At 48.6% G+C, this 71,668-nt stretch overlaps 1 long non-coding RNA gene across 1 annotated transcript; it reads left to right on the top strand.

Annotated features, from left to right (window-relative positions):
- Positions 1 to 7,342: 7,342 nt before the first annotated feature.
- On the top strand, positions 7,343 to 25,865 carry LOC142022347 (uncharacterized). Its single transcript, XR_012647936.1, has 4 exons — positions 7,343 to 7,404; positions 22,506 to 22,643; positions 24,715 to 24,856; positions 25,180 to 25,865. It is a non-coding gene; the product is annotated as an uncharacterized LOC142022347 (long non-coding RNA).
- Positions 25,866 to 71,668: the final 45,803 nt, after the last annotated feature.

Genomic DNA, 71,668 nt, shown 5'->3' on the forward strand with positions numbered 1-71,668 from the left:
AGCAGCACCGGGTGAAAATCAAGCCCCCTCCACACCAGATGGCTGATGGGCTGTATGGCTATGTCTGCCGACAGCAGCATGCCCTGCCCTTCACGGGGTTTCAGTGCTTGAGAGGGCTTCTTCCCTGCACAGGATTTAGCAGGAGAGACCAAGAAACTTGGCTTCTGCACTTCACATTTTTACACCCTCCCTTCCCCAGCCAGGCAGCATGTGGCTGGCAGGCTAGCCCCTCACCAACGCCACATGGCTGCTGGGCAGTGCAGACCATGCTTCCAGACAGTTGCAGATCCTTTCCTGCATCGGGTGTCAGTGCTGGAGAGGGCAGCATAATCATAAAGGGTTTCAACTCAGCTTAAAAGCTTCAACTTCTGGAGTTTACAAAGGACACCCACGAGGGGCTGGCCCCCACGAGGCACCATGGGGCTGAAGGCTACCCCCCTGGGCAGTGTAGACCAGGCCTGCAGAACATATCCTGGAGGACAACAAGAAGTCCTATGGCATCTTATAGACTAACAGATAGTTTGGAGCATAAGCTTTCGTGGGCAAAGACCCGCTTCTTCAGATGCACGAGTGGGGGATGGTGGTTTCAGAGGGGTATTTAAAGAGTGGGGTCCCAGTAAAAGGGAGGGCCAGAGCTGACAAGGTCTATTCAGTCAGGATAGAAAAAGCCCTTTATCAGTAGCATGTATGAAGAGAGGGAAAAACAGGTGAAATAAGACAGGGAGGGATATGGCCCATTCTCAGTCTAATGTGGAGATGTTAAAGGGCCTTTTCCACCCTGACTGAATAGACCTTGTCAGCTCTGGCCCTCCCTTTTCCTGGGCCCCCACTCTTTAAATACCCTCTTAAACCACCCCCCACTCATGCATCTGATGAAGCGGGTCTTTGCCCATGAAAGCTTATGCTCCAAAATATCTGTTAGTCTGTAAGGTGCCACAGGACTTCCTGTTGTTCTTGAAGATACAGACTAACACGGCTACCTCTCTGATACGTATCCTGGAGGGCTTGCCACTCCTGCCCACCATGAGGCTAGCACACGTTATGGGGGCTGGTCCCCACTAAGTGCCATGTGCCTGGTGGGGTAGCTCACTCCTACAAGGCCGTCACACTTTCCATAATGTGGATGACTCAAACAATTTAATCAGGGAAAGAGACTTCTGAAAAATGTTCATTTGTTTTCAACAGTGGGGGGTGGGTAGGAATGAGGGCAATGCAGTCTGGGAAGATATCACCTATCCACATCCCCTTGGGGGCATTTTTTCCCCATAATGCACCAGCAAAAACCCAGAATGCAATGGGGCTGGAGGAACTGTGGGATAGATGCCCACAATGCACTGCTGCAAGAGTCAAACTTTGGTGATTTAATGGGGATGCACTAAGTCGACTTTGAGAGCAGGTGTGGACACTCAACTTTGACTTTATAAAATCTGGTGTTACAAAGTCAACTTTAATAAATTGAACTCTATTTCACAGTGTAGACATAGCCTTAGAGACTGACAAATGTATTGGGTCATCAGCTTTCATGGATAAAACCTACTTCCTCAGAGAGGTTGGAGTGGAAAAAACAGAATCCAGGGTATAGATAGCAGCAAAAAAAAAAAGGCAATAAAGACTGACAAATTAAATAGGGTAGGGGGTGAGCGGTGGGGGGATGTTAAATGTCCTGTCTGAGATAATTACGAGCATCAAAGGAAGGGAAGAAGTCCTTGTAATGTGTGAAGTAGTTGATGTCTCTGTTCATACCACGTGTGAATGTGTCAAATTTGAATTCGTACTCTAACACACAAATCTCTCGCTCTAGCTGTTGTTAAATTCTCTGTGTTGCAGGATATAAATTCTCAGGTGATATGAACAGAGACATCAATTACCTCACACATTACAAGGACTGCTTCCCTTCCTTTGATGCTCGTAATTATCTCAGACAGGACAATTAACATCCCCCCACCTCTCACCCCCTTCCTTCAATCTAATTTGATTTGTCAGTTTTTATTGCAATTTTTTTTCTCTTTTGTTGGTCCTCTCTACTTATAAACGTCAGTCTGTATTGGAAATTAAATTGATCTGAAGAAGGGGGTCTGTTCCATGAAAGCTCATCACCGAATAAATCATTTTGTTAGTCTTTAAAGTGCTACATTTCTGCTGCTTTGGTTTGTTGGAGTACAGACTAACCTGGCTACCTCTCTGTTATGATTCTACTAATTGCATGCTTAAATTTCCTTAGCATGTGCCTTAGGCACCTTCTCCACCGCATCTGGGAGATGCACTTTCCCACTTGGGCAAATACTGGTGCACTAGCTCTGATCCTGCAAGCTTGCTAAAAATGGGAGCGTGGCCACAGCAGTGCGGGCTGTGGGTCAGGCTAACTACCCCAGCACAATCCTGTCCTGGGCCCCAGCTATATACCTGGGGAGGCTGACCTCTCCTGTCACCGCTGCCACCCCAGCTCAGCTGCTATTTTTAGTGCTCTGGTGCAGTCAAAGTGGATAGGCAGATGTTAATCTGAGCTGAAAATGATGCTGCCAGCTCCAGTGTCAACATACACTGAATGCTTTCCTGAACCACTACGCACAAGAAAGGCTGCGATTCACTGAGTAATCAGTCAAGTGCGTGGCTGCTGGAGAGATTCATTAGCGGGTAATGTAAATAGCTGTATGACTAGCTCTGTAAAGACAAAGTAAACAGAAGTAGAAAACCATTGATCTTCGTAGAGTGTTTTTCACATTGAGAGGTTGTTGGGTATAGACAGTACTTCTCCCAAGCCCCTAATAAGTGAAGAAAAGGCATTGTCCCTATGGATAGCACCAAACCACAACAGGGGCTCTGGCAGAGAAAGTGAGTGTCCATGACCCTGTTTTGCTGCACTCATGTTTTTCTTTAAAATACAATTTGGAAGGACACAGAGGATGGGTGACAATATAATGGATTGGCCGTGGTGGCACCAGAAGTCAGCTTAGCAGAAAGAACATACAGGCTATGTCTACACTAGCACCCCCCTTTCGAAAGGGGGATGGTTGGTGTTAACTCACTGTGGCTGTGTCTACATTAGCACCCCCCTTTCGAAAGGGGGATGGTTGATGTTAACTCACTGTGGCTGTGTCTACATTAGCACCCCCCTTTCGAAAGGGGGATGGTTGATGTTAACTCACTGTGGCTGTGTCTACATTAGCACCCCCCTTTCGAAAGGGGGATGGTTGGTGTTAACTCACTGTGACCGTGTCTACATTAGCCTTCCCTTTTGAAAGGTGGATGCTAATGAGGCACTTGGGATATGCTAATGAGGCGCTGCAATGAATACGCAGCACCTCATTAGCGTAATGGCAGCCATGGCACTTCGAAAGTGCCACTTTTGATCGCGGATGGCTCACGTACATGGGGTCCCTTTCAAAAGGACCCCACAGACGTCGAAATCCCCTTATTCCTATAACCAAATTTTGATGGAATTTCGACATCTGCAGGGTCCTTTCAGAAAGGACCCCGTGGGGACGAGCCATGCGCGATCCAAAGTGGCACTTTTGAAGTGTGGCGGCCACCATCACACACATTTGTTGCAGCGCCTCATTAGCATATCCTGATGTATCTCATGAGCATCCCTCTTTCGAAAGGGGGGTGCTAGTATAGACACAGTCACAGTGAGTTAACATCAACCATACCTCTGTCACCTCAGGGTAGGGTTATTACTTTGGGATACTGTGGAAGATCTCTTGGAAGCTTTGGGAGGTCTTCGCTAGACCTGAAAGCTGATCCTAGACGCGCAAGTCCGGCTACGACAATGGCGTAGCTGAAATTGGTATATCTACGATGGACGTATCAGGGGGAGAAAACTCTCCCATTGTCCTCCCTTACCCCTTGTGACAATGAGGAGTAGCAGAGCTGACTGATGGTTCAAGTCTGTAAATCCCCACTAGGCGCACATAATCAACATGAACCTACTGGGTTGATCTCCCGGTAAGCATAGACATCCTTTTAACCTAGTGCAGAACCTGGTGTTCCAGGCCCTTCAATGGCCTCTGTGGAGATGTCATGCCATCAAGCTTGCTACAAGGCTGTGGATCTACAGATCCATGATTCTCCCTGTGCTACCATACGGCAGTGAAACATGGGGCCTGCTGAAGGCAGAAGAGCAGCAGGCTTGAGCATTCTCATTGTCTGCATCAGCGGCTCTATATTAAGTAGCAGGATCTGCAATGAGGATATTCATAGCTGAACCCAGCAACCACCTCCCTTAGAGAAACACGCAATACGATCCACAACCTGGAAGCTGAAGCTAGGAAAAATCAGACTGGAAGTCAGATACATTTTTAATGCAGTAATTTACCACTGAAACAATTTATCGAGGAATCAGCCACCACTGACCATCAAGCCAGGCTGACTTTTCAAAGATCTCTTTCAGGAATTATTTTGGAGCATTTCTCTGGCCTGTGTTATACAGGAGGTCACCCTAGCTGAGCAGAGCTCTCCCTGGTGGTGTTGCACTCGGTGAATCTGCAAAAAGGAATAGGTTCAATTTCAATGGCTTGCCTGGTACAGACGTGTGAAATGGAAGACCAATAAACACCACCATATCCCAAGGAATGACACTACACAACAGCCTTCCCTGGAAGCTGAGCGCTTGGACGGCTGCCCAGGAGAAATTCAGGGGCTGCCCAGCTGATTAGCAGAGCCCCCGCAGCCATCCACAGTGGGCAGCCGGTGCTTCTATAGGTGGTGCACAGCTGCATTTGCCTGGGTGCACATATCAAAAATTATTCTGCCCGTGGATGGAAAAAATTAGAAGGAACCTGCTGCCCCATCAGTGATCATGTGGGCACTAAAAGCTGCAATGGCATAACGAGAATCCCAGTGGTGGACTTAGCTGGATATCCAGCCAGACCTTATTAAGGCCTGAGCTGGAGGTTGACCGGGGTGGTGCCTGCTCTGCAAGGAGTCTTTGTCCTTTTGGGATTTGCCACCGTGACGAGGAAGAGATTGGACTGGGCTGATACAAGCACACTGGAAATCCAGTCTGTGCACTGCGCTGGCTTCCCATTCCTGGTACAGCACGAGGTGTGGATTTCACTGCACAAAGCCTTTGTAGTCTTAGGCCTGGCTCCCTTCTCAGTGAGATGGATGCTTTTGCTGGCCACCACGGCAGGTCTGGAGACAGTCCCTGGTGCTCTTTGCTTGTGTAACTCCCTCCCTCCAGCTGTGTAATACAGCCTACATTTGTCAGCTGTCAATCAAATTACAAGGCTTGTGTCCTTGGTCGAGCTCAGTTGGTTCAGTACAAGGGTGCCAGCCTCATGGCTGCTCCGGGCTAGAGCACACACAGGGAAAAAATAGCGGGTGCTTGGTACCCACTGGCAGCCAAGCTTCCCCAGCCCCCTCTTCTCCCCAGTGCCTCTCGCTCACCAGGGCCCCACTGATCAAATCCTCCCCCTTTCTTCCAGCACCTCCTACCAGAGGAGGTGGCACCGGCCATGTGCCCTAGTCCTGCCTCCCCTTCCCCAGCTCTGCCCCTGCTCCATCCTCTGCCCACCCCCACTCTGCCTCTGGACACCTTTTCCTACAGAAGTGCCCCGCTGCTTCTGGTGAGTGCAGGGCAGTTCCCCACCCCCTGCGACCCCAGTGGCATGGCCTGAAAGTAGTGGAGCTAGGACGTTTGTGCAGATCTCAGACCGTGCCACTCCGAGTCGGGGGGGGAGAGCTGCCCTTGCACTCATGGGAAGCAGCACGGTGCTGAGGGTGAGTACGCGGAGGGGCTGACGCTGGGGGTGCATGTGACCCCTTATGTACCTCCCATGTGTCGCTCTGCCTCCCACCCACTGCTTTCATATCACGGCTGTTCATAGCCACACTATGAGGCTGCTGGGACCTCCTGGCAGCAGGACTTTGTGTCCTGTCACCCTTGAGTAACCCTGTCTCCCTCTTCAGGGGCTTTAAATTACAGTCTAGCAAAAGAGGAGACAGGTGTTTGTACCCCCACGTGGTACCTGCTGGTAATTCATTCTAGGCACACGCGTGGCCCCAGGATAACAATGGTCAATAATAGTGATGGCGCTGGGCCATAAACTTTGTTGCAGGCCTTCAGAATCATAGAGAACCTGAGTATGGGTCATGTGGCTGCTCCCCAGAAGATGATGTAAATATCAGGCTTGACATTTAGATCCAGGAAATCCCTGCGGGCTTCTGTAACCATAGCTATGGAACACGTGGTGTGTGCGTGTTAGAGAGGGTGAGAGAGCAGCACAGGTCTCTCTGTCTGTGTTCCCCATCACAGTTCCTTTGGATCAGCTTCCACGTGGAGATCTGTGTGACGTTCCTGATTCCTGCTGTCGATGTTTCATTCTCTAGAGCAGGGGCGTGCAAAGTGGGGGCGGGTCCCTTCAGAGGGGCATCACATTTTGGAAGGAGGGCAAAGCCCTATCGGCTGCTCAGTCTCGGGCTCATCCAGCTCATTAAAAGGGTTGAAATAGGTTACCCTTTTTTCATCTGTGTATTCACAGTTACACACCGATTAATAATTCTTTGGCATTCTGCAGACTTATTTTCTTACACATGCAGAAAGGGTTTTTTTATATGAACATAACCAAAATTTCCATTGGCTGGGATGACATTAGACAGCTTAGATGACCCCTGCTAATCGCAGGGATGAAAACTGGGGCCTGACATGAAAAGTTTGCTCACCCTGCACTAGAAGATAACAACTTGCTGCTGGTAGCAGCTGATGGAGTTATTCCTTTAGGATAGCAGAAGATATGTGCCATGATGCTGTAGTTTTCATGTCCAAACCCTGCTGATGTTATATTGGCAGAAAATAAAGGGCACGGTTTCTTTTCCTGTAATTTTCCTGTTGGGAGTATGTGTGGGAATCCATTCTCTCATGTGGTTGTTTTTAGGATTTCTTCTCATCTGCCGCTTGAAAAATAAACAGAAAGGAAATTAGATAAGCTTCAAAAACACCTAGGAGTGACAGGAGTTGGAGTTGACCATCTGTCCCAGGGAACGCAGCACACTTAGAAATGCAATGTGCTGAATCAGCTGTCATATTTCAGTGATGACGAGAAAGGGAAAAAAAGAAAAGACTAAACAGCGCTGCTTTTTATTTTGGCTCAGAATAGCCTAGAAATAACAAACCTTCCATTGCCAAGGCTTAGCTGACAACAGCTCTAAATAGAAAGGAATGTGCAGGAGGAGAAACAAGCAGCAGTTGGCCCAGGAGAGAACGAGTTACTGAAACGTGAGCCGACAAAGCGGTTTCTCCTTCAAGGTGCTCAGTAGTGCTGTGGGAAGGGGCATCAGATCAGGTCTGTATGGACAGTCTTAATAGGTCAGAGAAATGCCCTTCCTAGCACTCATAGGGACAGCGAAGTGTTCAAGGCTGAACCATGCATGGCTGTTGGTTGGAAGGACTGCCCCTGAGTGTAGGTGAGTGGAATTTGCTGTAAGGTAGAGCAGGAGTGTGAGGATAGAGAGGGCTGTGTAGCAATCCAGGGTCACTCTGGGGAGTGGGCGACAGGACAGCCAGGCAGAACCAGAACCAAGGGAAGAAGATCATAGCAAAACTTGCTGAGCAGGGTTCCCTGTAATATTTTCCATCCGTGGGCAGAATAAATTTTGTTATGTGCACCAGGGCATGTGCTGATGTGCACCACCAGTAGAAAAACATGCTGCTGGCTGTGGGAGGCTGTGGGTGCTCTGCTAATCAGCTGGGTGGCACCTGAATCTCTTCTTGGGGGCCGCCCAAGCACTCAGTTTACAGGGAACGCTGGTGCTGAGCATTCAGTAATTACTGCCTCTCTGACTGGGTTCCTGGCATAGCATCTTCCCTTGCCTCCAGGGCAAACTGGCTTCTGGGTTGAAGCAGAGGGAGGGCAGCTGCATGTCGAGGACACCAGAGAGCAAATCTGTGCCTGTGTCCAAAAGCAGCGGGTGTGAATGAAGTCGCAGGGTGATGGGGGGCTGGTAGATTGGAATGATGCAGCAGGACTGACAGCGACCCTGAGCCCTGCGGCATGTTGGGACGGGGACCCCAGCTCTGTGCCCAAAAGGGGCGGGGCCAATGACAGAAGCGGGGGGGCGGGGGGTCAAAGGGACCTGGAACTCCAAATGGAGCTCCAGGCCTGTTTGAAATGCCAGACCTTGGGGCAACTGTCCCCTTTGCCCTCCGCTTGTCAGTGGGCCTGAATCAAGATTTGTCTGGCTGGGGGGCTGCTCTGGCTGGGCTCTCAGGTGCTGTCACAATGCACCAAGAGATCAAAAGGAGAGGTGCTTGTTAGCCAAGCTCTTACCACTCGTGGCAAAGCTGCCGGCTAGTGCCTGGGGAGGGGGTGTAATGCAGATATTTACTGTCTACGGCTGCTCAGATTCCATTGCTTGGCTCCCCTTCCCCTGGCCTGGTCTCCCCTCTTCACCCTTCCCCGGCCTTCCTCTTGATCCATGAAAAACAGGGAGCAGTTGCTGCCCTGGAGTGTTTCTCTCGTGGCCACCGGAGACTTTCCTCCTCTGGCTTTTAGGAGACGCTCAGGTTATTCCCAGCCGTCCCAGGTTTGATGTTTGGTTTGCTGGTTCCACTTTGTAAGATCTCTCTGCCTCTTGCCTCCATCCCGGCATTACAGCCCCAGGATGCTGCATCCCTCCTGTCTAAGTCCCGAGCCCTCTTCTGGCATTGCCATTGGAGTGCAATCCCAGCTTGTAGTGAATTCTATGTCCCCAAGAGGTTTCACATGTCACCATGTGGAATCTGGGGGACACTTGAAGATACTATGCCTAGGCCACTGCTGGGGAGGGACCCAAGGGGGGGCACAGGTCATGTGAGTGCCCCCCCATGTGACTCTTCTCCTGCACCTCCCTAGCCTAGGATAGCATTATCCCTTGGCAGGTGCAGGGCCTTATGTCTCAGCAAAGCGTGGAGGAGCATGCCTATGGACAGAACGCTAAGGCTTCCAGAGCCATGCTGGGGGGAAGGGCCCTGCTCTACACCCTCAGAAGGTGTTGGTCTGGGGGGACAGGACAGACCATGGCATACCACACAGCACTCTGGCAGTGATTTAACAGGCCTGGGGCTCTGGCCTCTGCCGCAGTAGTGCAGGTGACAGCTGGGAGCGTTGGATCCTTTTGCATCACTGGGCCATGGGGTCCCAGCCCCCTTTGCTCCCCTCCCCATTGGCAGGTTTGGCTGTACTTGTGTGGGGGACAAAGGAAGAAGAAGCGGGATGGCAAACAGACTGTAAAGGGCAGCTGCCTCTTCTCCATTTCGTCTTCAGCCTTCTGGAGTAGCCTTTCTACAAACAAAGCTCTGGACAAAGGACCAAATGAGCCATTCAAGCTGTGCATGGGTCTCGGAGGGCCTTTCAAGCCAGCAAGCTCACCAGTGCCGCTAGCAGCTTGATGGACTTTGAATGGTTGTCTGTACGGATTGTTGGACCATTTAACATCTCGTTTCTTGTTCTTGCTTTCTTCTGTGCAATAAACCTTTAGTTTCAGGCGCTAAAGGATCAACCGGCAGCGTAGTCTTTGGAGTAAGAGCCAAACCTATAGCGACCTGGTCCCATGGCTGACCCTTTGGGCCCAGAAGAATGTTTTGTACCCGTGAGCAGAGTTTTAAAATAACTTCTCACTGGACCAGACAGGGACTGACTGGGGACCAGAGGCTGCAATGAAATAAGGATGGCTGTGGGATTTCTTTTTATATATTTTTTTTGCTTCTTTGGAACCAGTGTGGGAGACTAGAAACACGGTTTGTGGTTGGTTGGGAAGGTGAACCTCGGTGTTATCCATCCATGTTGGGAGCTCCTGCTCTCTCATTTTGCAGACTGCTCTGAATTTGGCATTTCCATTAAGGGCTGCCACTGGCCTCCCCAGTCCTAGTCACCTCAGTGACAGCAGAGTGTGGCATCTGGCTGTTCCTGTCACTGAGTTCTGCAAAACACTGAGTCCGGGGCCAGCAGAAGAGCTGCAGGCGAGGGCTTGAGTGCACTGATGGAACTGTCTGCAGCTTTTTTCCTGTCTTGCAGCATTGCAGGCGAGCTCCTGTCCTGGCCATGCAGCCAGCTCTGCCCTGCCCTGCTGTACAAAGTGGGAGCCTTCCCTCTGACCTAGGACTGCAGGGAGCACCTGATGGTGTGCTGTGGGGGAAAACTAGCTATTCTGTAGCTATAAATAGAAGACTCCATCCTCCCAGGCTGTCATCAATCCTTGCCATTTTCTCTATAAAGAAAGCAGCCCCTTATGGTTCACCTTAGGGCGTGGGAGCTGCCAGATGGACGAATAAACCTGACTCTGAGCTTTCATCTGCTGGTGTCCCATGCCAGGTTATAACCCCCCTTCCTTCCTTGGCTACTCTTGGCTATGCCAGTGGCAGAGTTCTGGGAACAACACATTCCCACCTGCCAGGATCACTCAGTCTGGGCTGGAAGTTTGGGGTTACGACAGGCTGCCAGCAAGGCCTCCGGCTGTGGTGTGGCTCCGGTGAGAGCGTTGTCGGGTTTGCAGAGTGAAGCTTAGGCTGTGATTGTGTTTCTCCTCCTGCGGAGTTTGCCCAGCTTCCCTGCATTGCTTCTGGGAGTCTGCAGGAGGCAACCTGCTCCCATTGCAGAAGCTGGCACTCTGCTGCTGCAGATCAGGGATAGCTTCTCTGGGCGAGGACAGAAGCTGCCTAGTTGGGAGTGCTGCTGCTCTGGCTGCAGGGAAAGGGGTGGTAGATTTCTTTATCTCCTTGTGACACTGGTGTGAATCCCGAATCACCCCAGACAAGTGACAGTAGTTGCTTGAGATTTATGCTAGGCTGTGCAGGATCACAGTCTGGGTGGCACAGTGTACACAGTCTGATTTGGCTCTCCAGTGCTGGCATATTAATCAGCTGTGATATCTACCACTGGCTAGCTGGGGATTAGTTGGGGGCAAGCTGCCCACTTCCCTGCGTCTGTGCTCCTGGCCTCTGGAGCACCATTGAAAGAGAGCAGCTAGAATTGCAGGGCAAGGACCAGCCTCTCAGACTTCTGCAGAGCAGCGACTCTCTGACGGGGTCTCTCCCAGAATCCAGCTGTCCCCACTTTAAAGTCCTTGCTCTGGCCGTACTTTTCTTTCAGCTGTGGCAGAAGGGACGAGCTCTCAGCGTTCAGGGCTGTTACTTAGCCGTAATTTACCCCTACCTGTCTTCTAAGAGCCCAGGAAGCACTGGAAGTGTTGGTAATGCTGCTAAACAATATTGACTTCCCATCGTTCAGCAAATGCTCTGGTTCCGCACTGGTCAGGTCCCAAGGTTGCCAGGCTGGAGAGGTTCAAGCTGGACCAGGGCAGGTGTCTAGTGAGCTAGGAGGGCAGATGTGACCCTCAGACCTCCCAGGAGGGCAGTACTTGGGGATAATCGAAGGAAATGATAATAAGATGTATAGAGGTGTGGCTACAGCACAGTTCTTCCCCAGAGCTCAGAGCACTTTGCTGAAGAAGTTCAGGATCATTCTCTTCATTTCACAGAGAGGTGTTGGCATGCAGGGACGGACTGTATTTCTGGGCCCCAGGGCAGTGGAGGAGGGGCCCCCTGCCTCCTTGCTCCCAGAAGTGTAAGAGCCTTAGGCAGAAGGGGTTGGCAGAAGATGGAGGCAGCTGGACCTCAGAGCTACCATCCCCAGTGAACTCTTAGCACCATCGGGAGTGCATCACCCAGGACCCCAGTGGCGATTTAAAGGGCACAGGAATGCTGCGGCCATGTCTGGGAATCCTGGGCCCTTTTGAATCACAGGGTCCCAGAGCATTTGCTCCCTTCCCCCACCCCCAACCCCCTATTGGTGGGCCTGCAGAGACATGAAGTGACTTTCCCAAGGCCAGACAAGAAGCCAGTGGCAGAATCACAACTAGCCCCTACCGCTCCTGGGCTGGGCCCTGCCCACTACACCAGTGGTTTCCAACCTGGGGATCTGTGTACCCCTGGGGGCCCATGAAAGTATTGCAGGGGGGTTGTGGGAAAAAAAGATAAATAGCAATGCTCATAGAAAATACATTTTAAATAAATTAGTTAAAATCAATTACTACTTTTAAATTAAATATCTTCCAATAATCTTACTAATGGCTGTTCAAAAGCCTATGTTGTGGTTTCCTTTTTCATTTACTGAGGTGTCCATAGCAGTTAGAGCTGGCTTTTATGGGGGTCTGCAAACAGTTTGGGGGGGTGATTGGAGGTCAGGCCTAGTGGAAAGGTTGGGAACTACTGCACTGGACGATGGTGCCTGACAACCAAGAGGCAGACTTTTGAAATGACAGACTTGCAATGACATGGGCAAGTGCACGCATGGAGGCTGCTGGCCTACACTGCTTATGTGGAGACAGGTATGTGAGCAATTCCCTGGTCTGCTTGTGCATGCAGAGTGATGTGCACATGCGCGTGATCTAGTTGTGTCCATGTCCTTAGGCCATGTATTAAGGGTTATGTACGTACCTTAGAGTGAAGGGACTGGCAGTTGGTGTGTGTACATGTAACAGTGTGAGAGTAAGGCCAGGCAAGGCAGGGGTTAAACAGAGCCTGTTGGCCCAATCAGCCCCACCCTGGTTCACCTGTAGCCAGTGGCAGGCCTGGAGGGGCATAAAGGGAGGAAAGCCAGCCTAATTGGAGGCTGAGCAGCCAAGGGGCAAGAGCTGGCTCTGAGGCAGCAGGGCCTGAGCCAGAGCTGCCACCTGGTCAGCTGCCAGAGGGCAGACCCTCAGGACCCTCTCTCAGGTACAAAGTGGGGGCAAGCCCCTCCCAGGGACCCCTCTCCCATCAGAGGGGAAACTAGGTTTTCGGGACCATAGAATCATAGGACAATAGAGCTGGAAGAGACCTAAAAAGCCATCAAGTCCAGCTCCCTGCCCTAAGCAGGACCAAACCCATCAGATCAGTCCAGCCAGGGCTTTGTCAAGGTGAGACTTAAACACCTCCGGGGATGGAGACTCCACTACTTCCCTGGGCAGACCATTCCAATGCTTCACCACCCTCCAAGTGAAAAAGTTGCCATGCCCCAAACGGGGCCAACAGGCTCACAGGTGGGGCTGAAGACCCACAACCCAGGCCCTGGTAAAGGGGCCTAGCCACTTGGCTACCCTGTCACCAGTGGGAACCGTTCATAGTCCACTTGTGCTCCTAAAGTTTCTGAGACTTGGATCTCTATTTCCCCTTTGCAGTCCTCCCATAACTTTACCAAAACAAACTCCAAAATTAGATGAATGAACATCTGGAATCAGGGACTCTGCTGAATTTAAAAGCATTGAGAATCTCTCCTGCTTTGAACCTATTTCCTGAATCAGGATAATGCATGCATGAGTGGGCCTCTGCAAACAGGAGCCCTGGAATGGTTATACATCCTAAGTAGGAATCTGTTAATTTGTAGGACTTTTAATGAAGCAAGCTTAAGAAGATGCATGCAGGGGAACAAAAGGGGGCTAGTGCACCAAGAAGAATTAGTTTGGTTTGGGACTTTTAATGACACTTGATGGATGTGAAAAGAGGAGAAAAAAAATAGGAGAGATGTTGGTAAAACTGTGTGGAGTGACAGGCTGGGTAAGTTGGAGCAAGTTGCATGCAGACACAGCTCAGGGAAAATTCATATGCAGTACTGTAGATTGAGCCTAGATGCTTCAGAAATCGAGCATTCTCTCTTCTTAGTAGTGTCAGGTTGTTTTGTCTGGATCTTGCATCTCCACCTGTACAGCTGCCATCAGGTTTGCTACTTCTTCACTTGTTTTGCTTAGGGAGAAGGTTAAGCCTCTGATTACCCAGCCTTATGCTATGAAGTATTGGTAGACAACATTGCCACTGTGGTTGGAGACAGGCATTTGAGTGGGCAGTTAGCTCTGAGCTAACTTAGTACTCCTCCAGTCGCAGAGGTTGCAGCAGGTGATTTTGGCCTGGCTATAGGTCAGAGCAGCCCAGAAGCTGCTCTAAATTCACATTAGCTAGCTGTACAAGAGTAAGAGTTGTCTTCTATAGCATACCCAGCAGAGAGCTGGTCTTGGGTCATTGGCTGAACTGACACTGGAGAATTGGTTGAGATTGCAAATATCTATGCTGCATTTTTTTACTTGTGTTCTAAAGGTTATAAATTCCCATGTAAGCTACATCTACACTACTGAGATTTTTGAAAGAAGCCCTTCCGGAAGATCTCTTCTGAAAGAACTTCTTTTGAAAGAGTGTGTCCAGACACACAAAAGCAGATCAAAAGAGCGATCTGCTCTTTCGAAAGAGAGCGTCTACACAGCCCCTGCTCTTTTGAAAGAATGGGCCAAGGATTGAAAAATCAGGCCCCACGAGCACTGCTCTATGGAAAGAAGGGCCTGTCAGAGCTTCTACACACGTTTTGTTTCAAAAGAAGATGCTCTGCCTGAAATGGGAAAGGAAGAGCGATTTCGAAAGGACCACCACATTTTTTTTGATTTACTTTTGAAAGAATGCTTTTTGTGTGTAGATGCTCCATGGGATCTTTTGAAAGAGCCCTCTTCTTCCGAAAACTCTTTCAAAAGAACTTGCTAGTGTAGACATAGCCCTGGACAGGACACAAAACCTTGTTGCTACAGCCTGGAAATGAACATGACTAGCAGCCAACACGTCTGTCTCAGAAGAGCTGTTTTTGTTGCGTCTTGGCTTTCCCAACATCCTCTGGCAAGGAGTTCCACAGGTTGACTGTGTGCTATGTGAAAAAATACTTCCTTTATGAGTGATCAGAGAGCCAGGAGCTGAAAGGTTGGGTGGTATTATGCCCTCCAGACAGTGCTAGAGCTCATGGAGAAGACTTTTTTGCAGTGGTTACTGCATTTGGCAGTGACAAAATGAGGATGGTCAAGGTGACTCTGAAGGTACTGAAGAACAGGGGTCCATCTGTAACTTACTCCGCTGGCTGGGCTGCACAGTGGCTGGACCCTGAGCTCCAAATGCAGCTGTTGCATGTTTGCATATCCTGCTTGTGCAAGCAGAGTGATTGTGCAGGTACTCAAGGTGGGAGTGGGAGTGATGAACTGATAGCTGGGCTTGCGAGACAAGGAAGGGATTGGCTGCACACAGCCTGCGGCCGGCCTGCAGTTCTTCTGCCGGGTAGTCCATCATGTTCAATGCATGGGCCAGAAGGAAATGATGGCGTTTCTGGTGAATTTATGTGGAAGGCTGACACAAACAGGCTGTGGTTAGGGGGATGAAGGGCACTAATGATCGGGTGTTTATAATCACGGCGTTCGCATGGGGAAGACTGTGCAGCCACACTCAGAAATTCATTTGTCACGAGCCTGTGACTGCCCTGCTTGCACTCTGCTCACTGATGTCACCCCACGGAGGCTCCGCAGCCCCCCAGGATAGTGCAGCCTGCCAGAGAAATGGGTCCTTATAAAGCAGCTGGGCAAAAATGCAATCCAGCCTCTGAAAGCTCTTGGGGGTTGTTTATTGCCTTGGCTCTGGCGACCCTGGCTCCTAGCAGTGGAGCTGAAGTGATAGGAATAAAGGCATCTCTGGTTATTGTAAGCCAGCCGGGTTACCTCCCTAGCCCGGCTGGCAGATAAAGCCCACAACAGCAGCAGCATTTCAATCCCTCTCTTCCGGGTTTCACTGCAGCTCCTTCCTTCCCCACAGACTCTGCTTTCCTAAAGCCTCACCTTCTTAAGGCATCTTCTCCTGCATCTCCATCTCTGACTCAGCAGGCTCCCTTTTACAATCCTCCCTACCTCCCAGCTGTCATGAGACCCTGGAGCACCTGACTCAGCTAGGGCCATTAAACAGAGCACTGGGGTGCATATTTGTCTGGCTGAAGAAGGGCCTTGTGATGGGTGTTGTCACAGTGATGCATCTGATCACGACCGATCTGTCGAATGCTGCAGGGTGTTCTACCTGTAAGTGGGCTCCTGGCTCGGGAAAACTTGGAATCTAAGTACCCCATTGCACCTGGGCTGCTACCTGGGCATGCAACAGCCGAGTGAGAGCAACGAGCTTCTCCCATGGACACTTCCAGGTCACAGCTGGCCCTCACTGGAGTGCAAAGCTTGCATAAAGGTAGTGCTGTGAGTAGGCCAGGAGGAGCATGGAGGAAGCATATCTCAGGCCCCAACCCCAAGTAGCAAGGAAGTCTACATGTGGTACCCATTTAAGGATTGCATCAATGGTTGCATTGCAGTGCAAGCTGGGGAACTCTGGGAGGCATTGTGGGAGAGCCTCTGCTGGGGTCCTGCTCCTTGTACTGTGAAAGTACATGGCCAGCTAATGAAAATTTAGAGCAGCTTCTTGGCTGCTCTAACCTGTAGCTAGGTCAAAATCAACTGCTGCAGCCTCTGTGATGGGAGGAGCACTAAGATAGCTCAGAGCTAACTGCCCATTCTGTTGCCTGTCTCCAAGCTGCTTGAGGAGAGGAAAACCCCACAAAGTGCCAGATCCTTTGTTGACTCTCCTTCGCTTGCTCTTCAGAGCTTTTCACACCATTCTTAAAGCCAGCGAGTTGGAAATCCAACGAGGACAGCAGAGCTGGATGGAACTGAAATTACGCTTAACTTTTCCCAAACTAATTAGATCTGGGTAGGAGCTAAATTATTGTTCGGCGGCACTATCCTACTTATGACAAGGCGTAGAAGGAGAAATGCTGGCAGGGAACGAAGCTCTTGGCTGACAGCAACTTACAGCAATCGTCTCCTCCTTCCCCACTGAAAATCTTCCAAGCACAGACAGAGCTGAAGCACTGCGGCTTGGCATTGATATTCTGCTGCCGTGAGCATTTGCTTCCCTTCTCCTCTGCTGAATACTGAGTTCAACCCGCTTGTCCCTTTCGCAGGGACTCTTGGGGGGCCGAACGCCGCGCTCTGTGGCCCTGCGTCACTTGAGGCCTGGCCTGAGACGCATCGATCCCAGCGTGACAGGTGGCTGATTTACACTTGGCGTGCTCGGAAGAGTGGCCTCGAAGGGGTGTGGCTGATTTTTTTTCAGTGTTTTTCAGTGAGGGTGCAAATTAGATACGCATTCATCTTTGCAACCTCCTGTTACAAGACAGAACCAAACCCAGCACATCACAGTCTGCATCCCAGGCTGGCTTCTGGCTGTCGCAGAAGCTGCCACTTTGGAACACCGGCAGTTAAACAAACTAGAAATCCTCTAGCGTAAAATCCCTTATGCATTTCCCAGTGCGGCAGGGGAGGAGCCTTTTTTCTCCTGGGGACGTGGACCTGCAGAAAAAATCACCCAGGGGCCATCCACAGATGTGTGGGGTGTTTAGAAGGAGCAGAGGAGGAGCATGGGGGCTGGAGGCTTCTCCTATGCTCTGGGGTGGGGCTGGAAGAGAGGCCTTCACCTTGCAGAAGAAAGCTCTAGGATGGGCTTGGGGGAGGTGTTTGGGGCGCAAGACAGGGCTCTGGGCTGGGGCCATGGGGTTTTGCAGTTTGGGAGTGAGCTCAGGCCTGGGCAGGGGGTGGGATGAGGGAGGGGGATTCAGGCTCTGGCTAGAGATAGGGGCTTAGGGGTGTGGCAGGGGCTGGGTGCAGGAGGAGGTTGAAGGTGGGAGTTTGGGTGTGGGAGGGGCTCAGGGTTGGGGTTCAGGATCTGGGAGGGTGTTAGGCTGTGGGAGAGGGTTCTGGCCTGGGACCCAGGGTTGTGGTGCAAGATGGGGTGGGGGGTGCAGGGTCTGACTGGATGGTGCTTATCTCTGGCAGCTCCTGGTCAGCCAGGGAGCACGACTGTTCCCTACCTGCTCTGGCTCTGCGCTGTTCACAGAAGCATGGCCGGGGGCTTTGGCCACGTCTGTGTTACCAGTCGCTCTTCCAGGGTTCGATTTCACACATGTGGTAGAGGCGCGCAAAATGGACGAGCTGGGTGTGGGCAGTCGAGCCCTGTGCTCCCCAACCTGACGAGGAGTAATGGAGGTCGATTGGGTAAACTCGCCCATCAACCTCCCTCAGCGTGGATGGCCAGGTAGGTTGATTCTAGCGAAACAATCGCCGTAGCTAGAATTGCTTATCTGCAATTGACTTACCAGCCTAGTCTAGACCAAGCTTCCCACTCCCCCAGGCTCCACGCCCACAGCTCTCATTGGCCATCATTCCCGGCCAATGGGAGCTGAGGAGGCAGCGCGGGGAGCAGGGGTAGCACATGGAGCTCACCCAAGGCCTCAGAGCCGTGCTAGTGCACTGGCATTTGCAGCACCAGCCCTGGTGTGGAGGAAGGGGCTCCGAGCCTCGGGACTTCTGGCATGCAGCATGGAAACTTGCTGTGAGCTGGAGGAAATGAACTAGTGGCTTGGCCTGTTGGTTCCCCATCCTCTTCCCACTTCCTCTGGATCGTGGGTTGTGGTCCTCAAGCTCCAGCGATCTCACTGTGCCCTCGGTGTGTTACAGTCACCTGAGAAGAACCGATTCCTGCCCCGAGCAGTTTGCAATGTAAGAGATGAGAGAGGTGAGGATGGGGGTGGGGTGATGTCGCTTTCCTGGGTCGGGGGCAGAACCAGCTCCCCCGAGTTCTGGGTCAGGGAACTGCCACTGCTGCAGCACTCTGCCTCACTGTCTCCTTTGTCTAGCAAGCACTGGTACAGTGGGGCTGGTCACTGAAAGGACCAGGGGCTGTGTTGTTTCCAGCAGGTGCAGCTAATGGGCTCTGCCCACTTCTGAGTGCGGAGGAGAATCCACCCCATGTAGCTGGAAATGTGGGGAAATATAACACAGGAACACTGACCCACCCTCAAAATATTAGGGATACAGAGAGGAGCGGGAGTGGATGCCCTGGAGGCTGGGAGAGGTGGGATTAGGAAGAGATCAGAGCCAAAAAGATGGGTCTGCCTTGTGCATCTCCCCTGCCCCCACCATCAAAGTGGGCAGAAAGTACGGTGATGCTTCCAAAGGAAATGTCACGCACAGCTCCTCTCCTGCTGCCTGCATCCCCTGGGAAATCAGACGTCGTTAAAGTCTCTTTTGTCGGCTTGGCTGGTATGAAACAAAATGATTTCTTCTTGTGCGGCGCTGGAGGGAATATGCTGTCTGCAGCAGACAAAGGAGCAGCTTGGGAGGCCTTTCGCTGAGCCAAAATCTTTTTTAGCCACGTGGTTGGTCTCTGTCCCCACACAGAGTTTTATCCGTACAACAGCCAGGCTGCTTGTGTGCCTCTAGATCAAGGTGCCGGAGCATCTGAGCTTCATGGGCCCAGAGAACTCCTTTTTCCCTCCTCTCGCTTCTGGGAGCCAGGTTTCCATCTGCAGGGCAGATCCTGCCCCCTTGCAAGTAGTCATTGGTGGTCATTCTCTGAATTCTGCACCATCCATCGGTACTTCTCCTGTTCAGAGATACCAGAACTATATTCCAGGTGTGCCACTGGGAAGCGGTAGCATCTTTCTGATGCAGGCCAGGCAGCCCAGAAGCATATTGGCTTTTTTGGTCTGTGTAACATCATTACCTCTTGTCTAATTTGCTGTCCATGAATACCACTGAGGGCCAATTCTAGGCCCCACTCCGAAGGCCAATGGGGCTGTCAGGGGAGCAGCAGGAGGATGATTTGGCCTTGGCTCAAAGGGGGCTCAAAGGGGGGCCCAGAGTGAGATTTTTTCCTGCATAATTCGTGCACTTGCACCGACAAGGTGAGCAAAGCGCTTATTCAATAACAAATATTCAAAGGACGTCTCGTGCTTTTCTTTGGCGCCTTTTGTCTTTGTGCGTCCTCATTTTTCAATGTTTATGATGCCTAGGGCAGAGGAGACCTGGTGCTGCTGGTGTGGTTGAGGGCCTCTTCCCTTGAGCGGTGCAGCCTGAGCGCGTGGGCTTCCTAGAGGGAAGAGGCGAGTGGAGGCAGAGCAGGGGATAGGAGCGGAAGAGGGGGAGTGAGAGGGTGGGGCTTGGGAAGGGAGGGGCATGGGTGGGGTGGGGCAGGGGCAGGAAGGAGGCTGAACAGGGGCACCTGGGCTCCCGGCTGGTTCTCCCCAGGACTCTCTGAACTGGTTACCTTTAACTAGGAGCCTAAAAAGCTGAAGTGACTTGGGCCTCTCTGGACCGCTGAGGGGGCCTGGCCACTCCTGCTAGAGCAGCTGCAGCTCCCTGGCCAGCTCTAGGACCCAGAGGCTGCTGCTGCCCTTTGAAACTGCCTTGAGAGCAGCTCTGCTGGATGGCGAAGCCCCAGGCCTTTGTCTGCATCTCCCCATCCTGAAAGAGCTACCACCGCTGCCTGGCTGGAGTAACCCGGTGTTGCTCCGTTGGAATCCAGCTGCATGTGTAACTGGAGGTGTCACCTTTGCTTTGCTCTTGGAGGACTTTCTGGATCATAGAATCATAGAACGCTAGAACTAGAATGGACCTTGAGAGGTCATCAAGTCCAGTCCCCTGCCCTCGTGGCAGGACCAACCACCATCCCTGATAGATGTCTGTTTAACCTGTCCTTAAATATCTCCAGCGATGGAGATTCCACAACATCCCTAGGTAACTTATTCCAGTGTTTAACAGCCCTGACGGTTAGGAAGTTTTTCCTAATGTCCAACCTAAACCTCACTTGCTGCAGTTTAAGCCCATTGCCTCTTGTCCTGTCTTCATAGGCCCAGGAGAACAATTTTTTCTCCCTCCTTCTTGCAACCTTCTTTTAGGTACTTGAAAACTGTCATCATGTCCCCTCTCAGTCTTCTCTTTTCTAAACTAAACAAACCCAGTTCTTTCACTCTCTCCTCAGACTCATGTTCTCTAGACCTTTAATAATTTTTGTTGCACTTCTTTGGACCTTCTCCAATTTCTCCACCTCTTTCTTAAAATGTGGTGCCCAGAACTGGACACAGTACTCTAAATGAGGCCCAATGAGTGCTGCGCAGAATGGAAGAATGGCTTCTCATATCTTGCTCTTAATGCTTCTGTTAATGCATTCCAGAATCATGTTTGCTTTTTTGGCAACAGCGTCACACTGTTGACTCATATTTAGCTTGCGGTCCACGATGTCCCCTAATTCCCTTTACTCAGTGCTTCTTACTAGACAGTTGCTTCCCATTCTGTATGTATGAAGCTGACTGTCTTCCAAAGTGGAGGACTTTGCATTTGTCCTTATTTAACTTCATCCTGTTTCCTTCAGACCATTTCTCCAGTTTGTCCAGATCATTCTGAATTCTGACCCTATTCTTCAAAGCAGCTGTAACTCCTCCCAGCTTAGTATCATCTGCAAACTTAATAAGCATATTCTCTATGCCAGTATCTAAGCTGTTGATGAAGATAATGAATAGAACCGGTCCCAAAACAGACCCATGGGAACAGAACGTGACTCACCTCTCAGTCTGTTTTAATCACTTTGTGAATGGAAAGATCTTGAAAACGAAGGTCTGTGGTACTGAAAGAGGAAGTAAGCTGCATCGCAGATCGGTCTCTGATCTGGGTGGGGCTGAGCAAGGTTAGGCTTTGTTGGTTTATGTGAAATGTCACTTGTGCAGTTCCCCCAATTTCATATGCTTAACATTCCTCCACAATAGTAACAGAGGGAGCCGTGCTAGTCTATATACTATCAAAACAAAAAAGCAGTCAGGTAGCACTTCAAAGACTAGCAAAATAATTTATTAGGTGAGCTTTCGTGGGACAGACCCACTTCTTCAGACCATAGCCAGACCAGAACAGCTTCAATATTTAAGGCACAGAGAACCAAAAACAGTAATCAAAGTTGACAAATCAGAAAAAAATTATCAAGGTGAGCAAATCAGAGAGCAGGGGGCGGGAGGCGGAAGTCAAGAATTAGATTAAGCCAACTTTGGCATACTTGGCTTAATCTAATTCTTGACTCCCCCCCACACCTCTGCTCTCTGATTTGCTCACCTTGATAATTTTTTTCTGATTTGTCAACTTTGATTACTGTTTTTGGTTCTCTATGCCTTAAATATTGAGTCTGTTCTGGTATGGCTATGGTCTGAAGAAGTGGGTCTGTCCCACGAAAGCTCACCTTATAAATTATTTTGTTAGTCTTTGAAGTGCTACTTGACTGCTTTTTTGTATTCCTCCACAAGTTGATTTCAATGGGGAAACTCGCATAATGTTAAGCACATGCATAAGCCTTTGCAGGACCAGAGCTTTAGTTGGTATCTCTGAAGGGCCTGGTAGCCTCTTTGTGCACCCTTAACGTGTAGAGTTAATTAAGACTAGGCTTAACCCTATCCTTAACCTTATCCTTAACCCTATCCTTAATAGCCTTGCTAAGGGCAGAAGTCCTGCTGGTTTAGCACAGCACTTTGGAATTCAGAGGCACCAGTGAGCAGAAGAGAGCTACCATCCCTGCAGGGCTCAGCAGAGGTATCATGGCCAGAGAGATTTGTGGGATGGGGCATTTGGTGAAAGCTGATCAGCCTTTAGCAGCATATCCATTGTGCTCAGCGTCCATCAAGTAGAGAGCTTTATTTCAACATGGACTGAGTACTGTTAGATCTAAAATCAAGGAAGAAGTGAATGAGCAAGGGAGAAAAAGGAGGCATCAGAGCCAGAAATGTGGGTTGTAAAATGTCTGGGGCATTTCTTTGTTGACGTCAGCAAACAGGTAGCAGAGAGAGCCACTTAAATGGGAAAAATAGGCTTATTTCTAGATTGTCTGTTTGTCCATACAGGTCACATTCAGCTGCACAGGGATTAACCAGCGATGAAGAGCAGAGAGTGAAAAAGCGACTGATGCCTGTCTTTGATTGCTCTCAGTGGTAATAAATCCACACGTGGAGTGTCTGCAGCTTAAGGTCCAGAGAAGCAAAGTGAGTTTTTATGTGTCTGATGTTCTCGTTCTGAGTGATTTAATGGAAGAATCAATGGTGACCTTTTGGGCTGCTTTGATGTACTTTTGCAATAATTATTTTAGAAAACTCTTTTGAAAATAAAGCTTAGCTCAGAGGCTGGCAATATTTCTGATGGGGGAGGGGTGTGCCAAGAATTTCATAAATGGCCAAGGGCTGCACTTTTCTCTGATACTGATGGAAGAGGTGCGGGGTACGGGATGGAGGTTGGGTGCAGAAAGGAACTTGGGGTAGAGGATTGGGGTGCAGGAGGTGTGCACGGTTTGGGAGGGGGTATGGGTGTAGGAGAGGATTCTGATCTGGGGATGGGGCTTAGGAGGGGGTACAGTGTCTGGGAGGGAGTTGTTGCCAGGGGCAGGAGTGCAGAAGGTGGGCAGAGGGTTTGGGATGTGACTGGGGTCAGGAGGTAGCTGTGATCTGAGCAAGGGATGCAGGAGGAGGTGCAGAGGGTTTGGGACGTGACCTGGGGTAGGAGAGGACTGTAAGCAGAGTTCCCTGTAAGCTGGGCACTTGTGCGGCCACTCAGGAGCGATTCAAATGCTGCACAGCTGATTAGCAGAGCCCTCACAGTTAGGTGTATGTTTCTACTGGTGGTGCACATTCACATGGGCTTCGGTGCACATAGAAAAATATTCCACACATGGACAGAAGAGATTAGAGGGGACATGGGTTGCGACCTGTGGTAGGAATGCAGGAGGGTGTGCACAGGGTTTAAGTGGTGGCCTGGTGCAGGGAGTTGGGATGTGGGAGAGAGTGGGGATGCCAGGTGCAGGCTCTGGCTGGGGGGCACTTACCTAGGCAGCTCCTAGCCAGCAGCTCAGTGGGAACCTCGGCCAGGCTTCCTGCCTGCTACCCCTTCACTCACTACTCAAAGTGGCCAGCTGCTGGGACAAGTGTGTGCATCTTTGCACCACTTGTACCATGAGAGATGAGGGCGCCAGGAGCTGTCTGGGCCTCCAAGCAAGGCCCAGGCAGCTCCTATTGGCTGATTTGCAGCCAATGGGCTCTGCGAGGATTGTGCTGGGGGTGAGGGAAGCATGCGGAGACCCCCATTCTCCCAAGGAGCATGCACCACGCAGAGATGTACACGCTGACTCCAGGGGTGCTGCTGGGCTGTGGGACGTTGGTGGCTCAGAGGATTTAGGTAGGCCAGATCTGAATGTTCGGCAGGCCAGACCTCATTTGATCCTAGTTTGCAGTCTTGCTGTGTTTTGACTGTTGTTTTTCTGGCTCATTTCTTTTCCTCATTAAACAATGCCTTCCGGGAAATGCTGGAGAACAGAACTTGGACATAATCTAAGGTTCCCAGTGGTCTGTCCATGGGCCTGTTTTGTTGTCAGGTGTCCTCTTGAAAAACCAGAGCTGATGTTTTGTAAGTTGCCTGTGCACCAGTGCCCATTTCCAGGTGCAAGCTTGCACGTCCGTTTGTAGTGCCTGTACACTCTAGACAGGTGATTGTGCACACCCACATTTATGTGCACTTTTGTGAGCTGGCCAGTTCGAAGCATATGCTCCAGACTCAGGAGCGCACCCTCAGCAAGGTGACCAAAATAATGAGGGGGCTGGAGCATATGACTTATGAAGAAAGGTTGAGGGAATTGGGGCCGTTTAGTCTGCAGAAGAGAAGACTGAGGGGGGGAACTTGATAACAGCCTTCAACTTACTGAAGGGAGGCTGCAAAGAGGCTGGGGAGAGGCTGTTCACAGTGGTCATGAATGGCAGAACACAGAAAAATGGTCTCAAGTTGTGGTTGGAAAGGTCCAGGTTGAACATTAGGAAAACTTTTTGACTAGGAGGGTGGTGAAGCACTGGAATGGTCTCCCCAGGGAAGTAGTGGAGTCTCCATCCCTGGAGGTGTTTGTCTCACCTCGACAAAGCCCTGGCGGGGCTGATCTGATGGGTTTGGCCCTGCTTAGATCAGGGGGCTGGACTCGATGAGTCTTTTAGGTCTCTTCCAGCTCTATTGCTCTATGATTCTAGGAGTGGAAAGTTATTGGCTTGGCTCAGCGTGAAATTCTATTTTCTTATTCAGGAGGGGTCAGACAAGATGACCAAACCTGTCTCTTCTGTCCTTGAAATCCTCAAATCTATGAAGCCACTTTTTTTAAAGTGAAGGATGGATCATAATCCCAGTGCCGTTGTCAATGGCCCCTTGGGGAACATCAGGTTCTCAGGTTAGGCATGATCTGATATTGAGTGCATAATGCCTATGTAAGCTTTGGACTCAGGGCAATGCTAGTATTTAACTCATTGCATGACAAAGAGCTTGACAAAAATTCAGCCCTCCCACCGGGGTATGCAACTTGATTGCACGTCGCTAGAAATATCACGTGTGTTTCAGAGGACGGAACTGGACAAGCGGTGTTGAGTTACGGCACATGTCCAGCTTTGTCTGTCCCGGTCGAGACTGCTATTTACCACACTGATGACTCAGAGCAGAAAGATGTGCTCAGAGCTCCATTCCCGGCCAGGATTATTTTCCTTTCTCCTCTTCCAGGACCAGCTTGCTGTGGATTAAGAGATTCTGAAACCAAGCAGGAGAAGATCTGCCAGTCGCTGTTCAGTCGCACCTGGGTCACGTCACTCACTGCCATCTCATGGATGTTTCTGAGCAATTCCAGCATCAGGGAATCCAATGGACAGTTTTGCGCCTGTCTTGCTGCTCACTTCCCTCCATTTATTTCTCTGGCCCATTACACCAGATGAAGTCAAAGTGCTCTGCTGTGGGAGAATCGTGCCCACAGAGCTCTCTTCTGGCTGCTGTACACGTCAAAGTTCACTTTTCCTACTTTAACTTCCTTTTTTGGAGAGTGGGGGAAGGCTCTGAATTGCCAGTCTGGGCTTCTGATTTTTCATGCTTGCGGAGGAGTGGAGAAGGAATGGAATCCAACTCTCCATACTCCTTTAAACCCTTTATTTCCCTGCGTAAGGAAACACTCCTGAAATATGAACAGAAATACCATCAATCGAGTACCCCCCTGTCATAAATTGAATAGCAGGGGGCTTTTCTCTTTTTCAATGTAAGCTTTTGTTTTTGGTCAGATATGGCCCCCGTTTATCACTGGCTGTCCTTTGCACACAATACTACACGTTACCTTGGAGATCAATACTGTATAATGGGTAAATATCAGATCTGGAAGTTCGGTTATACTCTGCAGCAGAACCGGTGGATCAGCTGCAATTAGTTCCTTTACTGACTTCATTGGGATATAATTTCCCTAATGAGCAACGAAGGGTCCTGTGGCACCTTATAGACTAACAGAAAAGTTTAGAGCATGAGCTTTCGTGAGTTAACTCACTTCTTCAGATGCTGGTCCTGGAAATCTGCAAGGCCAGAGCAAGGCTGGGGATAACGAGGTTAGCTCAGTCAGGCAGGCTGAGTTGTATTGTCATCAGTAGATCTGGAGGTGTGAACTCCAAGAGAGGGGAAGCTGCTTTTGTATTTAGCCAGCCATTCACAGTCTTTGTTTAATCCTGAGCTGAGGGTATTGAATTTGCAGATGAATTGTAGCTCAGCAATTTCTCTTTGGAGTCTGTTCTTGAAATTTCTTTGCTGCAGGATAGCTACTTTTAAATCTGCTACTGTGTGTCCTAGGAGATTGAAGTGCTCTCCTATGGGTTTTTGTATATTGCCATTTCTGATGTCTGATTTGTGTGCATTTACTCTTTTACGTAGGGACTGTCCAGTTTGTCCGATGTATATGGCAGAGGGGCATTGCTGGCACATGATGGCATAAATTACATTGGTAGATGTGCAGCTGAATGAGCCCACAATGGTGTGGCTGATCCGGTTAGGTCCTGTAATGATGCTGCTGGTGTGTATATGTGGGCAGAGCTGGCAACGAGGTCTGTTGCATGGATGGGTCCCTGAGATAGAGTGACTGTGGTGCGGTGTATAGTTGCTTGTTAGGATTTGTTTTAGGTTGGCAGGTTGTCTGTGAGCAATGATAGGTCTGCCTCCCAAGGCCTGTGAAAGTGGGGGATCATTGTCCAGGATGGGTTGTAGATCCCTGATGATGAGCTGTAGAGGTTTTAGCTGAGGACTGTAGGTGTTGGTTAGTGGTGTTCTGTTGGTTTCTCTCTTGGGCTTGTCCTGTAGTAGGAGGCTTCGTGGCACACGTCTGGCTCTGTTGATTTGTTTTCTCACTTCCTCACGTGGGTATTGCAGTCTCAGGAATGCTTGGTGCAGATCCTGTAGGTGTTTGTCTCTGTCGGAGGGGTTGGAACAAATGCGGTTATATCTAAGTGCTTGGCTGTAAACGATGGATCGTGTGGTGTGTCTGGGATGGAAGCTGGAGGCATGGAGGTAGGAGTAGCAGTCAGTGGGTTTACGGTACAGGGTGGTACTGATGTGTCCATTGTGTATAAGCACGGTAGTGTCAAGGACGTGGATCTCCTGTGTAGATTGGTCCAGGCTGAGCTTGATGTTGGGGTGGAAGTTGTTGAAGTCCCGGTGGAATTCCTCCAGAGTCTCCTTCCCATGGGTCCAGATGATGATGATGTCGTCAATGTAGCGTAAATAGAGCCGGGGTGTTAGTGGACGAGAGTTGAGGAAGCGTTGTTCTAGGTCAGCCATGAAAATATTGGCATATTGAGGGGCTGTGCGGGTACCCATAGCTGTGCCGCTGATTTGAAGGTATATATTGTCACCGAATCTGAAATAGTTGTGTGTGAGTATAAAGTTGCAGAGCTCAGCCGCCAGATGTGCTGTAGCATCATCAGGGATACTGTTCCGGACAGCATTTATTCCATCTTTGTGTGGGATGTTGGTATACAGAGCCTCTACATCCATGGTTGCTAGGATAGTGTTTTCTGGTAGGTCACCAACGTATTGCAGTCTTCTCAGGAAGTCAGTGGTGTCGCGGAGGTAGCTGGGGGTGTTGGTGACATAGGGTCTGAGGAGAGAGTCCACATAACCAGACAGTCCTTCAGTGAGAGTGCCAATACCGGAGATGATGGGGCGTCCAGGATTTCCAGGCTTGTGGATTTTGGGTAGTAAGTAGAATAACCCTGGACGGGGCTCTAGAGGTGTGTTGGTGTAGATCTGTTCTTGTGCTTGTGTAGGGAGTGTCCTGAGCAGACGGTGTAGTTTTTTAGTGTATTCCTCGGTGGGGTCTGAGGAAAGTAGCCTGTAAAATCTGGTATTGCAGAGTTGTTTGGAAGCCTCCTTCTGGTAGTCAGACCTGTCCATGATGACAGTAGCTCCTCCTTTATCTGCCTCTTTGATTATAATGTCAGGGTTGCTTCTGAGGCTGTGGATGGCATTGCATTCCGCACGACTGAGGTTGTGAGGCAAACGATGTTGTTTCTCCACAATTTCTGTCTGTGCGTGTCAGTGGAAGCATTCTATGTATAGGTCCAGACTGTTGTTTCTGCCCTCGGCAGGAGTCCACGTGGAGTTACTCTTCTTGTGCTGCTGGGAGGTTGTCTGTGTAATGGTGTGTTGGTCAGTGTTGTGTTGAAAGTATTCTTTGAGCCTGAGATGGCGAAAGTAGGCTTCCAGATCACCGCAGAACTGTATCATGTTTGTGCGTGTGGTGGGGCAAAAAGAGAGTCCCCGAGAAAGGGCAGACTCTTCTGCTGAGCTGAGTGTGTAGCTGGACAGATTGATGATATTGCTGGCTGAGTTAGTGGTACCACTGCTGTGGCTCTGTGTGGCAGGCAGGAGTTTAGAAAGTTTGCAGTCCTTTTTCTTCTGTATAGTAGTGAAGTGTCTAGTGTAAATCTCTTGTCTTATTTTAGTAAAGTTCAGCGGCGTGGAAGTTTGTGTTGAAGGTTGGCCAGCTCTGCCCACATATACACACCAGCAACATCATTACAGGACCTAACCGGATCAGCCACACCATTGTGGGCTCATTCAGCTGCACATCTACCAATGTAATTTATGCCATCATGTGCCAGCAATGCCCCTCTGCCATATACATCGGACAAACTGGACAGTCCCTACGTAAAAGACTAAATGCACACAAATCAGACATCAGAAATGGTAATATACAAAAACCCATAGGAGCGCACTTCAATCTCCTAGGACACACAGTAGCAGATTTAAAAGTAGCTATCCTGCAGCAAAGAAATTTCAAGAACAGACTCCAAAGAGAAATTGCTGAGCTACAATTCATCTGCAAATTCAATACCCTCAGCTCAGGATTAAACAAAGACTGTGAATGGCTGGCTAAATACAAAAGCAGCTTCCCCTCTCTTGGAGTTCACACCTCCAGATCTACTGATGACAATACAACTCAGCCTACCTGACTGAACTAACCTCTTTATCCCCAGCCTTGCTCTGGCCTATTTATACCTGGCCTTGCAGATTTCCAGGACCAGCATCTGAAGAAGTGAGTTAACTCACGAAAGCTCATGCTCTAAACTTTTCTGTTAGTCTATAAGGTGCCACAGGACCCTTCGTTGCTCTACAGATCCAGACTAACACAGCTACCCCTCTGATAATTTCCCTAATGTCATCCATCTACCTGCCATTTAATATACATAATTAAACCTGCAGCAAGCGTTGATTAAAGAAGTTGCCATCCCAGGTGTTCATTATATAATTTTTTGTGTGTGAAAACTGTTCTCAGGTGTGTGTGTGTGTGTGTGTGTATGTTTTAAATTTCTCAGGTCTTCCATCTTGTTTTGTAGCAGAGAGGTCGCTGTGTTAATCTGTATCCTAACAAAACAAACCAGCAGTCATGTAGCACTTTAAAGACTAACAAAATAATTGATTAGGGGATGAGCTTCTGTGGGGACGACCCACTTCTTCAGTTCTGGAAATAGGTCTGTCCCACAAAAGCTCAACCCCTAATACATTGTTTTGTTCAAGTGCTCCATGACTGCTAGTTTGTTTTATCCCTTTTTGTGACTTTCATGTCAATGAAGTAACTCTCTGAATCTTTAGCAGATCTTGCTCTACTTCTAATTTCCTACCCTTTGTGTCCCAGGAGCTGGAGCACATTAAAAATGCTGTTAAATGCCATGGAGTGCTATACTTTTATCTGGGCATCTGTTAAGCTCTGCTGCCCTATCTTCTTAGTGCTCTGCCAGGAGATGCTGGTTGAGCTCTGATACACTCTAAGGCAGACCTGGGCCAACTTTGTGGACTGAGGGCCACATCTGAGTAGGCAAATTGTATGCTGGACTATAAATGCCCATTGGCCTGACCTCCTCCCAACCAACTGGGGAGCCCTGGAAAAATGGGCATCCTGCACCTCCACCAGCTCCGATGCCCCCACCCAGTGTTTCAGCTGGGCATTGGGGTCAGAGCTGGGCAACCTCCAACCCAGCTCCCCGGCTGGAGTGGCGGGAGTCGTGATGCAAGCTCCCAGACACACACTTCAGAGGGAGTTTGAGGGCCAGAGGAAAAGGTCCGATGGGCTCGATGTGGCCCGTGGGCCACAGTTTGCCTACGTGTGCTCCAAGGGCATCTCTATAACCCAAGATGTACATTGAGGACGTGGGAAAGTGACCTCTAGCAATGCTCGGCGGGACGGCCAGCCCAGGGGAGGAAGGCTAGGTTGGGTAGCTTCTTGGCAAAGCTATTTGCCTTGTCTGATGTTATTAATAAAGCCCAGAAAGTGGGGGACGATTGGAATGCGGGGGAGCAGGATGGGAATGCCCCAACTCACCCCAAGTAAGCCCAGTCTATGGCCACTTCTTCATTCCTGTTTAGCTTCCCCCCAGTTCATTATTAACTGCGTAAGCCAAGGAGACTCAGCAGCTGCTGAGTCCTCAGGATATGGCTAATGGGGCTGTGTGCTGGGGAGATCCACGGGGGCCAGGGAAGAGAGCGAATCCTCTTCCCTAGCTGCACAGCCTCCTTGGAGCTGGAATGCTGGCCTAAGGGAAGGGCAGCTTTGCCCTGCGGTGCATAGGAGTCAGTGAGCTTGAGTGGGGGTGAGCTGGTTAACATGCACTGACTCTGTGCCCCTTGAATGTCCTCTGACAGCCTCCTGCCCTGGGCTGCATTACTGGACTGTTTCTGCTGCACCCACTGCATTCTGCTCCTGCCATGAAAGTCTGCAGGGGTGTGGCATGTCATGGTGGGGGGGTGTTACTATGTCCCCAGGCTGCCCTTGGCCTTAGCAAACGCTGGGAACTGGTGAATTTCTGCTCTAAGCATTTTCCTCTCCTGAGAGACTGAAATGGACACAGAAGCAGTCTAGTAACTAGTGCAAAGCATTTGGCCAGGGAGGGAATTACCCAGATCCACAACCCGCTGATGTGCCCCCTAATTTTTTCCATCCCTCTGTGGAATAAATTTTGTGATGTGCATTGAGGCATGTGTGAAGGTGAACCATCAGGAGAAACGCAGGCTGCCCTCTGCGGGTGCCATGCTCTGCTAATCAGCTGGGTGACATTTGCATTTCTCCTGGGCAGCTGCCCAAGCACTCAACTTACAGGGAGCACTGCCAACCAGCCGTAGTCTTGATTCAGCCCCGAATGACACGCACATGCCATATTTTAAAGCCTTGACATGTTCCACGGAAGTCACATGCCAAAGCCAGGGCCTTCCTCCCTGAAAGCACGTATGACACCTGTGGACATTTTAACCTGGGACCCCTGCCTTGGGACGTCCATTTTAGAAGACAAAAGCCTCTGTTTAAAAATACTGAGAGAGTAGTTGTTAATGGTTTTCAATCCTGCTGGAAAGGTATAGCAAGTGGGGTTCCACAGGGGTCTGTTTTGGGACCAGTTCTGTTCAATATCTTCATCAATGATTTAGATATTGGCAGAAAGAGTATGCTTATTAAGTTTGCAGATGATACCAAGCTGGGAAGGGTTGCAACTCCTTTGGAGGAGATAGGGTCATAATTCAAAATGATCTGGACAAATTGGAGAAATGGTCCGAGGTAAACAGGATGAAGTTTAGTAAAGACAAATGCAAAGCGTTGCACTTAGGTAGGAACAATCAGTTTCACACGTGACTGTGTAGGAAGGAGTATGGCAGAAAGGGATCTAGGGGTTATAGTGGACCACAAGCTAAATATGAGTCAACAGAGTGATGCTGTTGCAAAAAAAAGCAAACATGATTCTGGGATGCATTAACAGGTGTGTTGTGAGCAAGACACGAGAAGTCCTTCTTCCACTCTATTCTTTGCTGGTTAGGCCTCAGTTGGAGTATTATGCCCAGTTCTGGGCACTGCATTTCAAGAAAGATGTGGAGAAATTGGAGAGGGTCCAGAAAAGAGCAACAAGAATGATCAAAGGTCTGGAGAACATGACCTATGAAGGAAGGCTGAAAGAATTGGGCTTGTTTAGTTTGGAAAAGAGAAGAATGAGGTGGGATATGATAGTGGTTTTCAGGTATCTAAAAGAGTTCATAAGGAAGAGGGAGAAAACTTGTTCTTCTTGGCCTCTGAGGAGAGAACAAGAAGCGCAATGGGCTTAAACTGCAGCAGGGGAGGTTTAGGTTGGACATTAGGAAAAAGTTCTTAACTGCCAGGGTGGTCAAACACGGGAATAAATTTCCTAGGGAGGCTGTGGAATCTCCATCTCTGGAGATACTTAAGAACAGTTTAGATAAATGTCTGTCAGGGATGGTCTAGACAGTACTTGTTCCTGCCATGAGGGCAGGGGGCTGGACTCGGTGACCTCTCGAGGTCCCTTCCACTCCTAGTATTCTATGATTCTATGATTTTTGAATCCCCATGTGTGTGTGTTTGGCCACCTAGTTCAAAAGTATTTCACTTAAAACAAAATTTAAGCTTTTTCGAAAGAGCAACTAGAGAAGTACTGCAGTGTAGTCTGGAGGTCAAGCATTAGGCTGAGAATCAGAGTCTGCAATTTAATCTCTGCTCTGCCACTCACCTGCTGAGTGCCCAGGGGCACAAAATCACATCTCTTCTCTGAGCATGTCTCCTCATCTGTCCAGTGATGTTTACACACTTACTGTGCTCTGTAGAGCACTTGGAATTGTACTTATGCAAATTGCTCTGGACCCAATAAGTGATGTATTATTAGTCTTTCAAGAGAAATAATAGATTTCAATCCCAGCTCTTGATTAACTCACATTCCGTCCTTGTAGTTCAGATATTTAGAAATAATTTATGGAGTTACAGCGGATGGAAGCATGGACATAAATATCTACAATAAAACTCAGTGTGGGATGACCCTTGTTCCTAATGATATTTCCTATGAGAGTTGTTGAAACATGCACTTTGTTCTTAAAAAAAAAAAAAAATAAATGGTCCAGAAATTTAGGATTACAAAGATAGTTCTCTGACAGCTATGTGATTTATAGGCCAAACACTTCTTTCTTTCTTTCTTTCAAATGTAAAAGAAGAAAGAAAGATAAGGTGACCATATTTCCTTATGCTGAGTACAGGACACCTGCTAAAATTACTCATATTCAAGCAAGTTCAGTGGCAGTCAATCAGGGCTACACAGTAGAAAAATGTTCACAGTATTGAGCAACAATGGATCCCAAAGCAACTCCCGTGAGGTCAAAACAGGAATCAAACAAGGCTGCGTAATTGCCCCAACACTGTTCTTCATCTTTATTGCTATGACCCTTCACCTCATTGATGGCAAGCTTCCAGATGGTGTGAAGATTGTCTATAGGATGAATGGGAAGCTTTTCAATCTCAGGAGACTGAAGGCTAAAAGCAAGACCTCTACAATCTTGATCATGGAGCTCCAATACGAGGTTGACAACTTGGGTGATGCTCTTTCTCCTGTAGCCTGTCAGAACATCTTAACTGCCTTCACAAAAGCATATGAAAACCTTGGCTTCACCCTGAACATTAAAAAGAACAAAGTGTTCTGCCAACCATTGCCGACTGGACAATCTCCTGTACCTTGTGTTGAAGTCAACAGAGATCTGCTGGAAAATGTGGAGCATTTCCCATACCTTGGAAGTCATCTTTCTGCTAAAGTCTACATTGAATTGAAAATCCAGCATTGTCTGAGCCATAGACGCTCTGCTTTCACTCACCTGAGACAAAGAGTCTTCAAGTGCTGGGACGTGTATGCCAAGACAAAGCTCCCCGTATACAGCACTATGATTGTTCCAATGCATGTGAAACCTGGACAATATACAAGCAGCTTTTGAAGGCACTTGAACAATATCATCAATGCTGCCTCAGGAGAATCCTAAATATCACTTGGGAGGATAGTAACAGAGAGTGAGCCGTGCTAGTCTATATACTATCAAAACAAAAAGCAGTCAAGTAGCACTTTAAAGACTAGCAAAGTAGTTTATTAGGTGAGCTTTCGTGGGACAGACCCACTTCTTCAGACCATATCCAGACCAGAACAGACTCAATATTTAAGACACAGAGAACCAAAAACAGTAAGCAAGGAGGACAAATCAGAAAAAGATAATCAAGGTGAGCAAATCAGAGAGTGGAGGGGTGGGGGGGAAGATCAAGAATTAGATTGAGTTAGGTATGCAGACGAGCCCCTATAGTGACTCAGAAAGTTCACATCACGATTTAAACCATGTGTTAATGTTCCGAATTTGAATATAAATGTCAGTTCGTCCACTTCCCTTTCTACAAAGGAGCGATAATTTCTTTTCAGTAACACACATACCTTGAGGTCATTGACAGAATGCCCCATTCCATTAAAATGTTGACTAACTGGTTTGTGGATCTGGAGTGTTTTGATGTCTGTTTTGTGCCCGTTGACCCTTTGTCCAAGGGAGTTAGAAGTCTGTCCAATATACAAAGCATCTGGGCATTGTTGGCACATGACGGCATATATGATGTTAGCAGAGGAGCATGAGAAAGTGCCCGTGATTCTGTGAGTAACCTGGTTAGGTCCAGTGATGGTATTTCCAGAGAAGTGGTATTTCCAGAGATATATCTTCTCTGGAAATACCATCACTGGACCTAACCAGGTTACTCACAGAATCACGGGCACTTTCTCATGCTCCTCTGCTAACATCATATATGCCGTCATGTGCCAACAATGCCCAGATGCTTTGTATATTGGACAGACTTCTAACTCCCTTGGACAAAGGGTCAACGGGCACAAAACAGACATCAAAACACTCCAGATCCACAAACCAGTTAGTCAACATTTTAATGGAATGGGGCATTCTGTCAATGACCTCAAGGTATGTGTGTTACTGAAAAGAAATTATCGCTCCTTTGTAGAAAGGGAAGTGGACGAACTGACATTTATATTCAAATTCGGAACATTAACACATGGTTTAAATCGTGATGTGAACTTTCTGAGTCACTATAGGGGCTCGTCTGCATACCTAACTCAATCTAATTCTTGATCTTCCCCCCCACCCCTCCACTCTCTGATTTGCTCACCTTGATTATCTTTTTCTGATTTGTCCTCCTTGCTTACTGTTTTTGGTTCTCTGTGTCTTAAATATTGAGTCTGTTCTGGTCTGGATATGGTCTGAAGAAGTGGGTCTGTCCCACGAAAGCTCACCTAATAAACTACTTTGCTAGTCTTTAAAGTGCTACTTGACTGCTTTTTGTTTTGGGAGGATAGGTGTGTGAGTACTAACCTCCTGGAAGAGTCGAACGTGACCAGCATCAAAGCCATTATCATTTACTAACAACTTTGTTGGACTGATCAACACCTCCCAAAACTGATGCTGTTTCCCAAGTTGGAGCAAGGATGGAGGAGCATCAGGGGCCAGAGGAAGTGATATGAGGACATGCTGAAGGCACACATGAAAAAGTGCAGCATTGGTTTCAGCTGCCTCATCTGTGGGAGAACATTGCCCAGGACTAACCCCACTGGAGAGCCGTAATCCGTGAGGGGTGATGCAATTTATGAGGTCCCACTACAGCACAGATGAGGAGAGGCAAGAAGAAAATAAAAAAGTGGCAAAAACTGCCCGGTGCCCCTCCACCAGCTACCAATACCTGCCCTTTCTGTGAGAAGACCTGCAACTCCAGAATTGGCCAATCAGCTGTCAATGGACTTAGAAATATGAAAGTGACATGAAGACATCCTGCTCTTTATTGAGTGACCACAAGACAGAGAAGCACAGTTTGCAGATGATACTAAAATACTCAGGAATGTTAAGTTCAAAGCAGACTGTGAAGAGCTACAAAGGGGATCTCACCGACCAGGGGGCTGGGCAACAAAATAGCAGATGAAATTCAACTCTGAGAAGTGCAAAGTAATTCTAATTGGCAAAGCTAATCCCAGACACACACATACAATGAAGGGTTCTAAATCAGCTGTTACCACCAGAAAGGGATCTTGGAGTCACCCTGGTAATTCTCTGACAGCTTTGACTCCTTGTGCTGCAGCAATCACAAAGACCGTCAACGTGTTAGGGATGGTCGGGAAAGGGAGGGAAGATATGACAGAAAATACCACTGAGTTGCTATATAAGTCCCTATTTTGGAGCATAAGCTTTTGTGGGCAAATACCCCCTTTGTCAGATCTGATGCATCTGACGAAGCAGGTCTTTGCCCATGAAAGCTTATGCTCCAAAATATCTGTTAGTCTATAAGGTGCCACAGGACTTCTTGTTCTCAGAGATACAAATGCGGCTACCTCTTTGATATTTAAATCCATGGAACACCTGCATCCAGAATACTCTGTCCAGTTCCGAGTGACATCTCAAAAACGGACAGTGGAACTGGAAAAGGTTCAGAGATTGGCAGATACTTGATAGTGTGGGTCTAAAGAGGCTCTCGAGAGCTGTTTAGTTGTTCTAATGAACTGGAAGAAAATGCGAACTCACGGCTGGTAATATGGTTGGGTGCCAAAATATGAGCAGAGTGGCAAATGAGGCTGAGGTCAGGGCAGTGACATAGAGCGATCTGGATCCCTTGGGAAGATGGACCCATGTGAACAAAACAGATTTTCCCAGAGCCAAAGGCGAGGCCCTACCCTAGCCCGAACTTGTGCAGGCCACACCACTGGACTGGGAAACTGCATCCAGGCCCTCAGTGGATCTCAGATGGATTTAAGGGTTGTGCTGGGCAGGCTGCTCAACAGGAGCGGTGAAGTTGTGGTGAAGATGTGGTGAATATGGCTAAAGCCATCATTAGACACCTGAGCAGAGGAATGAGTAGTGCAGAGAGGTGACCCAGCATCAGTGAAACTGAGACTGGACATGGCAGCCTGTTTTAGGGGCTTCCTTTTAAAAAGATGTTGAACTATTGAAGATGGGGAAGCAAAGAGCCCGGGGTTTTAAGGGCTGAAGAAAAATGCCTTCTTGTGAGCTGCTGAAAGGAGCCAAATCTGTTTAGCTTCAACAACTGAAGGCTGAGATGAGATCTCATTGACGTGTGTAAGTGTCTTCCTGGCGAGAAAATGTCAGGTAATAAAGGGCTGTTTAATGTCATGGAAAAAGACAGAACATGATGAGTGGCTCGAAGATGAAAACTGACAAATTCCTATTAGAAATAAGGCACAAATATTTCACAGTGAGGATGATTCACCATTGGAACAAACTACAAAAGCAATTGATGGAGTCTCCATTTCTTGATGTCTTCTAATGAAGACTATATGCCTTTCTGGTGTGTGGTTGGATCAAAACTTAGCTACTATGATATACAGGAGGGCTGGGATATGCTGGGGTCAGATTCAGTGCTCTAATGGTCCCTTCCAGCCTTAAAGTCCACTAATTAATGAAAAATTGGGTGTGGCCTCGGGAACAGCCTCTGTACAGCCAACTTGATCCATCCAGATTCAGCTGTCATTAAGTGAGCTGATCCAGGGGAAGCCATTCAAACATCCAAAAAAGCTGGCCAGGGTCAAGACACCAGCCCTAGAAGGGAGGAGTGGGTGTATCAGTGACATCACAAAGGCCAGTTGCAGAACCTTAGCCCATTGGGGGACAGTGGTGGGAAGGTGGTGACCTCATAGAGAGACTCTGACATCAGCCAGGCAGGACAAAGGGACAAGGCAGGGTCAACCTCAGAGACTCCTGTGGCTTTGCAGCAGTCAGGCTTCTTCTTGAGGTCTCTCCTTGGGGTCTGAGAGAGAATTAAGATTGATATACGTGAGCATGAGGAGGAACCTTGTAGGAGTTTTCTCCCCTCACTGATTTTGTGGTCCCTGTTTAGAAGGTCAGAGCCTCAGAGAGGTTTGGAACCTGCTCAGTCTGATCCACCTGATACTAGATGAATTCTAGGCATAGAAATTTAAGGTAATTTGGTTTCATACCAAGCACATTGTCCCACAGAATCACTGGGGACATTGGGGGTTTGTCCTTTTAGGTTTCCTTTGTCCTCCTTCCCTCCCTCTTTCTCCTTTTCTCTTGATTCTTTTCTGCCTTTTCCATTCCTCCCTGCCTGCATCAAGCAGGGGTGTGTGATGGGGGCTTGCTGGCACTGTGGGAGGCCCCCACAAAGAGGTGGGGCTGGCAGAGTGCTCGGAGACTGATCCCCTCTGGTGGTGGACCTGGGCCGTCATTTGGGACTTCTGCTGAGATGCCACACCCATTCCCAGCTCTCAAAGGTTTAATGCTGATTGACCAAGCAGATTGCTATTGACAGGCAATGCTCAGGTGCTTTTGTTCTCTTTAAGACCAAACAAATAAGTCCCAAGCAATTGTGTATCTGATTGATTTTGCTGCTTCTGTGCAATTCTTGTCTCTCTGCAATTCCCGATTCTTTCTAATGTGCCAGTTCTTCTCAAATAGCTGTGAGTAAGGCTGATGAGCAATTGTTGGTTTGTAGCTCATGAGAGAGCACTTTATGCTGACCAGTCAATGTGTCCCGAAGGGCTGTCTAGGGGCTGGACACCAGCCTGCCAGGTGGGTGTGGCAGTGACATCACACAGGCCTGTTGTTGGACCTCAACCTATTGGTTAGGAGACGGTGACCTCACAGACGCTGACATCAGCCAAGCTAGACACAGATGCAAAGCAGAGGCAAACTCAGAGACAACCCCCCATGGGTTTGTGGGAGTTCGTCTCAAAGAAGTGGGTCTGGAATTGCTTGGAGACAGATCCCCAGTGGTTGTGACCTGTCCATCTTTTGGGACATCTATTGAGACCTCTCAGCCTCCCTCCTTGGGCCCTTCCTCCTTCACATTCCCCACTTCTGCCATGAGATCCAGGAGGTGGTGCTCAGAGAAGAGTCACAGAGTCCTGCCTAGAGAACCAGGAGGACCCAAAGGGAATCATCTCTTCTCTCCTACCAGCAGTGAGATTCGGAGCAGTCCTTTCCTCTGACCAAGGGCTTTTGAAGCGGCAAGAGGCAAGGGGTCTGTCTCCATGCTGATGAGCTGTCCATGAATGAGGAGTTCAGAAAGAACGGGACCAGCCCAGACACTGAACATTGGCCCAGTCCAGAGAGACAAAGACATTGTGACAATCACCTTTACAAGCGCCATGAGCAATGAATCAGATATTCCACCCAGAGCACAATGTCCCAGCCCGGGGGATGGGGTGGGCTCGTTGGCTGGTCTGCCCCCTTCCCCCACAGCCTGTCAACTTCTGCATCAGGTCCAGAGTGTCCCAGGAGACAGCCAAGGCCGTAGGGAGCAGCAGAGCCCCATTCTGATTCGTCCTCGCCCTGAATTTGATATAAGTGAGCTCTGACCCCAGGTCACCGATGCAAGGCATAGGCTGACGAGCTCAGGTAAGGCTGTAGGGTCTGCAACTGCAGAAGCTGTGGGTTGGGGTTGTTCCCCTTGTGTTTGCAGAGTCAGAGCGGGGAAGGAGACAGATCTGAGTATGGCTATGATCTGAAGAAGTGGGTCTGTCCCATGAAAGCTAATAAATTATTTCATTGGTCTGTAAAGTGCTACTGAACTGCTTTTTTGTTTTGATGGTTTCGGGGACGATGAAATCTGCCCTGTGCTGTGAAATCTGTTCTCCCCAGGCACCCAGCTGCTACTCTGGCCATGAAATTACAGGTGTAAACATCTGACATCATGGGCGGGAAGGGGTTAGGCCCTAAGGAAGCACTGGTCAGTCAGGGAGGAACCAGGGAGTCCGACTGATGGGACCTGAGCGAATCTGGCCAGAGAGGTGACTCAGCAGGGGAGGGTGCCTAGGGGACAGAGCAGCTCGGTCTACTAGGGTACTGGACCTAGGAAGGGGGCAGCATGTGAAGAAGCTGCAAAGCACCTCTGTCTGGGGTTCTGCTGTGAAGCCTGCAGGGTCAGGTCACAAACAGGCTGGGAAAAGGTTCCTCCTCACCCCTGCAGAGCTCGGCTGAGGGGCGGTGAAGCTTCCCCCTGCCAGCGCCATGTGGGGCATTGGCACATGCAGGGGTTGGCTTCTCCTGGCCAGTGCCCCATGAGCATTCCCTGGTGCCAGCCCAGCCAGAGGCAGCGGGGGAGGAAGGAGCTGCCAGCCAGGCTGTTGGGGAGCTGAATGATCCGACCTGGGGTCAGTTGCCCACACCCCGCTGGGGGAGGGATACGGAGGTTTGGGGGGCGAAGAGGCCCAGGAAAAGGACAGGGAGAGGGAAGCACGTAAAGGGCCGATGGGTGGGCAGCAGTGATGACGCATAATCGGCCGCCACCTGCCTGCACTCACCAGCCACTGCAGTAAAGTAGTCATCACTGGCTGGAAACAGGATGGAGGTGAAGGGGGCCCACAGCAGGGACTGCACTGATGGACTTGAGGGGGAGAGCGTCTCTCCCACACACTGCAGCTGTGCCCAACCCCCACCTTGCACACTCACCCCAACCGTCAGCCCCCTCCATCCTCCCCCACACACCTTACCTCTCCACCGCTGCCCTGCTGGACGCTCGTCACACTTCTCTGCTGCCGCCCAGATGGACGCTTGTCAGGCCACCGCCACTCTGCTGGCGTCTCTTTGCATCTCTCATCACCATATGCTGCCATTCACCTCTTGGCCATGACATCTAGCCATCAGGCTCAAGTGATTTTGGCTCCCAGTGACTTTAACTCTCAACAAGCAGGTTAAAAGCCAGCACAACTAACACAAAACAGAGTCACTTAATGATAGCTCTCTAGCTCGGTTCTTTAACACTGGGGGAAATGGGTCAAGCCAATCCAGTATGTAGCCTCCTAAAAAGAATAATGTTCCCTCATCCCCTCATACTCCCATTGAGCTCTGAAAGTCAAGCCTCTGCTTAGCAAGGTTCTTTCTGCTGTGAGCTCTTTCTTTGCCACAATTTAGCAAAGTCCTGTTTTTCTGTATTCCCACAAAAGTGCAAACATTAATTACCGTATTTCAGCTCTTCCTGCATTTAATTCAAACATAGCTGGTGTTGGGTTACAAATTGAGCTGATTATACTGAGCAAAATACTGCTCCATCTGCTGAATATCTAACAAATCTAAGCAAAGCCAGAGTAAACTGTATTTACACAGACACACACAGGGTCTCATCTGAGCAATCCTCCTCCTTCATCCGGGTTAGGGACTGGCATGGAACCCCTAGAGGCTTCATGTGGAGCTAGTTAGTCACACTGGCATCAGAATTCATTCGCATTGCTGTTTCACGATCAGTGCATCAACACTCAAGGGCTATTTTTACACAGGCCACTTCCTTCGGAAATGGCATGCTAATACACAGAGCGAAAGATGCAAATTCCCCGTGCCTCATTACCATAACGTCATATGATTTGAAGTCTGGAAGACTGTTCTTCCAGACTCCAAAACGCCATGTAGATGTTGCCCACTGGGGGATGGCTGGGCTTCCGGAAGCCCCTTCTTCCTGAAATTTTTTGGGAAGAAGGGGCCTCTGGCAGGAGGACTTCCTTCTGGAAGCCCCCCCGGGGCCGTGCTTCTACACGGAGTTTTGGAGTTTGGAAAAAACAGTCTTCCGGACTCCAAATCGTGTGACGTTATGCTAATGAGGTGCGGGGAATTTGCATCTGCGCCTCATTAGCTTCTTTCGCTCCGTGTATTAGCATGCCACTTCCAAAGGAAGTGGCCTGTGTAGAAACAGCCAAGAAGGGAAGGCACTGAAGGAATGGACAATATCCGTGCTAGTGACAATGCACAAGAAAGGAAATGCATTGGAGTGCAAGAACTACAGAGCAATTGCCCTAACAAGTCATCTAGGCAAGGTGCTGATGATGGTACTGATGGAGAGACTGAGATTGCAGATAGGAGGACATCTGGGCTGTGTCTACACGAGCCCCAAACTTCGAAATGGCCACGCAAATGACCATTTCGAAGTTTACTAATGAAGCGCTGAAATGCATATTCAGCGCTTCATTAGCCTGCGGGCGGCCGCGGCGCTTCGAAATTGACGCGGCTTGCCGCTGCGCGTCTCGTCCAGACGGGGCTCCTTTTTGAAAGGACCCCGCCTACTTCGAAGTCCCCTTATTCCCATGAGCTGATGGGAATAAGGGGACTTCGAAGTAGGCGGCATCCTTTCGAAAAGGAGCCCTGTCTGGATGAGATGCGCGGTGGCAAGCCGCGTCAATTTCAAAGCGCTGTGGCCACCCGCATGCTAATGAAGCGCTGAATATGCATTTCAGCGCTTCATTAGTAAACTTCGAAATGGCCATTTGCATGGCCATTTCGAAGTTTGGGGCACGTGTAGACGTAGCCCTAGTGTATGAGCAAGCAGGGTTCAGGAAAGGTAGAAGTATCATACAACAGATATTGGCACGAAGATTGATAGTGGAAAAAGCTCGACAAAAGAACAAGAACATCTACAATGGCTTCATTGATTTTCAGAAGGCATTTGACAGTATAGATCAGAAAGGGACTTGGGCTGTGTTGGAGTCATGGGGAGTGGATAGCAGACTGTTATGGTTGTTGGAAGATATCAACGACAATGTGGAAGCAGAGGTGAGTGTGTGGAGAGATGGTACGTTGGTTTAGAACAGGTAGAGGTATGAGACAAGGAGATCCGATATCACTGAATATCTTCATCATGCACCTAGAGAGAGTGACGGATAAGATCAAGGAAGGCTGTGTCTACACTTGCATTCCTCTTTCAAAAGAGGTATGCAAATGAGGTAAATCAGAAATGCAAATGAGGTAAAATTGCATATTTGACCTCATTTGCATATTCTTGTTTCGAAATCGCTTCTTTCAAAAGAAGAAAACCAGTGGCCTGTGGGTAGGGGAATAAGGGGGTTTTGAAAGGTGCAGGGTCCTTTCAAAAAGGACCCCCGTGTAGCCGCACCAAGCCGCGAGCATTTGAAAGCGACACTTTTGAAGCACCACGGCCAGAAGTGTCCTAATGCTAATGAGGCACTGAATATTCAATTCAGTGCCCCATTAGTAATCTTTGAAATGGCCATTTGCATGGCCATTTCAATGTTTTGGCCAAGTATGGCCACAGACGTGTAAACACTGCTCTTTCAAACGTAAACCCCATCTTCGAAAGAATCCTTCTTCCCATTATTAAAAGGCAAAAAGCATTCTTTGGAAGATGGGGTTTACTTTTGAAAGAGCAGTGTCTACACTGGTTTTCTTCTTTTGAAAGAAGCTATTTTGAAACAAGAACATGCAAAGGAGGTGCCAAATATGCAAATTTGTACCTAATTTGCATTTTTGATTTACTTAATTTGCATACCTCTTTCAAAAGAGGAATGCAAGAGTAGACGCACCCGAAGAGGTAGAAGAGATATCTTTGCATGGGATGAGAATCAGCAGCTTGAGGTTCGCGGATGATATAGTTCTCATTGAGGAAGATGAAGAGAAGCTAGCAAGAACGGTACAGGTGCTAACTGAGGAAGGGAAGTGGTATAGACATCAATAAAGCAAAACAATGGTATTTGGAGATAAGAAACTAGGAAGGAAGATCAGTGTAGATGGGATTGAAGTGGAGAACATAGAGAAGTTCATGTATGTGGGAAGCAACATAACATGATCTAAACTGTAAGAAGGAAATAGAGACCAGAATAGCAAAAGCAAGAGCGAATTTGAAAGTGACAGGTAAAATCTGGAAAAGCAAAGTGATTAGCTTAGGAACAAAGCTGAGCATCTTGAAAATGTGCCTATTCAGCAGCATGTTGTACGGATGTGAGACATGGGTGATAATGAAAGATTCAAAGAGAAGAGGAGTTGTTACAGAAAGATCTTGAGAATAGGATGGATGCAGAAGGTCACCAACAAGGAATTATATAGGAAGATACAGCTGAAAGAGAACCTTCTGCAGAAGGTCATACGATGGAAGTTACAGCTATTAGGGCTTATCTGCAGAATGAATAATGAATGAAGAATCAAGACCTGAGTATTTGGCATAAAGGACAGTTGGAACAGGAGAGGTGGACCCAACAGAGAATGAGCAGATGATATAATGGATTGGTGCAGAGCTAGTCTACAGAAACTAAACCACTCTGTGAAGGACAAAAGGCGGAAGGAAATAGTGAGGGAGACATCGGACATCAACAGGCACTGAGCCCATGGCTGTTGATGATTTTGATGACCCAGGGTCTCTGCCCCACTCCACAAGCTGTCAGGGAAGCATTCCTTCAGATCTTGCTTACACCTCTATTACCTCGTCCAGTCACCTACATCTCAAATACCTACATCAACCTCAAGGCTCAGGAAGCAAAAGATTCTTTCAATAAGTTCCTTATTCAGCCACCTGGGATAATGCATGGCTGCCCTCCGGAACCCACAGAGGCCCAAGCAATCTGAGTTCTTTTCTGCTAGAGGAAATTTTACAATGTTAGTTTGGCGTTTACACTCCCCTGGCACAACCCGCCGGCCTCCACTACTTTTGATGGCTCTCCAGTGAAAGCATTCAGGCCCCAGGCTAACTTTTCACGGAGGCTACAATTTCCAATGTAGGCCACTGAGTTGCACCCAGTGTAGCTTGAGCCCTCACTTTTCTGGAAACATAGGTACAGAAAGTAGGGGGATTTTATGATTTTATGCCCAGTGCCTGGAAGTCCCAGCTGACAGCTCCAGGAGATCCTGGCTGCTGGCCCTGCTGTCTCTGGGGATCCTGGCCACTGGCCCCACAGGCTCTACCATTGGCCCAGGGTCCTGGCAGCTGGGGGCTTTACTTCCTCGTGGGGTCCTGGCCCTTGTGCTGGGGACTGTGTCCCAACCTTTGGCCCTTGCCCAGGGCTCTGCAATGCTGCCCAGCTGCGGTTCTAGCCGGGGGCTATGAGGGGTCCAGACAGGGTAAGGGCAGGGGGACGAGTTCAGCTCATCATCCCCATCCTAAAACCTGTTCCAGCACCACCGTCTGGCCATAAGTAAATGTTCCCACTGTGGATCTGCTCACTGTGCATGCAGCCAGCAGCTTGTGAGCACAGTTACCTCATTTACACTGGGCACTGAGCCTGAAAATATGGGTCTATTCGTTCAGTGACATTTGGTGGATGCAGCTTAGGTGTCTGTATTTGAAAACACCCTCTCTTTCCCATGCTGGCATCTTTCCAACCAACAGTGTGCTGTTCATCGGCTTTTGGAAATCAAAGCATAATGGCCAGAAACGCAGCAATCATTTTCCCTCTCCGTTGCCAATATCTCCCCCACAAACTCTTCCAAAAGTAGAGGAGGCCAGAGGGACAATCATCCGTTGTTGCAATAAAAGCATCGAAAATGCTTTGACATGCAACAAACAGTTGAAGCACAAAACAGGGAGACCATGGAGAGGATTCAGAGGTTGCAGATCAGGCCAGAAATCACTCAATAGCTGCGTCTACACGTGCACGCTACTTCGAAGTAGCGGCACCAACTTCGAAATAGCGCCCGTCACGTCTACATGCGTCGGGCGCTATTTCGAAGTTAACTTCGATGTTAGGCGGCGAGACGTTGAAGTCGCTAACCTCATGAGGAGATAGGAATAGCGCCCTACTTCGACGTTCAACGTCGAAGTAGGGACCGTGTAGACGATCCGCGTCCCGCAACGTCGAAATTGCTGGGTCCTCCATGGTGGCCATCAGCTGGGGGGTTGAGAGATGCTCTCTCTCCAGCCCCTGCAGGGCTCTATGGTCACCGTGGGCAGCAGCCCTTAGCCCAGGGCTTCTGGCTGCTTCTGCGGCAGCTGGGGATCTATGCTGCAGGCACAGGGTCTGCAACCAGTTGTCAGCTCTGTGTATCTTGTGTTGTTTAGTGCAACTGTGTCTGGGAGGGGCCCTTTAAGGGAGTGGCTGGCTGTTGAGTCCGCCCTGTGACCCTGTCTGCAGCTGTGCCTGGCATCCCTATTTCGATGTGTGCTACTTTGACGTGTAGACGTTCCCTCGCTGCGCCTATTTCGATGTTGGGCTGAGCAACGTCGAAGTTGAACATCGACGTTGCCGGCCCTGGAGGACGTGTAGACGTTATTCATCGAAATAGACTATTTCGATGTTGGCTGCACGTGTAGACGTAGCCAATAGCTGCTGTCTACAGAGTTGCTGCTAAGAACACAGGCAAATCCTTGATGAGATGCAACAGGAAGCTACCCACAAATCCCTAAAAATGAAGCACAGCGTATTACCATAAGCACAGTACTCTGGGAGATGGGAAGGCAGCTGGTTGTGTGCTGGCTGAGAAGGACAGCAATATATTTTTGTTCTGCATTGGCTCTTCCTTTGCAGGTCACTAGAGAAATCCACTGTTATGGCTGATGACGAATCTTGAAGCTTCCCCATTGATCCGCCCTCCCCAAACCAAGGGCTCACTTTTGATCGGGTTTGCTATTTGGCTGCCTTCACTGCCTGGCTGATGGACAGCAAAAGAAAACAATCCGCCCTTAATAGTTGCCTTGTGGGCCAAATGGGAAATTCACAGGGACAAATCTATCAGAGATTGCATGCTGCCTTCCTCAAGCCGTTCAGCTGGACAGCTCAGTCAGCCAGCTGTGCTCATCAGCCTCGCTTAATGCAAACAATGCCATGCCTCTGATAGTGCTGAAAATGAGGTTTCATTTGTTTTGCTGCCAGACTGACTGGCCAGTGCTGGATGGGTGTGTGTGTATGTGTGTGTGCGCTTGTATGCGAGACTCACAGTTTGACTCTGGGGGACTAGTGATCATGCTTTGCACCACAAAAGAATTTTCGTACGAGGATGTGAGACACGAGTGGTCACGAAAGATTCGAAGAGAAGGATATTGGCATTTGAGAGGAGTTGTTTGAGAAAGATCCTGAGAATAGGATGGATGCAGAAGGTCACCAATGTGGAATTATATAGGAAGATACAGCTGAAAGAGAACCTGCTGCAGAAGAAAAGAAGCAGGCCAGGAGCACTTTAAAGACTAACAAAATACTTTGTTAGGTGAGGAGCTTTTGTGGGACAGACCCACTGCTTCAGATCCAAAGCTCACCACCTAATTAATTATTTTGTTAGTCTTTAAAGTGCTCCTGGACTGCTTTTTTAGTTTGATAGTATGTGGACTAACATGGCTCTCTCTCTGTTACTGCTGCAGCAGGTTGTACAATGGAAGTTACAGCTATTAGTGCATATCAGCAGAATAAATGATGAATGAAAAATCAAGACCCTGGTATTCAGTGACCTCCGGTGAGGTCCCTTCCAGCCCTAGGATTCCATGGGTCTATGACTCTATTCACTGTCTCTTCATATTCCACACTCACCTGTACCACACAGAGAAGATTTTTGGCAGTAGCATTGGATTACGTGCCTAAATCTGCACCTGCTCTGAATAATCCTTCAGTTATTACCGACTTGAAATCCCGCAGCTGAATTGGAGATAGAGAAGCCCCACACTCCACAGCTTATATTCTTCGCCTGCCTTGGAAATGACAGGGAGACAGAAAATGCCATCTTGAAAGGTCAGATCTAATGAGCAGAGCGTCCGCAAGCTTTTCCTGAGACATATTAATATAATCTCCCCTCTCTCCATGACTCATTGCAATTTCAAACAATGCTGAAGTGAATTCTGCAGAGCAATGATAGGGAAGGCCAAGCACCCCCATCTGGTGTGTGGAGAAATGTACCGTAGAGGAGAAATGGAGGACAGAAAGGTTGTTTTCAAAATGCACCAGGAAAACCCAATGGCATTTTGGCTCTTGTTTCTCTCTCCTTTCAAAAGCACTTCTGATTTGTGTCTGCAGCCTAGGGCATCACAGTTTGTCTCTGTTTGTTGCAGGAAGTCCATGGCTTGACATACTTCCCTCAACGAGACCATGCTTTTGTCTGTGCGAGTCTGAGAGCTGAGAACTGGCTGAACCCTAAGGAGAGCTAGTGGAAGGCTCACACACTGATTGCTCTCTCTCCAGAGATAGACAGGCACTGGCTAAAGTGTCCTCTTTTACCTGTGTTGTACAAGGGGTGGCCCACAGGGTGCTGATTATCTGGGTGGAGAAAGAAGAGTGGAACTTAGCGTAGGTAAACACTTCCCTTGGGAACCTGTTCTCTGATTAAAAACCTCCACCTCCTTGTTAGAGACGACAACTACAGCACACGCTTTCCTATCCGGCATTCTATCATCTGGAAGGCTCAAATAACCCACATTTTAACCATAAGTAAATCTGAGTTGTGTTTTCCTAAATGACTGTACAGTGAAAGTAAATACACACAACGACAGCAAATGTAAGATAAGTTTATAGTGTACAGTAGTACTACTGGTGGTAAATAAAGTACCCTGCATGGATTTTTGTTGTGTTTCTTAATATCTAATCTTGTTTTCTTTAGTGTTATGCATTACTGGGTATACCATGCTATTATCTGCAGTATTTGAATATCCAGCAACCTCCCGGTCTCAGGGCTGCTGGATATGGAAGAGTTTATTGCATATATATATTTATATGGAACTTACGGCTATTCAGGCACATCTGCAGAATAAATGATGAATGTGAATATATATATATATATATATATATATATATATATTTGCAAGCCATGCACGATTTTCCAACCTACCATGTATCCAGCATGAGCATTTAAAAACCATCAAATATTCCTGCTCCATCACTCATGTGGCTCCCTCTGTCTTCATGCTAAACTGTAAATTTTGGAAGAGTCACAAAGTGGTAGGGAACATTTTCTGCACAGCCTGCATTTGGGGAGCCTCTGAAATTCAGTTGAGCTGTGTGCCTAATTCCTTTAGTCTCCTTTAGCACATCTGAGCCACACAAAAGAAAACTAAGAGTAAACACCACCCTTGACACCTTAGCAATAGCCTTGAGCTGGGCCAAATTGTTTAGCATTTGGAGAAGAGCCATGAACCTCTCCTGCCACAACAGAGCAGAAAAAGCAAAGCTGACTCCAAATGAGCCTTTTCCTGGTTGGGTTTTGACAGCCTGGAATGATTTCCAGGAAGGCACAGGTGGAAGTCATGAAAGAAATAATCACTGCGTCCTCAAGGCTGGGTGAGAGCTCCTTGTGCCAGGACTTGGAGTGGAGGTAAAAACGTGTTCCACACCACTACCATTGCATTGGAAATCTGCCAGCAAATTCAGTGAGACTCCAGATCCAATCCTGGGGAAAGGCCACCCCACAGCAACGCTGGCTGAAAGTCAGATCCAACATTCATGGAAGACAACAGCAGGCTTTCCATTGCTTCACTTGTGACTGGATTGGACCCTCAGCAGGTACGTAATCAGTAGGAGTTTTTCCACCAATGAGTGAAGGTGCAAGGTTGAACTCACACAAACATTCCCTCTCATTTTTCCTGAGTGTGTGCAGCAAAGTCTCTCTCATCACTTTCATCCATATGCAATTTTCTTCCATCCATGGGTGGAATAAATTTTTAATGTGCACTGAGGCCAGTGTGAATGTGTACCACCAACCTAGCGCTGGGGGATCTGGAATCAGCTGGGCAGCTCTGGCATTGCTCCAGAGTGGCTGCACAAGTGCACTGCTTACAGGGAACACTCGTGCAGAATGTACACAAATATGGAGGTGATGTGTGACACAGCCCCTCCATATGGTTGCCCATAACACAATTCATGTAGTGGAGGGGGTCAAGGGGTTCATTGTGTTGGGTTTTGGGGCTGAGGCACAGGACTGGGGTGCTGTGGAGCCAGGAGGGCTGAGGGCTCCAGGGTGGATCCAGGGATGAGGAGCTGTCTCTATGGCGACCGGCTGGTGGGTGGTGGATTCTGGTTTCAACTGGACCGCAGGGCCCAAGTCAACTGCCTTGCTCACTTAGCCTTAAGACCAGGCCTGGGTCAGAGGGTTGGGATGTGGGGGTAAGGGCTCTGGTTGCGGGTTCTGGGGTAGGGCCATGGATTAGAGGTTTGGGGTGCAGGCCACCCAGGGACTATGGTGAGGAGAGAGAACTTCCCCCAAGCTGTTTCTCCCCCAGCAGCACCTTGGCTTGTGGGGAAGGGCATCTCTCCTGATCATGGCGGATCTGAACCAAGGCTGGCATGGGGCCAGAGGAGGGGTGCCTCTGTCCCAGCTGTGGCAAGCCAGGGTAGGTCTGTTCTGGGTCCAGGAGAGAGATGCCTTTCTCCGTTGCAAACCTAAGCCACTGGAGAGGGATTAATAGGCTGCCAGGTGAGCACACAGCTTAGCTCCAAACCTTAGCACACCCTTGATTAGTCACTGCTGCCACCTAGAATGGACAGCAAAGCAAAAGGCTGGTGTGCCAGGCAAGCGGTAATGGACATGAGGCTTTTAGGGCTTTGGGATCCTTGTAGATGTGTGACATATGGAGAATGTGCTCAGCTATTCCCTGTGTGAACATTCAGAACCCTCCCCGTGGCCGATGAACAATGGAGTCTTTCATTTGGACATGTTTTAGTGGGCATATCTGGTGTTTGGATGCTTCCAAAATGGACCTTGTGTCCATCCGTCTTCTAGTACCACCTCGATCGCAGTCAGAGATGAATTCCTCAGGAGAAGATCTGGCTCTCTGTCAGTCTTCTACTGAACTCCCATATCCTCATATACCCAAAGCTTTTTCCCCCCTCACTAATAAAATCCCCATATATTACCTAGTCTATTCTTAGGTTTTTATTCACTGCCCGTCACCGGGGGTCTGGATGCCGCATCCTGCTAGTCAGTCTTTCTGCAGACCCATATGCAGTGGGGGTGGGAAAGGTGTGAATGCCCCCCCCATCCAGTTTCTCTCCCTTTCTCCCTGTTGCACTGTGCAGAGGGCTCCTGCAGGGCATGACGGGGGAATCCAAGGCAGCTGTAGTTCCTTGATCAGCTCCCTGCCCAGACAGCTGACTTGGGAGCAGGGAAGGTGGATGAAAGTCAACAGTGTGCCCTTGTAGCCAAGAAGGCTAACGGCATACTAGGGTGAATTAGGAGGAGCATTTTGAGTAGATCTAGAGAAGTGGTTGTTCCCCTCTATTCAGCACTGGTGAGGCCACAACTGGAATATTGTGTCCAGTTTTGGGCCCCCCAGTATAAAAAGGATGTGGATGTACTGGAGCAGGTTCAGCGGAGGGCAACAAAAATGATTAAGGGGCTGGAGCACATGACCTATGAGGATAGGCTGAGGGATTTGGGCTTGTTTAGTTTACAGAAGAGAAGACTTAGGGGTGATTTAACAGCAGCCTTCAGCTTCCTGAAGGGGAGCTCTAAAGAGGATGGAGAGAAACTGCTCTCAGTGGTGTCAGATGGGAGAACAAGGGGTAATGGTCCAAGTTACAGAAGGAGAGGAGTAGGTTGGATATTAGGAAAAACTACTTCCCCAGGCGGGTGGTGAAGCACTGGAATGCGTTACCTAGAGAGGTGGTGGATTCTCCATCCCTTGAGATTTTTAAGTTCCAGCTTGACAAGGTCCTGGCTGGGATGAATTATCTGAGGTGGATTCTGCTTGAAGCAGGGAGCTGGACTAGATGACCTCCTGAGGTCCCTTGCAGCCCTAGGATTCTATGAAGGGACTATATTTCCCAGCATGCTCTGGGCTGCTAGCAACAGGAGAGGGAGTGGGGCAAGGGAACATTGTTTTCCACCTATGGTATTACAGTAAGATCCCAGAAGGTAATTTCTCTCAAACCTTTATTACTGTATACATTTTTAGTATGTTACACGAAAATCACTTTACCAATCACTGTTTTCACTCAAATTTCTCATTAACCTCTTGTAAGGCAGTGAGAGGAAGGCTGGGCAAGGCAGGGGTTAAACAGAGCCTGTTTGCCCAATCATCCCCACCCCAGTTCACCTGCAGCCAGTGTCAGGCTTGGATGCGGTATAAAAGGGCAGAAGCCGGCCCAGTTTGGGGCTGACCAGCCAAGAGGCTGCAGGGCCTGAGCCAGATCTGCCAGCAGGTTGGCTGTTGGAGGAAGAAGCCTTCGAGCCCTTCTCCAGAGACATCCCACCCCCACAGAGGGCAAACTACACTCTCAGGGCCACACCCCAAACTAAGACTACAGGCTCTGGGGTGGGCTGCAGGCCTACGCTCTGGGCCTCTAGGTGCTGCAAGGGGCCTAGCCACTAGGCCACCCTGCTATCAGGGGGAGCCACTTACACCTGTCTTATGGACACTCATTGCATAACTATTTGAACTCCTTTATAGTTAAAAAATTCACGGCCCACATTTACAAAAAAAAGCAGTGCCTCACTGAAATTCCTGAGGACGGGTCCGTTCTGCATTGTAGCTTCTGAGAAGCTGCTTTTGGCCAGTCTTCAATGCAGCTTCAGAGTGAGGAAGTGTTTGGGGATCCTATCCAAATTCTCCACAGCGTGGGAAGGAGGTACTTGTGATTGCTGGCGTTGATTTGAATTTTCCCTTCTTTCTGTTGGTGGGAAGAGAAGGACTTAATGAGCCCAATGAGTGGGTGACACACGCCAGATGGTCTCACCCACTGATGGTAGCAGGCCCTACTGTGGTATCTGTCTAACTGTATGCCAGATGTCCCTGTTAATGGCAGTCACTGTGTGTACTAATCAGTCCCTCTCTGCTCTGCTTTGCTCCATTACAAGATTCCCTTGGCCAGACTGTCAAGTCTATCCAAGTTGCAGTTGCTGGAGGATGTAAGGGGGTGTGGGAAGACGTTTGCAGTATAGTGCTAATGCTCCCCCCAGCATCATCATGCGGGCAGTGCAGTTGCTGGTTTGTGGTGTAAGTTGTAGCATGGTCAGGGCTGCTCTAAATTACACCCACTCCAGCTGTTCCCAAAGGTCCTTTCCAGGGTTCCAGGACCAGCAGAGTGTAAGGTACTCTGGTCATGCTCCATCTTGTGCTTGGCATGCCCTGCTGTGCCAGGGATGGAAAGGGGCAGGAATGAGTCACTAAGAGTACATCTACACTTATGGACTGATTGACGTGCTGGCAGTCGATCTGCTGGAGCTCGATGTTATATGCCTGTGGAGGTGTGCAAAATCGAACTGTCATGGTGCCACCATCCACCCCTGGCAGTTGTGAGGAGTAAGTGAAGTTGATGGGAAAGTTTCCCATGCAGGTCTCCTAGCGGATTTGCATATCTAATATCAATTTTATCTCTGAGTGCAGACCTGGCCTTATGTTGAGACTCTTACCCGATTTAAGCTGATTGTTCAAGCACCTTACTTAATTCTCTTCACTGCCACCGTTTAACAGTGAGTCTCTCTTTAGGTAAGGTGGTCACAGACGCTTGGTGTAGGACAATGAAGCCCACTTGAGCATGGCAACAAAAAAGGCCAGAATTTCCTTCTGCCTTTTCTAACAAGACCCATGTGATAGAGGAGAAAAGAACATCATGTTAAATGGAGCTTTAAGAACAGGACACATTTTATAAGGTAAGGTCACTTGTGCATTTTGCAGGGGGCTCACTGGATATGTTAATTGTTTGGCCCACTTAGGAGCAACCTGATTATAGTCTATTTTCCCTGCATTCCCATCCCATGTCCCATCGTGACCTTGAATGAAGACAAATGTCTTTGGACTTCAGCTTCATGTTCTCCTATTGGGGCCACTTTACCCCTAGAAGTATGTCACAAAGACTATCTCTACACACTAGTATTATTCCTGAATAAACTGTTCTGGAAGAGGTATTCCAGAATGGATTATTCCAAAATAGCGCAACGACACACAAAATGCATTTTGAAATAATGCTCAGCTATTTTGAAATAGAGCATCTACACACAGAGCCTATTTCGAAACAGAGCCATTGGACACACTGTGGTTTATTTCAAAATAGGCTCTATTCACTGTCTAGACAGCCTCTGTTTCAACATAGCTATTTTGTCATACGAGCTACTCCTCATGGAAAGAGGTTTTCCAGTTTCAAAATAAGACATCTGCTGTTTGGAAATTATTTTGAAATAGCAGTTGCATTGTGTAGACACTTGCATAGTTATTTTGAAATAGCAGCCGATGTGTGGAAATAACTTTGCTGCGTAGATATAACCTAAGAGTGAATATGTCCCACAATCAGGATTAGAACCAGCATTGTTCTGATGAAGGCAAATTGAATCATTAAACATCAGATTTTCAGATGTGGTGAAACCTCAAGTACAATTCAGTTAGACCATATTCCTGTTCATTTTCCCATGCAGCCGATTCCTAACCCGTTTGGATTGCTATTAGTCATGCAAATGTTTGTACTCACCGCTGACAAGGCTACTGTGCCGGAACCTAGTGATCCACCTTACCCTGCAGGGAGTAGTCCATGGAGCAACACTGAGTCCCTGTGACAATACATACTTATTTGAGAGATTTTTTGAGGGCCAGGGTGATATTTGTGTCCATGATTTGAAGCTCATTGTTTTCAACTGTTAGTTTCCATCATAAAAAGATCAGTCATCCAATAGGGGAAGAGAAAGAATATCATGTGATTTAGCTGACACAACATATAACCCCTGAGTTCTGCTCACAGAGGATCCATTGGCCAGGGCATCATTTGTAATGGTTCAGTGCACAACTGTGAATAATGAACTAATTTGGCAAAATTCTGATTGGGTCCTGAGGCAGGTTCACTTTTTATGGCTCAAAAGAACTGAGGCCTGATTTATAAGGGTGGCTTTTGAATCATTTATTCACTTTGAATAGAGATGCTCTGATTGCTTTGTCCTTCAGACTTCATGATGTACCTCTGCAAGGAGGTGTCTTTTTGACTCCCACACTGAATCCTGGACTGCTTTTTCTTCAAGCACTACACATGCCACCAGAGTAATGGCTTTATTTCTATAAAAGAAATGATGGGAAGTCAAAAGTGAAGGAGTCAGATCCTCAGCTGGTGTTAGGGTGACTAGATGTGGCTTGATTTGATAGAGATAGTCCTGATATTCAGGATTTTGTCTTATATAGTCACCTATTACCCTTTATCCCCATCTTGATTTTTCACTTTTCTATTTGTTCACCATAGCTGGTGTAAATCAGAGTGACTCCACTGAAGCCAATAGTGCTATGCCCATTTATACTAACAAGGGACTTCACTGTGGCCAGCAAAGTGTTGATGGCTGTTGGCCATCTCATCACCCTTATAGCTACTGCATTCATCATTTTACCAGGGCTGAACTTCAGGTTTCTGGATGCTATTGAAGTATTGTGTCCAGTTCTGGGCACGTCTCCATATTTCACAAAATTGGAGTGGGTCCTGAGAAGAGCAATAAAAGATGTTTAAAGGCCTAGAAAACATGACCTATAAGGGAAGACTGAAAGAACTGGGTTTTTAGAGTTGGGAAAAGACCACTGAGAGGAGACAGTACATAAGTACCTAAAAGAGTGTTACAAGGAAGAGGGAGAAAAACTGTGCTCCTTGATCACTAATGATCAGACAAGAAGCAATGGGCAGCAAGGGAGGTTTAGGTTGAACATTAGGAAAAACGTCCTAATGGTCAGGATGGTTTAACGCTGGAATAAATTGCTTAGGGAAGTTGTTGAATCGCTAGCCCTGGAGATATTTAACATCTAGTTAGATAAACACCTATCAGGGATAATCTGAATGGTGCTTGGTCCTGCCATGAAGACAGAGGACTGGACCTGATGACCTCTTGAGGTCCCTTCCAGTTCTAGTATCCTATGATTCTATTCCCTACAATTGCCTGTGTTCAGGCTGGGAGTTTCAGAGCCAAGCTGGATGTTCAGAGGGATTATTGGATTCCAACATGCAATGCATTTTTTAGCTGCTCCGTTGATGCTGTTACTCACTTGTTGGTCACGGGAAACCTGCTCAACCCCCCCACCCCAACAAAATGGGACTTGATATTTTTCACCCAGTTTGCACCGACAAAATATTTGTGCCATTGGCTTGCATTAGCATATGCAAATGAAATTTGTGTGATCCCAGAACAGATGTTTTGTGTGAGTGTGATGGCGTGGACTAAGCCCTGATACTCCATATAGAAGGCCAGAGGCCTTGTCACACCCATGCCAGCAAGTGGAGCAGAAAAGAAGCCCTCCAGGCAGCAGAGAGTGGGGCTGTTTCTGCAGCAGCCAATCAGAACCCAGCAGGTGGGTATAAAAGAAGCTGCTGGACTAGGTCCTGGAAGTTCCTCACAAGAGCTTGACTCAAGCAGGTCTATGTACTGACTGGGAGACCAACAGCACTACAGTCAGTTCCAATTGCAACCTGAACTTAGACCTGGGTAAAGCTCAGGCCCAGTGGCTGAAGACTGACCACAAGCCTAATATAAGAACCACCAGAACCATGGACAGGGCTAGTCAGCTCCTAATCTCTGAACCTTGAAGATGACCAAACAAAGCAGCACCCCAGGAAGCAATGAAAGTGTTGAATGACCAGGCAAAGACCTTATGCAGCACCCCTTTGCCACAGATGGGTGCTCACACTCCATTACAGCATGCACACATCAGATGGCTGTTGCTTATGCAAAAATGTCTAACCATCATATTTGCAAACACAACTCAAGACTCACGTGCAAAACCTGAGTTTCTGAATGGACAGGAATTTGCACACACCAAATATTGCTTGGGAGGCATGAACCATTTGATGCATAGTATTTTGGATACAGTTTTTGAAAATGGGCCAGGAAGGTTTGGTGAATGAGACTTGGAATGGTTTCAGTGGAAACTGGTATGTTTCACCAGTTGTTTTTGTAGCAGGAGAGTATTTTGTGCTTGCTGTACCCAGAGCATACATCACCAAGGCGTTGGCAGCCTCTGCTGTTGAGTCTCCCATTAATCAGGAATGTAGCAGCAGCCTTTGGTGGATTTATTCACAACAAAGAGCTGGAATGAGTCATCCCAGACAATCTGTTTGACAAGCAGCAGAATTGTCTTCAGCACCCAGCAAAGGTCTGAATGGAGGATCAGGAAGAGAAAAGTGAGGTGCAAAGTGAGATTGTCATTTCTGCAGGAGGTCCCATCCTGCTCATGATGGATGTGATCAACCCGAAAGAAATCAAATGGATGCTAATCCTTTGTAAGGAAGAACCTTTGCTGAACAGTCCCCAGGACATGTAGGGACAAATCCAGGGAGGTGCTGTGAGTGCTACCATCCCCACCCAGGCTCAGCTCCTTTCAGGCCCTTCCCAGTCTATGTTTACACCAGTCACAAGCCATGTGGTGATTTCCATTTTGCTCCATTCTATTCAGATGCTTCCTGTGTGATAACAGAGGTAAAAGCAGATGTCTAGTCCTCCAGATTCACTGCAGCCTCATAAAGGAATACTTCCCTGTCCAGTTTGTTAGCCCTGTGGGGGACTATGTTGCTCCTTTCAGCTGCTGAAAACACCTCTGAGTGGATTTGAAATAGTTGTTGGCATCCCAGTTGTGGGCTAGCCCCAGCCAGGCCTCTGGCATGATAGATTCAGCTTCCAGCACAAGAGCTCATCTCTGTCGTTTTCTGTATAGTGGCTGTAGCTTCTGCTCCCTTCCTCCTTCTCCTGGCTGTGACCAGAGGGTGGAAGAAGTCCAGGAAGCAAATCCACAAAATGTCGCATGAGAAACACCAGGGGGAAGCTCAGCGTTTGCTGAATAATAAGAATAAGGCAGCTGTCGTGTTTTGAAATGGGCAATGTCATGAAAGATGTAAAAAAAAAACCAACCCTCAAGCCTGCGAAAACCACATTTACCATATGACTAATTAGATGAAAGCTTAAGAAAAAACATTACTGGTCAGAGAGTGTGTTGTAAACACCAACCAACCTGCTAAGCCCTTTAGGACACGGACCATCTTTTTGCTCTGAGGTTGTATAGGGCCTTCACAGTGGGCTCCTGGTATGAGACTGAGGCTCTGTGCATCTGTCTGTCCATATAAACTTTCCCTTCTCTCCCCCCAAAACCAGCATCTCTCCATCCATGTATCCCTCTAGCTCCATACCCACATTCTCTCTTTCATCTCATGTGTATGTAACCCCAGAGATACTGAGACCACCAACAAAGGAGAGTGAAAGCTCTCATCTTCCAGCTTGACTTAGCGTCAGCTGGCTCTTAGTTTGGGTAGCAGAAAACCTGCCTTCAGCATCAAAGGCCACAGGTTCATTCTGTCCTGTCCCTAACCCAGGTCCCTCAGCTTGACGCTCACATCATTATCCAGCCCAGGGGTAGGCAATCATTTTGATGAGGGGAGGATCACACCAAGTTTTTGGTAAGTGGTCAAGAAATGAACTTTCCTATGGAGGAGATGCAGGGTCTGGGATGGAGGTTAGGGGCAGAAGGGACCTCAGGATGGGGACTGGGGTGCAGGAGTTTGGGTGAAGGAGGGGGTTGTGACCTGGGGCAGATGGTTGGGGGGGCAGGGGTATGGGTGCAGGAGGGGATTCTAGCCTGGGGGAGCATCATAGGAGAGGGTACAGTGCCAGAGGTAGGATCTGGCCAGGAGGCACTTACCTAAGCAGCTGCCAGCCAGCAGCACTCTCAGGTAGCCATCACTGCCTGCCAGCTGCCCCAGTCCAAAGGCTGTCCCATGTGGCGCTCTGTGCTGCTGGAAGTGGGGGTGTGGCTTTGCACATTGGCCACGCCCCCAGAAAAATCTCTCCGCTCTCACTGGCTGGCTACTCCTCTGAAGCCAGATCCCTATTGGGAAGACACAGGAGCTGTCAGGATCAATTTCAAGTTCCTGAGCATTCCCAGTTCAGTTCAGTCCACGGCTTGAGCTGCAGCCAGGACCAGATGGTTGTTTCAGGACCACCTCGGTCCAGTTGACAGACACAGGAGGCTGCAGGGCAGCTCTACAGCAAGCGACAGGGTCTGGTTCGGCATCTCATTATGCAAAAGGACCAGACTGCGTCTTTCCCCCTCACTCTTCCTTTTTAAGGGAAAAATTCAACAAACTGTGTAACAATAATGTATCACGCCACTGGGTGGAGACCGTCTAAATGGACGATGCAGCTACTTCAGTCTGTTCCGAGTGGTCATCCCAAGAACGTAGGTGGGGTTGGGTGAAGCTGCCTAAGAGTGAAATCTGCTCCCGATCACTCGCAAAGTCCTCTCACAGGGAACAGAGTGAAACACATGGTGTTGCTGAGTCACTTTGAACCAGTCTCTATTGGGTTGCTTGGTGTGACTCTTACACATCATCCCTCTCTTTCCCTCCACGCTCGGAGTCTTTCCCCTGTTCTGAGCCTAGTGGGTTCTGGGTTTCTTGTTCTCTCTCCTTTTGTCTATAGCCAACTCTTCCTTTTGTGCTGGTTGGTGTATGCAGAAAATAACCCTGGATATGCACATGGGGCGTAACATGCTGTGGGGTGGCTGGAAATGGCAGGCTATTGACAGGCTGCTAGAGTGCATGGCAATGAGCTAAGAGAGGCAGGGGTAAGCAAGGTTCCCTCTAATTTTTCCCATCTATGTGCATAATAAATTTTCTTATGTGCCGATGTGTACCACCAGCAGAAACACATGCTGCCAACTGTGGGTGCTCTGCTGATCACCCAGGGGCACTTAAGCTTTCCTGAATCTTTCTCAAAATAAACTGCCCAAATGCTCAGTGTGCAGGGAACCCTGGTGGTAAAGTCTGCAATGGTTAAGCCCATCAAAGCCATGAAATGCACAGTTCAGAACTGACCATTCTATTTCATGGACACAAATGCAGGGCAGGCCCCTCTGTATCCAATTGGCTTGCTATTATTTTTGATTGAGGTTTGCAGGGTGTGGGTGGGGAAACCCAAAAATGCTTCCCACCCTGGCTGGCACAAGAGATGCCATTTCATATAACACTTGGCCACTTAGTGGTTGGGCAGTACAGGCGTTTCTTTCCCTGTGATTGTCTGTACACGTGCAATGCTTAGTTAATTGATTATATTTCATAGGAAATTTGACTGACTCCAGCCATACGGAGAATGAGCTCAATATAATCTGGCTATATTAGAATTAAATAACTTATCCCTTTCATCTTTGCTCTTTACTTGGTCTGGCGGTCATTAGTCTGCCTTATGAACTAAGCAGCTGAAGAGATTTGGACCTAGAAAAGTTATTATTTCCCTTTATTTGGCACTGGTGAGGCCACATCTGGAGTATTGCATCCAGTTCTGAGCCTCTCAGTATGGAAAGGATGTGAATGCATTGGAGGGGTCCAGTGGGGGGCAATAAAAATGTTCAGGAGGCTGCAGCATGTGACCTTTGAGGAGAGGCTGAGGGATTTGAGCTTATTTTGTTTGCAGAAGTGAAGACTGAGGGGTGATTTGATAGTAGCCTTCAACTTCCTGAAGGAAGGCTCTAAAGTGGATGGAGAGAGGCTGTTCTCTGTAGTGACCTATGGCAGAGCCAGGAGTGATGGTTTCAAATAATAGTGGAGGAGGTCTAGACTGGATATTAGGAAAAACTGTTTCACTAGGAGGGAGGTGAAGCACTGGAATGCGTTACTGAGAGAAGTGGTGGAATCTCCATCTCTGGAGGTTTTTAAGTCCCAGCTTGACATAGTCATTGCTGGGATGATTTAGTCAGGGTTGATCCTGCTTTAGGCAGGGGGCTGGACTCGATGACCTCCTAAGGTCCCTTCCTGCCCTAGGAGTCTATGATTCTATGGAGCTAAAGAAAGAGGAGACAAGATCCTCAGCTGGTATGAATCAGTCAGTTCCTTTGCTGCCAAAGTCAATTTATACCTGCTGCAGATCTGGCCAGAAAACATTGAGTTCTCAAAACAAGCTGCAACCAGGAAAGGGAATAGGTGTCTGCTCCTTTATCATCTTATAATTCAAACATGATGGTACAGATTGATGTGATGCACTGAGGCCCAGGAGAATTTTTACAGCAGACTCCTGAATTCATGAAAAGAGTTTGATAACAGGAGGGCTGACAGATTCTTAATCTTTGAGACTGGTGCAAAAACCAGCACAGAGACAAATGAGGGATCTGAAGATGCAGTACCATCACCCAATCATAACGAATTCCCTCCCCAAAATACTCCTTCCGTATCATCTGAGAAAAGAAGAATTAAGGGCCTGTGGAACCTCAGGCTGCACAGGGATTGTATAACAGTCTGGAACTCAGTGAACAAATAAATCAGAATTCAAAGGACAGCAAGAAAGAATTAAGCATTTCACAACTTACTAGCACAAGCCCTCAGATCTGTCCGTTGCCAGTTATGCGTATGAGAGCAATGTGTTGATTTAGGAAGTCTTCAGCATCCCCAGAAGATTTCGACAGCCCGATTCCATCTCAAATAAGCATGCAAAGCGGTGTTGAAAATGTAGCTTTAGTTTTTCAGTTTTGCAAATGCACTCATCCAACAGTCTGGGTGGACACGCACTAAAATAAGACTACACAGAAACAGCGTTCACAGATCAGTGGAACACGTCCTTCTCCCAGGCCAGAACTTCCAGTGTGAACCCAAATTATTCCCCTCTGAAGCAGCCATAGATCTCAGCCAGATCAAAATCACCCCCTTGAATTGCATCAGGCAAATACGCATTTTTAGGATTATCTTCTGATTTGGGGCTGACATTTATTATTATTGCTTTAGTCCCGTATCCCACCCCCCCCAAAAAATGCAGTGGTGAATAGTTGCTAGTGTATTTTATAGCACTTTAGCCATCTCGTTCTCTGATTTCACACCCCAAGTATATGCTGAATGCTAGAACCCCATTGTGAGTGCAGAGGCACTTTTTGTACAAGCTGAACTTTACCTCTCTTTCCTTTGCTGAACATCCCCCTTGCCTCTGTGCCATGTGGTGGGTTGGGAGTGGATTTTGGCTGCACTTCGTAAGCACCAAATATATAGAGAGGTGTTTCTGAAGTGCTTTGGAAAAAGAAAAATGTTATTTTGCCTCCTGTTGTCCTCCCCACTCATTTCTCTGCCTTTAATAGTCTCTCCAGCGTGTTCTTTCTGCTCTTTCCAGCTACTGCTGTGTTAGCGTGTCTCTCCACCTCCTTCCGCAACCAGGAGAGGGGAAGTCAAATTAATTGTTGTGCATTTAAAAAAAAAAAGCTGAAAAAATGACTGTCTTGGAAGCATCTGTGTGAGGGATGTAACAGAGTCAGTGATTCGGGTTCATTCTAACTTGTTCTTCTCAATACCATCCACACCCCCTAATCCACTGCCTGGGTCCTAGCCCCAAGCGGATCAACCTCCCATTCCCACCAGATAGCAACATGTGCCTTTGAGCAAAATGACCCCGATGCACTGAAGCGTGAGTCAGAGTGCGTGGGAGTAGCTAATTATTTCAGCGATGACAAAATGGACGACCTTTTCTCCACTGTGGGAATGATCTTTATATTTTACGGCTATAACTGGACAATGCATTTGATGTATAGTGGGAGAGAGGGAGAGGGCAAGATGCAGAAGAGACAGAAGGTCAGAGAGACGGATGATAAGCAAACAGAGAAGCAACTGCAGAGGCATTTGACTCACACGCTGGGAAATTCTGCAGCCCTCAGGGCCTTGTTTTGGATCCAATGGGCAGGTTAGTCTGTATTGTAACTCCACACGATTTACAGCCCAGGAGCATTGCCGGAAAGTGAGCAAAACATTCATCATTTTCAATTCCGTGAGTGGAGAAGTCCACGCAGCCAAAGGACAGGCGCTGGGGACATGCTGTGGAATGCACGTTGCTGACTGAATTTACGCCCATTTCGTTACCTGTGCCTTGTTAGTGCCATAGTAATGAATATGAATCTGTGCGTGCAGCATGTGGGAGATGTAATCAGTGAAGATGTAATCAGTGGAGCCATGGGGAAACCCAAACTGGGAACACCCGCTCTTCCTCAGGCTGGTATGACAGAAACTGCTGGATACAGCCACAAGGGATAAGGCTGCAAAACAATTGCAATTACAGTTATTTATTATTTATTTTGAAGTAGCTCCTAAGGGTATGTCTACACAGCAAAGTTAGTCTGGAATATCTTATTCCAGAGTTATTATTCCAAAATAAACTATTCCCGAATAATTTGTCTACACTACAGGGAAGCCCCGGAATAAGCAAACCTTATTCTGAAATAATGCATCTACACACCCATAGAACCTGTTTCGAAGTAGAGCCATTGCATGCATTATATCTCATCTTGAAATAGGCATCACTCCTTGTACAATGGGGTTTATCTATTTCGAAATAAGCCATCTGCTATTTTGAGATTATTTAAAAGAGTGGTTGTGTTGTATAGATTCTAGCAGTTATTCCAAAATAACTTTGCTGTGGAGACATGCCCTAAGGCTAGTACTATACTGTAGCCCTATCTCAAAATAACTTACGCAATTTGTGGTGCACAAATTGTGTAAGTTATTTCAAGGCATCTTATTTTGAACCTGGTGCCGGCTACACTGCCCCGGAGTTCGAAATAAGTGCCTGTTTTGAACTTCCCACTATCCCTCATACAATGAGGGGTAGTGGGAACAAACTACTGGGCTTGAAATAGCCCTGCAGTTTTGAGTGTGGTGTTTGGCTGTGCAGTTTCTATTTCAGGATACACATAGAAACCATAGTGTAGCCTTAGCCTAAAGCTATCTCTACACTGCAGCATTATTTCAAAATAGTCCTTATCATGGACCAAGTACCCCATTGGGCTGTATAAACAAAAGAAAAAGATGGTCCCTGACCCAAGATTTGGTCTAGAGGGGCCATGAGGAAAAATGGAATTTGAATTACACAAGTGTCTGAATTAGAAGTGGAATAGTTAACTGCATTAAACTCATTCAGTAAATTCATTCAGTAAATTCATTCAGTAGGGATATGGTTAGACTAGTGAGTTTTGCTGGCAAAATCCCATTTTTTTTTCCAACAAAACTAGTGGAGTGTCCACACACAAAATGGGATTTGTTGACAGTATCTCAAGAAAACCCGGCACATTCATTGACAACCTTCTGCCTCTCCCAGATGTGGAAGAGTGCCTTTTGGCAGCAGGAAAAAGCTGTGTGGATGCGCTGGAGGGGCCTTCTCTTGATAGACGGCACATCCACAACAATGGGCTGCCCTGTCTGCTGTGTTTCTGGCTGCCTGTTTTGTCAAGAGAGGACTCTTCTGACTGGCTTTTGTTGTGTAGCTGCACTCTGTCAACAGAAGTTTGTCAGGAAATCTCTTCCGACAGTGACTTCTGTCGGCAGATCTCTGTAGTGCAACCATAGCCTGGATGTAGTGGGTGCATTCATTCAGAGTCCATTTTGCTGGATCTTAAATTCACCTTGGAAATGAATTAGACAAAACCAAACTTAGACAACGTCCGGTCTACATACAGGTGTTTACGCAGGAGTTTAACTAAGTCCCTTTTAATTTGGATTCCCGCTCCTGAATGTCCCCATGTCAACAGGTGCGAAACACCCTGTTTCACTTGCTCAGGTTATTGCTAAATTTTGATTCTTCAGGGGTTATAATTTTCCTCTTTCAAAAGGCAGAGTTCTTGGAGAAACCGGAAAGAACTTCAGTGCAGAGGCAGTTAACCCAGATCTCATCCTTCTCCTCACCACTATGCCCTAGGCTTGAGGCCCATCAGTGAAACACCAGCTCAGAATGTGGTGTTCATGATCCAGTAGGTGGCGCTCTTCCTTCTGACCTCAGGCTCAAAGGATGTCCCCGTGCCCTATGTGGGAGGAAGGCGTTCTCCTGGAGATGCTCTTTCAGATCAGAGGTAGAACCCAGGTACAGACAACAGATGCTCTTTGCAAATTTGTTCATCACTATTTTTCATTTCAAGGTGGAGGAATTAACCGGGGGGGCCTCGGACGGAGGCTCCACTCCTGCAGTTTGCAATGTGTAGTGAGACGGCCAAGCCCAGAAGAAGCCTCACTGGGGAAGTGGAGTTACTCCAGTTGAAATCCTGCCAGTGATGTAAACCTTGCTGTGGAGAATTGCTGGGTGCCGTTCAATGGTTTGCTATGTAATAAAGCACAGGCGCTTCTGGGACTGAATGTTCACCTCAGGCTACATCACCTCTACACGACGCCAGCAGCACGCAGTGGATGTGTAGCTACTTGCCACAGGGAAAAGCAGGCTGTGTCCACACTGCGGTATCTAGCTACCTGTGTCAGTGAAAGATTCTGGCAGAGGGGAGGCAGCGCAACCACAGCCTTTCACAGCAGTCGGGGGAAGGCTTTGGTGGGGAGAACTCAGCCTTGCCCTCCTTCCTGCTACAGCCTTCCCTGCAGCAGGGTGGCTCCCACAGTCAGACACTACTGTGCTAACAAAGCAGCAGCATGGAGCCCTTTAGGGTATGTACTCTCTTATATACCCACCCCTTGCAAGTGTGTCTTTACTATAGTCTTCTAAGCTCCATTGCAAAGTTAGAGTGATACAGCTGTGATGTACCCTCAGAGAGGGCTGCTCTTCATGGGTAGAATCATAGAACACTAGAACTGGAAGGCACGTCAAGAGGTCATCAAGTCTAGTCATGGACCATGCCAAGCACCACGGAGGTCCAACCTGCTCTGAAATGTCTCCACCGATGGTAGTTCTACAACTGCCCTTGGTAATTTATGTCAGTGCTTAATCACCTGACAGGAAGTTTTTCCTAATGTCCAACCAAATCTTCCCTTGCTGCAATTTAAGCCCATTGCATGTTTTAATTTCTTTTTGCTATTAGCAAGCAAAGCACTTTGGAATCCATTTGGATGTGTAAGGCCAGCAGCCCCCCAGGCAGGGATTGAACCTGGGACCTTAGGGACTAACAGCCTTGAGTGGCTACCCCATGAGCTACCAGCCAACCACCTCTTTGTTTGTGCTGTAGCTGCTTATGGTTTCAGTAGCATGCGCTCAGTGCCTCAGACGCAAGTGTTTGCTACATGTGAGCGTGTGTTGAAGGTTACTCTGGGCCGCTCTGAAAGACCATCTTGATTTACGAGGCCAGTTAAAAGTTATTTTCAAGTGCGAGACTGCTGTTTACCATGGCTGTGAAGCAAACACATTCACGGCCTGGGGCTTTGAAGAGGCTCTTGTCCCTCGCTAGAAAGCGAATACAAGAAGGCACTCCAGCGGCACAAAACATCATGCAATTAGCTCATTTTTTTCCCAGCCTCTGTCGATGAGGATGGTCATGCACTGGAAGAACAGCGTGGAGCTGAGCAATCACAAGTGCTGCAGATGGAGCTGGGCATGTGTAGCCAGACATGAACCCCCCCATTTGGCCTTTTCTTTGGTCCATAAATGGCTATTAGCCAGGGGTAAAGTATGGTGCCCTAGCCTTCAGTACAAGGGCAGGAGATGGATGGCAGGAGATAAATCACTTGATCGTTGTCTTCTGTTCTCCTTCTCTGGGGCACCTGGCATTGGCCACTGTCGGCAGACGGGATACTGGGCTGGATGGACCTTTGGTCTGAGCCAGCATGGCCATTCTTATGTTCTTATGTTCTTCTCCCCCACCACTGGGAGAGACAGAGAGAGAAATAAGCAGGGGAGACAGGCGGCCTTTGATGTCCTGGGAACGCAGGTGTGCTGTCTCGCCCAGCCTCTCTACTATACACAAAAACCAGACAGTGAATGGGCTGGCTAATGGCCGCCCTTCTGGCTGATCTTGGTGATTGACACGCCTGATCACTGCCCCAGGAAGAACGGGGAACCCCACCCATCACCTCCAAAGGTGCCCAATTGTCCACAATTCACAGGTGCGAATTGAGCCTTGCACCTTCCCTGGGAAATCTGGGGTTCAAACATATTCCTCCCAATTGGCCACTTGAGACCAGGAAGAAGCCTACATGACAAAAGGGGTATAAAGGGGCTTGGCAGACCACCCCCCTTTGAGTTTCAATCACCTACACCTGCTGGTCAGGTCTGGAATTAACTCCCGAGACTGGGGACGCCTGGTTCGTATCTACTTCTTCCTGAGGGATTGAGAGAAAGATTCTGGGTCACACCAGATCTAGGAGGCAGGGGTAAGAATTACACCTGTATTACACTTCTTTCCTATAGGAATTGAGGGAAAGACTCTGGTTCCACCAGGTCTAAGAGGCAGGGGTGAAAATCACACCTGCAATGTGCCTTTCTTGTGTACACATTAATTATATTAGTTTAAGCTAGCTAGTTTGTCTAAAACTTTTCTTAAGTTAAATTGTGTTGTTTCCCCTTTAAAAACTGCGAGTACTAACTTGTACTTTAATCATTTGTCTTAGTTAAATTGTTTCTATCATTGTATAAATAAAAAGTAACTGTTAAAGCCTCTCTAAGTGTAATTTTCCTCTTGCTGCTGTACCCGAACTAAACACAAACCAAAGAACCCAGCCTGCCCTGGCTGCTTAGCGTAGCTGCTGGTGTGGCATCACCCCCTTTGCCCCCCCAGACCCTTAGCTGGCACCTGGGCATCGGCTCACAGCATGTGGACATAGAAAGGGAAGACGGCGAGTATTATAAAGCTGAGCTGTGGTGCATGGGTAGAGCTGGGAGTAGTGGGGACAGGACAGAACTGGAGTACCAGGAGGAGCTCAGGTCTGGATCATGGTGTGGTGGTGAAGCTGCAGGGAGACAACTTCCCCTGGAAGTGAATAATGCAACCGCAATCAGGACCAAATTGTTTTTGAAGTGGTCACTGCTCTAGTGAAAGCCTTTGCTGCATTATGGTTATTAACACTGACTGAGGCAGAGAAAAGGCCAAATGTGAGATGTCTCCAGAGGCTCCTGATGATCTGTCTGTCTCTAAAAAGATCAAGCCCAAATCTAAGCCCTTTGGTGGTGCTGAATATGCAGATGTCGGCTCTGGTGCAGGTCAGCGGCGAATGAGCTGAGCTGTTGCAGGGCTTGAGGAGGAAACCTCACAGGAGAGTGCAAATAGATCATTAAAAAGAAAAAAGAGCCCCATATATTGGTCTCGCAGCTGTCAGACAAGGCAGTAAGCTTCTTGGAGACCAGCTAACGGCAAAGGCATAGTGCAGCTTCATGGCCGTTCAGTGGGGTCATTAAATATGGCCCCAGGGTCTCCCTGATGGCCTAGTGGATTGGCTGGTAGGCAGTGCCCGGTGGGGGGACAGGGGGAGGGCTGAGCTCTCAGCTGTCTGAATGGGCATGTGTTTGTGAGCTGGACCCAGGCCTACTGCAGAGAGAGAGGTGGTGCGTCGGGCATGTGAAAAGGGTGGGGCTAGACAGCTCTGTGCCTATGGTTTGTGTCGCTGTGACACGTGAGGGGGGCCTATGGGGTCACATGTCCCTTCCTAAGGGGGCAAAGCACCTGCAGGCCGAGCAGGAAGGGAAGAGGTGGGGCCAGAGCCCTCCTTCTTCCTGTTCCAGCTACACTGCCTGCCTGGGTGGACACTTTCCAATGCGGTGGAGCGGCTGTTTTCTCCCTAGGCAGCAGCCCAGCCAGGCAGCATGAATGGAGGTGGCCTGGGAGAGTGCTTGGGAGAGGACAGAGCATCCCCTGCCAGGCCACGTGCCGTAGGGTGGGGATGGGGAGAATGCAGGGGGCAGGAACAAGTCACTGGGGGATTCTGTCCTCCCCCAGCTATCGCCCCTTTTCTGTCCCTCTCACTCATCACCTCTGGCTTGTGTTATGGTTTCATCAGATGGGATCAGCGCTGTGCCCAGGGCTGCGTGTAGAGTACGAGTCAGCCCTGCCCCAAAGAGCCTGCAGTCCAGCCAGGCAAGAGAGACAGAGGCTGGGAGAGAGGAGCCACTGCTGCTCTGACCATTCTGCAGAAGGGAAACGAGGCACAGGGACGTGTTCCTGGTTGCCCAGGGAGCATGTAGCAAACCCAAGACTTGGATCCAGGCTCCCCGAGTGCCAGCCCGAACCCCTCCCGTGTTGGAGAGTTCTGCTGTGTATCAATGGATGCCAAATGCAATGCAGGGCCACCCGTTCACGCCTGTCACAGATTTGGTCCCATCTGCTTGGGAAGATGCAAACGTTCTTCAGGGGCTCCAGCCATGCAAGGGGAGTGTGTGCAGGGACATTTCCCAGCAGAGAGCCATGGTAACTGGCTGAGGGCTGTAGCAATCTGACAGCTGGAGCGTGAGGCTCTCACTGCCCTTTATTGCTTCGTGAAACACTGGTGTGGCCACCATTTGTGCCGATGGACTCAAGGAGGGTCCAGGCCTGAGCCTGGTATTTGCAGTACACAAAGAGCATCTTCAGCCCCATCTGCCTGAACAAGCACTGTTTTGCCAGAGTCTTAATCAAACTTCTGGCTTGATCTTACACTTGCGTTTTATCGTTGCTGTTTAACCAGAAAAAGCTTCTTACGAGGAGACACCTTCTCTTCCTGTTGCCATACAGACCCTTGGGGTCAGATCCACCTCAGGGCTGAGCGTTGGTCAAATCTTTTCCACCCATGTGCAGAATAATTTTTACGTGCAGTGAAGTGTGTGTGAATGTGCACCACCAGGACAAATAAAAAGCGTGGCTGTGGGTGCTCTGCTAATCTGCTGGGCAGCATCTGAGTCTCTCCTGAGTGGCCGCCTAAGGGCTCTGCTTATGGGGAACACTTGTTGAGCGCTTGTGAAGAACTGGTGGGCGATGGGCTTCATTGATTGACTTCAGTGGGAATTCCTATTCCGTGGCCCCTTGCAGAATGGTGCACCTTGCAGCTCGTCCCCATCTCAAATTGCAGCCCCGGGCTGTAACTGGACTCCCTACCTACTCAATCAGCCTTGTGGAGTCTGACCCCATCTGCTAGTTCAGCTTCATTAGGCTCAGAGGCTGGGAATCTTCAATGGAGCGGACTTTGGGAAGGAGGACAATTAAATATTCAGAAGTGTGAAGAGAGGATCCGCACGTTCAGTGTAAACAATGTGGTGTTCAGTATAGAAACTGCAGGGCCAAATTCTCTGCTGGGGTGAAGTGTCAGGGCTCCACTGATACCGGCAGAGCTCTTCCGTTCAACAGCAGCAGAGAGCTTGGCCCTGCAAGGGCAAAGTAGCAGAGGAGCAAGAATGGGTCCCTGTGTGAAGAGTGGTTCTGATTTTCATAGGAGGCTGGGACCCTGGGCTGTGTTTAAGATGTGAACCAGCCAGGTGACAGCACAGCTGGATCTGGCTCAGCTACCTGTGCTGAGGCTGGTAGGGAGCCACGGGCTGGGTGGGAATGGATGTGGCAGAATTAGGACACTAGGCAAGTGGCTGAGCTCCAGTCACTAGAGCCGTGCAAATTGGCGGCTATCTGCTTTATATCCACAGGCCTCCTCAGCCATGGGAATGGATGCCAATGTCCACAGCTCATGCTTCTGGCTGCAGATGCAGGTGGCTTGTCGCGTGCCAGCAAGGCCCCTCTGCGATATGCATTGGCCAAAACGGACAAGTCTCCACGTAAAAGAGTAAATGGATGCAAAACAGACGTCAGGAACGGTACCGTACAAAAACCTGGAGGAAAACGCCTCAGTCTCCCCAGACGCTCGGTAACAGGTTTAAATGTCGCTGTCCTGCAACAAAACGACTTCAAAAATAGACTCTAAAGAGAAACTGCAGAGCTGCAATTCATTTGCAAATTTGACACCAGCAACCAAGGATTGAACAGAGGCTGGGAGTGGTTGGCCAACTGCAACAGCAGTTTCTCCTCTCTTGATGTTCACACCTCCGCATTAGCTATCGATAATGGGCCACGTCATCCCTGACTGGACTGACCTGGTTTCTCCTCTCTTGATGTTCACACCTCCACATTAGTTGCTGATAATGGGCCATGTCCTCCGTGACTGAACTGACCTTGTCAACTCTGGCCCTTCCCTTGACTGGGACTCCCTCCTTTTCAAGAGTCTATAGATTTGGACCCTCCTCTGAAACCCCCATTTATGCATCTGACGAAGCAGGTCTTTGCCCATGAAGGTTTATACTCCAAAATATCTGTTTGTCTAGAAGGTGCCACAGGACTTGTTGTTTTTGAAGATACAGACTGACTGGGTGACCCCTCTGATCCTGGCTTGTCTTGTGGCTCTCCTGCATCTCCCGAGAACAGCAGACCAGCTGCAGCAAACAGAGTCGGGTCTTGCTGGGTGCTTGCAGCTGATATGTATATGCCTCAACCATTCCTTCTAACAAGGCTGATCACTGTCTTTTAGAGCCAGAGAAAATCCTCGGCCCCAGTCTGTGACTCAGTTTTTCGGCTTGTTCCAAGTGTGGCTGGATTGACCAAAGCTGTAGCAGGAGACAGCCCTATATCACTTGGGTCTGACCAGCTCTAACCCATCCAGCCAGTGTTCCCTGTAATCTGAGCGCTTGGGTGGCCACCCAGAAGAGATCAGTTGCCACCCAGCTGATTAACAGAGTGTCCACAATCACCCAGTGTGCAGCATGTGTTTCTGTTGGTGGTACCCATCTGCAGATACCTTGGTGCACACAAAAAATTATTCTGCCCCTGGATGGAAAAAGTTAGCAGGAGCCCTGCATCCTACCCCTGTCCGTCTGCAGGGTCCCGAAAGGGAGAGGCGGGAGGAGGGACTGCTCTAGCTAAGTGAAGTGTGTCTGCAATCAATGCTGCTAAATGAAATAAGAGTGTCACATTGTGCAGCCCCGCAGACAGCACAGCCTGCGGGACGCCTGCTTTCCATGTACAAAAGAAACATCACACAACCACAATCCCAGCTCAGAGCCTGTTTAAAGTCAAAGGGGCACTGATAACGGACAATCAGGGCGGGCCCTTAGAGACAGCTGCCTATGGTGTTCGCAATGTTATTGCAGCTGAACTCTCTGCCAGATTACAGGGGGAAGGATCAGGAGCCCCAGTAAGAGCTTTATTCCATAGCAAGAGCCTCTGAGGGAGAAGGGTGAATAACGTTGCACCATGGAACAGGGGATTTTCCAGCTGCAAGGTTAAACTGCAAGGCTGTGGCAGATTGGCTCAGCCTCAAGCCTGTGGGGTGTAGGGGAGAACCGTCCAACTTCGGTTCGTGCAAGCCAGCCCCGGTGGCGAACGTATTTGCATTTTTAATGCATTCATTGGGAATACCTTCAGCACACAAACCCTGGTCATCCTGCAGCATCCCCTCTTTGCTGTGATCGGGATTCTTTTCTTATGGGATGAGACCTAAAACAGTAATGGACGAACTGCATCAAGAACCGACTGTGGATGAGCTGAAGAGAGCCATCGACAGCATTGCCTCAGGAAAGGCCCCAGGCCAGGATGGTTTACCACCAGAGGTAATCAAAAGTGCCGCGGACACAC

The sequence above is a fragment of the Carettochelys insculpta genome, chromosome 17 (genome assembly GCF_033958435.1).
Source record: "Carettochelys insculpta isolate YL-2023 chromosome 17, ASM3395843v1, whole genome shotgun sequence".
NCBI lineage: Eukaryota > Metazoa > Chordata > Testudines > Carettochelyidae > Carettochelys > Carettochelys insculpta.